The following is a 72,089-nucleotide window of genomic DNA, read 5'->3' as shown; positions in this document are numbered from 1 at the left end:
TTATAAAAAAAGGCATACCTAAAATATACATAAAATAAAACAGATAAGTTGAAGAAAAGTGGAAAAATACATAGAAAAACTATAACCAAAATAAAATTGATTAACAACTAATAGTAAATAACAAAAGCGAAACATTATTTTGGAAATATCATTATATAATGGGAAGTCGTTTGGTTCACCATTAACATTCTATATGTATATACACTAATAACATTTTAAATATTAAAGCAATAATTGAGTAAAACATGAGAATAAATAATCAGTAAGGTAAAGAAGTAACATATTTCATATACAGAAGATTAAACTCCCCAAATCAAGGCATACTCAACACAATAATTGCAATGGTGAATAACTGCAGTAGTCTTCATTATATATGAAAACTTTTGAAAATTATACTACATATTAGGTGCTAAAGCATACAAGAAATTTTAAAGAATTTTATGAAAATGCCATCATGTTAGATCTCAAGAATAAAAGAAAAATCAAAGAAAAAAATGGTTTGTGAAAGAAATTAGACGATAAAAGCAAAACCCGAAGAAATGAGAAGGAAAAAACTAGTATAAATAAAATCACAAAGTAAATAGGCCTCAGTGCATGGTGAGGTAATGAAAACAGAGGTGATTATTCTCATGTTTATAGATGTAAGTGAAACTCAGTTAAGAAAAAAGAGTCCTAATTTTTTTTTAATTTTTTAAAGATTTTTTTATTTTTTTATTTGTCAGAGAGAGAACACAAGCAGGGGGAGCAGGAGAGGGAGAAGCAGGCTCCCTGCTCAGGACACAGGACTGGATCGTAGAACCTTGGGATCATGACCCAAGCTGAAGGCAGATGCTTAACCAACTGAACCACCCAGGCATCCCTAATTTTTTATTTGTTTATATAGCACTAATCTGAACAGTTCTACAGAAAAAAAAAAAAAAAAGGAGGGCGCCTGGGTGGCTCAGTTGGTTAAGCGACTGCCTTCGGCTCAGGTCATGATCCCGGAGTCCCGGGATCAAGTCCCACATCGGGCTTCCTGCTCAGCGGGGAGTCTGCTTCTCCCTCTGACCCTCTTCCCTCTCGTGCTTTCTGTCTCTCATTCTCTCTCTCTCTCAAATAAATAAATAAAATCTTTAAAAAAAAAAAAAAAAAAAGGAGACAATAAATGGGCTGGGAAGACAGGGAAGCAAAAAATGAAAGGGATTAGAAAATTGGTGGGATGAAATAAATGAAAAAGCTGGATAAAACACTACTGAAGGTATAAGCTGAGAAAATAGCTTTGGCATGGAGAAAAGAAAAACTTTACTCTGATATACGATTTAAAGATTATTGGAGTAAAGAGACACAAAAGACAGTTTTAGTTGGAAGTAAGATAAACTGAAGAATTTATACAATATGACATCAACCTTTTGAATATAATAAAAGTGATAAGAAAAAATGCAGAATTCATCTGGAAGCTCAAGGAGCATGAAAAAGATTTGAAAAGCTTTTCTGTGGGATATAAGTAAAAGTCAATATAATATTAATTTTAAAATACTAAAGAATGAAGAGATTTGGTTAAATTGTGATAGACTTGGGAAACAGAATTTTATAATTATTTTACTGTACATGATGTCCAGCAGTCTAAGAATGAGAATTTGGATGAGCAAGGATTCTTGTGTGTTCATTAGCACACCAGTGATATTAATGGAAGGAAAGATCTTTCTAACTTTATCTTTCAGTGTGTTTAATATGCTGTGTCTGGGCATGGATCTTTTTGCATTTATGGTACTTTGAGTTTCCTGAGCTTCTTGGATATGGAGACAAATAGTTTTCAGCAAAACTAGGTATTCAGCCATTCTTTTTTCAATATTTTCCCTGCTTCTTTCTCTTTTTATTCCCTTTTAGGTACTCCTATTGTGTGTGTTTTGATGCATTTTATGGTGTCCCATCACTTTATGAGGCACTATATTCATTTTATGATGCACATTTCTCTGAATCTCAATTCATTTTTCATTTTATTTTGTGTTCACTTTGCCTATCTCTATTAATCTATTTTCAAGTCTTCTGCTAGTTAAAATGTACCATTGAGTCCTTTAGGGAATTTGTCATTTTAGTTATTGTACATTTCATCTTCCAAATTTACATTTTATTCTTTATTATAATCTCTATTACAGAATATTGTCTATTTCATGAGAATTGATATTCTCTTACATTACCTTCCTGTCTTCTTTTCCTTCCTTAAGCATGGTTTTCTTTTGTTCTTTGAACAAATTTATAATGACTAATAGGAAGTCTTTGTTAGAACCAATATCAGGCCCCTCTCACACAGGAAGTTCCTATTGCCTTCTGTTGTTCATGTGCATGGGTCAAACTTTCCTGTTTCTCTGCATGGGCATTTAATATAATAGAGTAAATCTGGATGCTAATTCCCCTGCCCCTCTCTGAACGCTTATTTTGTTGTTGTTCACTTGTCACTTGGCTATTTTAGGGAAGGTTATTCCGCTTGCAGTGTGAAGTATTTTCTGTAGTTCTACAGAGAACAATTTTGGATGTGCACAGTCCTTGGCATGACAGTGGTTTTAGCAGGTCTCTCTTTGACTATCTTTTCCCCTGATCTCTCTGTTAAACTGTCTGCCTCATTTGGTATTACACTTTCTCATTTGGTATTAGGCTTCCCTAACTCCTGCCTGATTGCTCTATTATTTGTCATGATTCCCTGGGGCATCAATTCCTTAGCAGTCTGGTCCAATTACATTTGGAGCAGGGGTAGTTTTTGAGGTCATTTCTTTGAGTTTTGTTCTAAACCCAGCAGAACTCATCTTAGTTGTCTCGATTCCCCTCTAGTAAACTGGCTGGCCAATAGTTTACCTTGTTGCTCTTAATTAAGAAGAGCAATTGTTTTCAAGAACACCCATAATTTTTAACTTCCCCCCCTCATTCTGTTTCAAATAAACTCACTGTCCTCAGGGACAATGTCAGATTTGTCTTTTCTTATGGACTGCTTCTTCTAGCAAAATCTCTGGGTCATTCCTCTATATGCTAGGTGGGTTGATACCTCTGGTATTCTGATTTCCTCTCTTAGTGAACTATGACAAGGCAATCGGGGGCCTTGTACTTTCAGCCTGTGTACCTGGGGGAGAATCTCTATCCAATGGGTAGAGCCTGGATGCAGGAAAGAAACCCAGATTCTTGGCCACACTCACCAGAAATCTAATCTCTTCTACTCAGACTTGGAGAGAATGAGAAATACTAATTTCTGCCCCTTCTAGTGAAATACAGTAACTCTTGAGTGAGAACTGATGGGAGAAGGACCCCATCTTTTTGGCCACACCTGTATGGAGTAGAGCTTCTGTATTTTGCTGAGCTGGGGGACATGAGGATGAAGGCAGCAGGTCATGGTTCAAATGCCACAGAATCTGTATATTTTCCTGAATAAATGTGTCTTTATTTGCTTTATGCCCTTAGGACAATTTCTAGGGACGTATTTAAATGGTTATTTTTAGTAGTCTTCACCAGCTCTGCTTGTTTTGCTGGGAGTACATCTGTGGAGTTTGTCAGGCTGCCACCTGGGAAACAGAACCCTGCCATTCTGTAAATAAAACTAAATAAATGTTTATTAAAATTGAAGAGATGGAAGATAACATTTTTTTAACAAAGAGGAGAATCTCCAAGTTAATATCTTAAAGCTCCAGAAGACTAAAGTAACGAATTTCAGCATTTACTGAAGTATAAATTTGTTTCCCATCTCTTTACAATAAAAATAATATAGATATATGTAGATGAATCTATAGCACTAGCTCTTTAATTCTACTGAATAAGTAAGTGTATATGACAATAACTGAAGCAGGGTTAAGAAACAGTTTCTGAACTTGATGAGTGTACTAATTTCTACCAGGACTAAAAATCCTTCTTATAAAAATATGCTTGTGTTCCAACCAAATCTTTTTGTACTAGAAAACTTTAGCAGTCTCAACAATTACATATGACACATAATTGTGTATCTTTTCCTTATTCATATTTGCCAATTTTGTATTATCAGCAATTGAACTGGGTTATTTGTCCATTGCTCCCAGTGATTAAAACCCATCTATATTATGCCTCAAAAACCCTGTTAGCTTTGAATGATGAAATACTGTTTATATTGGTAGATACATATTATACGACTGAATAGCATGAAAACTCTCAGTGGTTTTACATAGCATTTATTTAAGAAACAGCTTTTATATATGTGCATTTTTGCTCATACTCTAGAACTTACTCCAAAATAATTCCAATTATATTGAGTCTTTTATTCTTAAATCATCCCCACGATCACCTTTGTGCATCCATCTGTTGTGATATATGACTCAGTCTGTCTACTGAAATGTGAATGAGTTTATTCAGTTGGATATCAGAATGCCTGTAACAGTGTATTTACAGTTCATTTATTTCTGTGCTATCACTGTTTTGTGATTGGCAGGTCCATGGCCACATATACAGAAGTAAATCAGAATTCTACCAAGTATTTTTGCCAAAGAACATTAGAGTTAGAAAATGTTCGGTGTTTGACCTACTATTTTCTTGTAGGTTTTGGTGATATTGTCAAATTTAAATTTAAATTTATACACACACACACACACAGAGGAAGAATAATTCTATTCTTACTGGATACAAACTTTTCTTGTATAATGGAAATGAAAAAACAAAACCAAAAACAAATCAACTGCAAGCTATGACAGAACTCCAAAGCTCTCTGTAAGAAAGAGGGAAGAATTTGAATTTTTAGCCTTTAATAGAAACCACCTTAAAGTACAACACTCAATATCCAAACAAATGTATTACATTGAGAAAAGTGTTAAAGTAACTATATGTAGATTTATTACTGATATTAGCAATATTATTTTTGGTGATAGTTGGATTAGGACAATAAAAGAAACAAAGTTTAAAGTGGTAACATATATTTTCGTGTTTGTAATTGCAATTAAAATCCTGCTTAAGCTAGAAGATTTTGAACAAGTTTGATCTCACTTTCCTTAATAGCATGTGGATAATAATGCTTATCTTGACTTAGATTTCTGATAGAGGTTCATATTAAATAACACCTATAAACACATTTTCTGACCTTATAGAAATTTAGATATGTTATCATCTTCTTATTGTTACTGCAAAAGGACTTATCAGTCACACACTCTGTAATGTATTGTGTCTAGAACTACTCAGTTTCAAGTACATGCCATGTACATGGTATATATTTAGAGAATGGTAACCGTGTTCATGTCTGCCATACCTACTAAGTTTTAAAACTGGCAAGTAAACAAGCAAGTTTACTTACCCAAATTAATTGATTTATACAAAAGTATTTTGGAGTTAGAAGTGAATCTAGTAAAATCCATCCATTCATCTTACTATTAGGCCAATGTGACTAAAAGAAGTCAAGAGGATTTGATTTGTTTATGATCATAAATTGGGCATGAGAAGAACTGAGATGAGAATTAAGTTCCCCAAATTTTCCCATCAAGTTCTCTTTCATATTGCGGCACTGTAATCAAATGCATATTATTTTACAGTAAAGTTAGTTGAATTACTGGTAGCTATGTTTTCTTGCTTTATGCTTGTAAATTCTCCTTCAAGGGAATTTATGTCCTGATTATAATTCATTCTATCAGATAGAATATCTCCTTTTTAATAAAAGTAATCACTGGGGAGGGGAGTTTGGTTACTAAAATTGTTCAGGTGTTTATTACACCCCATACAGATTAATATGGCAGATATTTGAAACTGAAGAAACAGTACAACTTGAATTTAAACAGGAAGACTGCCTTCGTGTAGTCTTAGCTAGAACAGTTCTTGGATTGCTGGAAATGAAACAAAAGGCGGGCTTAAGATTTGAGATGGAACTGTCAGTACAGTACAACATGACCACGGTAATTCTGCCACAATTATTAATAAAACCCCTCCACTTTGTATTTTTCAGAGCAGAAGACAAGAACAGGATGCTGTGAGAAGGAAAGTATAAAGGATGTTACAGATTTATTTGCACTGAAGTAAAAAAAAAATCAAGTAAAATGAATGCAATGATGATGCTGGTTACTTCGCCCTTTTCATCTTAATAATCTACATAGGGACTTTGCTATAACCACCTATTGTAAAATGTTTGTTATGGGCCAGTCACAGTTTCTATGTAGTGAAGATAAAAAAAATAAATACAGTTAGGCTTTCAGGATTTATAGCCTACTGGAGATAAGAATACATACACAAATGATTAAAGCACCTAACTGGAGTTTAAATAGGTTCATAAAATTATGAGTATTGATTTCTCCTGATAAAGGTGAAAAATACTACTTCCGAAAGGATCTTTTAGTCTAAATATTGGATGTGAGTAGAAGTATTCTTTTGAGTCAGAGAAAAGGGGCATTTTTATGCAGGAATAACGGTATGTACATAAATGTAAGCAACAAATAAAGCTATTTGGCTAAGAAATAACTCAATTTAGGTTTTTTTTTTTCCTTCAGACGACAACTGCGACAAATTAAGCTAAAATTCTACTCAATTTTCTATTCCATAATGAATTTTATCAACCAAAAATATATTTCCCGGTTAAAAAAAAATAAAAATTTCTAAGATTTCTAAGGAAATGAAAAACAAATGCTTCTGTAGTGACAGATTGAATGCAGAACATGCAAAATCATCAGGTTATACATACAGCCTCATAACTAATAGCAATACATAAAAACAACGCTGATTACTTATAAAATTATTCTTCAAAGATCATATAAGGTCAATAAGCTGCAAAATGTAAGCTCATTTTGTGTAAAAAAAAATTAGGCACTTTTCTGAGTTGGTAAATGTATTTGTTCAATACTTTGTCAGAAAAAGTTATTGTGTAATTGCTTAATTTTCAATCATTTGAATTAATTGCACAGTGCTTTATCAATATTCATTTCAGTCTAGTTTATGATTAGCTATGTAGTTTGTTATTGTTAATCAGTCTAGAGATAAAAATCAAGAAATGGACATACTAAGCATTGTCTTCCTTTCATATCTCCCACCAGCAGAATAAATGTTTAGAAAGTACTACATTAATTCACTAGGAAATGTCATGTCACTGAACTGAAGACTTAATATTCAAACATTAATTATAAAATATTTAAATTGATAGAATAAAACATAAATTTCCCTAACATGTTGAATTTTATGTATGTGAATGCACTCTAATGTAAAGAACACTGTTGTTATTTGTACAAACTAGGTACAATAAAGAAGTTCCTTAAGTACTTGAGCAATGTGCACACTTACACCCATCTATTAATGTAAAATAACTTATGCATATTTTACAATGTATTTTATTCCATATATATGTCCTTGTATTTAAATATGCTCTGTGGAATTTGATTTCCTATTAATCATTATAATTTTTGGAATAATGTTAAATTTTGAAAATATACATGGAAATTTTCAGTTGTCAGATTTTGCCTTCGTCTTTAAATCTGCTGGTACTCTTATTCAAAAGCTCAAATAAATTCTATGTGTAGAGTTTGCCAGTAGTCCTAATTGTTGCAAATAAAGTAAAAATTGTCTTGAATGTATGAAGAATACTCACCACTATTGCTGCATTAAATCTATTTTAATGCTAATTTTTCTGAAGAGGAGAGGACCGCTTTTTGCTTCTCACTCCTTCCCCCAAGGAATGTTTATATTACCAGTTATTGAAGTTTCAAAATGTTTCCTGGGGCATATATTTTAGTAGGTTCAACTATAACTAAATATACCAATCTAAGGATTCCTAGGATAGAAATAAAGAGAATTACAGCCCCAAATGAAAGTACAGGTTTCTGAGATCTTAAATAGGATCTATTTTAACTGGTATTTTCACTGTTAAAGTGGGAAAAGAGGAAACAATCTAACAATATCTTTCATGAAATAATAGAAAGGGATAATTTAAAACATGAAATTTAAAAATATTCATTTTACACATAAAAACCATATGTCTGCACAATTAGTTAATGGTAAAACTAGGTAGAGATGCTACCCTTAAAAATAAAATAGCCAATTACTTCATCAGTGAAATGAGTTTATTTGGGAATAGCAGAGGGATTACACTTCAGGGCAAGCAAACTATGGCAAACCCTAGGCAATTCTAAGAACAAAGGAGAAGAACTTTATAGAGAAAAAGGAGGAAGTTGGGAAGGGCTGCTCTGAACAGCTTCTGCTGAGGGGAAAGCTAGCATTCAGCACGGTCATGGGTTCTCATGGGCAGAGCTGGGGCAGTTTCTCAGTGGCTAGGCTTTTCCTGGACAAGGAGAAAATGTTTGCTTCCCCTAGTGGGGAAATGTGACCTTCTTCCTGCCCAGGAACGTGAAGTATCAGCTGAGATGGACAATTCGTACCCCAGTTCCCTCTTCAAGCCTTCCCTCCTCTGTTCTAAGTGAGGTTTCCCTCTATTAATTTTCATGGAGACAATAGCAGAGTTTTTAATTTATATAGAGTTTTTAATTTATATACTTCAATTATAAGTTAAATAGTAATCAGATCAAAGAAAAGTAATATTAATAATACAGGCTCTAAATCATTCTGGCTTCCACGGTAAATCTTCTAAATCTAATGGGATTAGATTAAATTTTTAAACATGATTCACCACAGTAGCAAAACTCTGATAATTACATCTTTATAACCACCAGCTCTATATTCTCAGTTCTCAGTGTGTCACTAGGGTAGATATCTAATCAGCCCTGTTCCAAATCTAAATTTCAATTTTAAACACATGAACTAGAAAGAAAAAAATCGAAGACCTCAAAGAACAAGGTTTAAACAGTTGACTGTTCAGGAGAAAAATAACTGACGTGTTTTTGTTTGTTTGTTTGTTTTTGATCAAGGGAGGAAGGAAGACCCTGTGGTGAGAAAAGAGGCTGCAAATTTCTGTAGATGTAGAAATCCTGCAAAATTGATATCATTCCTTTTCAGCTTTTAAAAGTCTTTTTCAGGTAAGAAATAAATTGAGTTCAGATCATTTTTGTCAGAACACTGTTTCAAAAAATGAGTGAATGTTGCATTCTCAGCTCTGCCACTGATTCTAAAGCTTGTTATAGCAACCATGTTTGCCCAATTCTGTCATTTAAATGTTGCTGGTGGGTTGTGATAGATGGAAAAGAATTTTCAAACTGTGTTCAGTTCCCTGTTAGTTTTCCCCTCACTCAGGATAGTTTTCTATTTATCCAGATCAGCAAATCCAGTGACTTTTGTACAGATACTTATTTTATTCTCCTTCATAATTACAATTTTCCTCTATATCCTGTGCTTAGTATTGGCATCTCACAGTTTAAATAAAAGGCAATGCTAGTATCTGTAAATACAATGATAGCATGCATGCAACATTATGTAGAGTTGACTGCAGCATAAAATTATTCTTGTGTGTGCTATGAAGCACAATGTAATATATAGCTGCAGTTTAAAACTATAGTTTTTGACCTGGGTAGGCTTTCATGGGATTTCAGTACAAATTTCATCCCATAACTAAACTAGAACTTGATTGTAAAGAATCAAGAATTTATATTGAAAAAAATCATAAGAATACAACAGAAAAGAAATAGCCTTCAGTTTTGTATTTATCTGTTTTCTTATATTGACTTTGTGATATAAATTTTTACTGTGTAAAAAATGAAAATTTATCATCAATGATGTTTAATGTACTCTTTCTGATTTTACTGTATAGACAATGTCAGTCATAATCAACTATCGTACTAGCGGTCAATCTATTATAGTCTCCTTTTCAAGTCCTGACTAATTGCTTTACTGTTTACAGACAATCTGAAATAACGCAATATATGTATTTTTAATAAAATAGCATGATGTAAATCTGCACATGAAAATTATCAATATACCTATGGAGAAATAGGTTTGAGGCAGACTAACTAATGTCCAAAGAAACTGTGCAACAAGAACATTAACTTATGCTTTAATTATCCTGATAAAAATAATAAAAGCACTAATGCAGTTAAAATAATATGTTGAGGGCACCTGGGTGGCTCAGTCGTTAAGCGTCTGCCTTCGGCTCAGGTCATGATCCCAGGGCCCTGGAATCGAGTCCCGCATCGGGCTCTCTGCTCCGTGGGAAGCCTGCTTCTCCCTCTCCCACTCCTCCTGCTTGTGTTCCTGCTCTCACTATCTCTCTCTCTGTCAAATAAATAAATAAAATCTTAAAAAAAATATGTTGAATTCCTAACATACAACAAAATATTAGAATACAAGGCTTTACCATTTAAAATAGTGAAAGCTTACTTAAATAATACATAAGCAAAACACGGGGCTACTGATCTATGAAAACAAGGATTAAAAATACAAGTATCATGGAGAACAGTGCAATAATCACCACCTGGACAGAACCCGTGGCCAAATTAAGAAAAAGGAAGACCATGGGACTAAACCGGCATTGTGCATGGTATTCAGTTTTTACAGGGTTTTCTGAGGCTGACTGTTTTAGTGTTCTCTGTCTTAGTTGCTTTACTTGGGAGCAGAAATGTAAGTGTGCTGGAAAAACACCATATGTTCTAATACGGCTCCCCTCTTTTGACAATGTCATTCCCTTTTTTCCCAGTCATAGAGCTAATTTGAATTCTAGAAACAGTCACTGAAATAAAAGTGACTAAAGTAATATAATTCTTTTTACTTGAATAAAGTAAATTATATTGTTTATTCTGTTTATGATAAAGTAAACTATATAGTTTATTCACATAAACTATATGTGAAACAGCTGCTTTAGTATTTTTACTTTTATAATGTATATTAAAATAAACATGGTAATTTTGAACTAAATATATATTTAAGTCTACATAAATTTATGCATAATGACTGTCTTTTACCTGATTAGAAATATCCCTTTTCCTCTAAAGTCTCTGTGTGTGTGTGTCTGTGTGTGTGTCTGTGTGTGTCTGTCTGTGTGTGTGTGTGTGTGTCTGTGTGTGTCTGTGTGTGTCTGTGTGTGTGTCTGTGTATATACATGTATATATGTACATGCATGTGTGTATGTATATGTGTGTGTATATACATATGACTTAAGGGATTTAAGTTAGTAAGAATTATCAAAACAAAACAAAAATATAACTAGCACATTTTAAAGACTTAATTCTCATTCCTCCTTTTTAAGAAAACTTTAGAAAAGGTAGGTGCTTTCAGTGTTTTCCTTTGCTTCTGTTATGACTGTGTATTTCTAACATTTATATCTGATAATGTGCCCTCTGACACAAGTCCAAATTCTACTAATTAAGATCTAGCTTAGGTCCTGTCTTATACGGTCTACTGCTTTTTTTTTTTTTTTTTGCCCTTAATTATTTCTTTCTTCTTACTGAACTTCTCTTGGAAGTTCCTCCAAGTCTTCAAAGCTCTTGTTTACATACAGTCTTATATTACTCTTATTTCTAGTTTTTTTATCCTTCATATTTTCTTTTTATTTAAGTCTATAAATGGTGCATATTTATAATTTATAGATATGTTTATAAATATTGATGCTGCATTCTCAATTTATTTAACCAATAGAATTTTATGATAAAAGTACTTGGAAATCACTGCTATAATAGAAAGTTCATGACTTTTGGTGTAGCACAGTCTAGTTTTGGGTATTTTCAGCATTTTTAATAGCCATTTGTAAAGAATGACTGTCTCAAGACTCTTAACATGACTCACGGTCTTGAAAAGGCCATTCAAAATATTCACTTTTCCTCATGCTCCAGCAGATTTTTTTTAAGTTCTTTGAAGAGTTTACTGTTATCCAGGGAGCAAAAGAAATAGCTTTGGTTACCTTTTAAAGAGTTATCAGCTAAGATTACAGTGTTCCCGTTCATCAATTTGCTTTCCCACACTGATCTCTGACTTGAAATTTCCAGGCTGTCTTGAAGGTCAAGTAACAAAATAGCACTATTCATTATAGGGAACATCACTCCTGCCCTTTCGTTTGGAGGACCCTGCTGCTCCATAGGTATGACAGTAAAGGAGGGGCAGGAAGGCTCCATCTGCTTCTGACCTTTGTAAGCTTCATTTTAGTAGAAGCAAGGATTAATGTAGAGAAATGTCTCTTCTTTTGAAAACATCTTGTTAAAATTTCACAACTCAAAAAGGTGTCCAAATGTTCTATTTAAAGAACTTTAATTTTAAAATTTAAAAAAATGGATACATTATACATTCACTACAGGCCTGAATTGTTAGAAATTTAACAACTCTCCTCTCTCATGGAAACAATGGACTTAATATGTTCTTTTATATCCTGTTGTCAAGATAACTCAAGCATCTGCATTATGACAGGACTTCAATCAGTATGGAGTTAAGTGTGACTATCCTCCATCTCTTTTTATAGAAAGGATTAATTGTGTTTTACATCTTCTAAGTGACAATTACTCTGATGGATTCCTCTCACAATTTCTGTCCTCTACAGGCTCAGCTGTGTGACAACTGATGTTCTTTCTACAGCATCAAAATCTGACCTGTAAGAACCTGACCTGAGCTGGCACACGAACAAGAAATGAAATTTCATTTTATGTGAATCATTATATATTTTGACTATCTTTGTTTTATCACAATAGCCTACTTTACTTAATTTCTCTTATAAATCGGGTTAGCACAGTGTTTTAACCTAGGAAATAACATTACTCATTCAAATATGAAAGTTAGCTACTTATAGTGTTTATGATTTTGGAATTAAATTCTAACAGCTAAAAGCTCATATTTTATAGATCAATCTTGATAATTCCCCAATATAAAATTATACTCACAATCACTGCATTAATATGAAAGCAGAATTTGCCTGAACAATTTCTTACAATGTATATCATAAAAAGAATGGAATCCATCAGCTTAATCTTTGAGTTCGATACCTTTTTATTTACTTCAAATATTTTTCTAAAAGTTTTGCCATATTATTTTATTCTTTGATTGTGATATTTTCTCTCTTTGAGTTCAGAGATAACATTTAGTCAGATTCTTTTCCAAATAGATTTTCACCTAGTTTCTGGGTTGTTGCTACACTTCCCTCTGGTCACCATTCTTCAGTCTACTGACATCTTAGAAGTATGTAACAATATCTTGAGCATAAGTGGCTCAGCAGTTGCACTACAATCATTCTTTATATTCTTCCTAGAGGAAAACTGGATACATTCTTCAAAATTAGAAATCCTAGTCTTGTCCCTTGCTTTGCCCTAGAACCCCTTTTTCTGAAAGTCCAAGATACTGAAACTAATATCAAAACCATTCTCAAACATTATGTACTTTGAAAAATGATGTTTTCTTTTCCTCAAAGGCAACTATATATCTATCTGAAAAAAATCTGTGTTAAGAGCAGCCCTCTGGTGCTAAACTTGACTGGTTGGGGAGAACTCATTCATACCTTAATAACCCTAAAATACGGGGGAAATGCCAGGAACACGAACCTGGATTCCACCCCATGAAGAATCATCTGATTCAAAAAAGAGAAAGGAAAAGTATTCATCACAAAAATGTTGCTGTGGAACTGTTAAAGTCATCACGAAAATATCAGTTAATTATAAAACTACTGAAGTCATCATCTTGGTAACACAAAAAGCAATGGACATTTTTCCATGGGAAAGGAATGGTATAAAGAATATAAAACATGAGCTGTTAAAATTCAAAAATGAAAATTTTTAAATGTTTCCAGGAAATAAAGGCTAAAGTGGAAGCAGAACAAATGTAATACACATTGTTAAAATCACAATAGGGAAAAACAGAGAATAAGACTAAAAACTGGGCGGGCGCTTGGGTGGTTCAGTCGTTAAGCGTCTGCCTTCGGCTCAGGTCATGATCCCAGGGTCCTGGGATTGAGCCCTGCATCGGGCTCCCCTGCTTCTCCTTCCACCTCACTTGTGCTCTCTAGCTCTCTCTCTCTATCACTCCAATAAATACATAAAATCTTTAAAAAAAAAAAAGGCTAAAAAATGGGCAAAATAAAGTGAGGATAAACAAAAAATTGAACAAAATACAAAGAAAAAGAAAATAAGCAATGATTTTTTTTTAAACAAGATCCAATACACTCTACACTCTTAACTAATATCTCCTAATCGGTCCTATCAAAATAATGGGAAAAATTTAAAAAAAATATTTAGTGATTCAATTAAGAGAAAAACCTTTCAGATATAAAAGAACACTTCTATCTACTTCTTTAAAGAGAATGCTATATTCTAGGAGAAACTGACCTAAAATTATCCACTATAAAATAAAACCTGGTAAGTTAACCAAATTTCATATATATATATATATATATATATATATGAATGAATGCTTTGGGCAGCTAGAAAAAAAATTTTGATTCATCTATCAGGTGAAAAAATAGGCTGACCTTCACCTTTCCACAGCAATACTCAATGTTATAATGATTGTGGAAAAACCACCTATACAATCTTCAAGAAAGTGTGACCTAATAAATTTATAGCTAGCCAAACTACCATTCAAACATGAATGAAACAGGGACAAGGGAGCAATATTTTTGAACTTACAAGAAACCAGAGTTCCTAGGAAGTTCATTTGAACTGTAAGTTCATTTTGAAGAAATTCTTAGAAAACATGTATAATCCACCAAGAGAAAAATGGCAAGAGAGCAGTCAAGGGGCACTGAATCTATTTAACTGCTTTAGGGAGTAAGGACTAAAAGAAAAAGAGAGTATTATAGTTACAGAACATAATGTAACTTTTGAGAACAATGATAAAATAAAAAAAAACATGTGAGATACTCTAATAAGTGTGCTGATTCCAGATTTTTAATAGCTGGAGTAGATATATATTATTTATGTACATAAATTATATTTGAAGACATAAACATAAATCACATTAATAATAAACTTTTAATTAAGCTAGAAAGCAGAAAGAGTGGAAATAAAAAATCTCACAGAAAAAGGAAAGTTTCTTTTCATCATATACCTTACTGTATCATTTAAATTTTGACCTATATATGCAAATAACACCTATTGAAAAGGAAGAAAAAAATGAATGAATGAACAAGTAATAATCAGCTAACTAAATAAAATTCCTAATTTGCTCTGGAAAATCATGTATGACAAATAAAGATCTCTACAGAGTCAAACAGGCCTCAATACCAAGTATTACAACACTTACATAATACCTACATGCTACTAGCAATCTTTAAATAAATACCAAGTTGTGATTCACAGGTTAATGGAGAGTAGATTTGAAGTTACTTTAACACTGTAAATTGAAATGTATTACTCACATAATGCATAGTCAAAAGTTATGAGGTATTGCTATAAGGATACCTGAATTTATTCACTTACTTTGATTACCCATATATTTATATTCAGATAACACTTTATTTCACTGCATGATGAAAATATTAGAATTTATTAAAATTTTAACATTTTGCTTTATTGCTCATATTCATTAAGATTTTCTTTATGAACTTTGTTTATATATATAAGAATCTGTTTAAACTAGTTATACTTTTCTCCTTCATTTACATAAATAAAATAATGCTTTCTTAAAAAACATGAAATGTTCACTCTCAATGTAAGATGTACTTGGATTTCTTTTTATATCACCAAAATGTTGCTGGTACATTGGCATGTCATATAAAGTTATGTTTTATGTGTTGGCAACATGGGAATTGTTTCGCTCAGTTCTATTTTTCTGGTAGAACCAGTAATATAAATTGGACTTCTTTTTCTGAAAATGAACTTCACACCATAAATATATCAAAATTGATCTTGAAAGAGAATAAAATAATAACAAAATAGAAAACGATTTCTCAAGCATTTATATACTTAGATATCTAAAAAAAATCTTTTTAGAGGTTTGGGTTTTTTTTTAGTTTGTTTTGGCAAGGACTTTTAAAATTATGAATGCAGTGAATTTTCAAATAAAGATATCTACTTCTTTGTTGGTAAATTTCTCATTAGAAAAAAAACTGGCAAAATGTTCTCCTCTATGAGCTTTTGTGCTGCACACCAAATTAGAAGTCATCAATATTGAAGTTGTCCTAGCAATTTAATGCACAGGAATTGAATGGCTTATAATAGCAAATTCTAGGGGTATGAAGATAAGAGGTTATATGATATTTCCAGAATCAAAGTTTTAATATGTTATAAATATTTAGTCATTACTGTCAAATTCTAATATCCCAAAAGAAAACTTACAGGGCATTATCTCTATAACATGTCATAATTATGTATCTATATAAATTGCTTTCTTCTGTTTAGTCACAACATGAAATGATGCTGTTATTTCACTGCATCATTTTTGAAGCAGCTATTATAAAATATATTTTTTTAAATATTTATTTATTTATTTTAGAGAGAGAGAAATAGAGAGCAGACACAGTAGGGGGAGGCGGAGAGAGAGAGAGAGACCCAAGCAGACTCCACACGGAGCATGGAACCTGGTGTGGGGCTTGATCTTCATGATCCTAAGATCAGAGCTGAGCCAAAACCAAGAGTCTGATGCTCAAGGGACTGTGCCACCCAGAAGCCCCAATATACACATATTTCTAAATCACATAATTTAAATAATCTTGACCTTTTAGGGCAAAATCACGAATGTAAATCCCATAAGCAAGAATTGTTACCTATTTTGTTCATTGGCTATATCCTTTAACAGTGTCCTATAATCAAATACGCAGTGATGCAATGAATGTTTGTTGAATAAACAAGAAAAATTCCTGAGCTCTTGAGGAAATGGGACTTAAAAAAGGCTAAAGCACTATTAAGCTAAATCCCAATAAAGTTTTATAGATGGAACGTTTGGTTTTCATTACCAAAGCAAATATCTATAAACACACTTACATGTAAAATAACCCTGAAAATAAGACAATTTTCTATTTCCCAAAGAAATATTTCCAAAAACAATTTTTTGGCCAATTTGACTGTATATTCAGAGATATGAATAAAACTTAGTAAACTGTCTATTTAGTAAATGCAAATTATGTTTACCTATATAATGTAAGTGACATTAATATTACAATTACCTTATGAAGTCTCTAAATCTTTTAAGTTAACCTTTAATATCATCTCATTCTTCCACAAAATACCTTTGTAAATAAATGTCTGTTATTCTAGACCATGCACTGTTCATTTCTAAATTACATAAAAGACAGCATTTTTGGAACCTATATATTTATTTCAGTTTCTTTTGTCTTTAGCTTTAAAATTCCCATTAAAAACACTGTTTTTTAGTTACTTAGGTCAGCTCCTCCCTCCCTCCCTTCAGTGAGTTTTCTTTTCAGACATGGACAGCAGTTAAAGTCATCTGGTACAGTCTACATTCCATCCAGAGATTCCCCAGACATTGTGATTAACTTTATTTTTTTTCTTTAGTTTGCATAAAGTGAGGTTTGCTCTTTGTGATATGCTGTTCTATGTGTTTTGATAAAAAATAGAATCATTTATTTACCATTCCAGTGCCATATAGAACCATTCCTTCCTTCATCCTATGTTTCCTTGTGTTTCCCTTTTATAGTCAACCACTACCCCCTGCCCCAACCCCTGAGGACCACTGATTTTCCATATAACTGTGATTCTACAATATGTATTCAGTTGAGTCTGTCTCCTTTCATTTAACAAAATGCATGTAAGTTTCATACCTATTGTTGTTCGAATCAATAGATTATTCTATTTTATTATTGAGCAACGTTCCATTGTATGGAAGTACCACAGTTTGTTTGGATATTAATCTGTAAAAGTCATCTTGATTATTTTGAATTTTTGGCAGTCATCAATAAACCTGCTAAAAGTCCACATACAAGTTGTGTGAACACTTTAAATTCACTAGCATAAACACTTAGCAGCCAAATTGTTGGTTTGTGTGTTAAGTTTACTTAATAAGAAATTGTCAAACTACCTGCCAAAGTGGCTACCATTTTCCACCAGCAATAAATGAGCAAGTCTCTTGCTCCACATCCATGTCAACATTTAGTACTGTCAGAAAATTTCAGAAAAGTTGGGAACCCATTGCCTGCAGTAGCTAATAAGACTTAGTAATACTCAAATGTACTCTTAGTGACCAACACATGACAGCTTTGAAGGGTTTACAGCCATTCAGAAGTGAAAGATTTACTCCTAGGTATACATCATCTCCTAGATAGTGCACTTAATTTCAACAAAATACTAACTTCTGTAGTATTTTTTTCTTATCTAAAACATGGAGATGGAATCTAAAACATGGAATCTATCTTATACTTCAGCTCATTTTTTTTTAGAAAATAGCAAAAGATCACTCTCATATTACTACTACAAAAACAGTAGAACAGCAGGAAACTTCAAATTCCCCAGTGCTAGACATTAAAGTTTCTTAATAGTAAATATAATCAGGGATTGTAGAAAGTATTCAGGTACCTCAATAAACTACTCAGACTTAAGTGACCAAGTGTTCTGTTAATGTTTTGAGGGATAAAAATGGTACTATTAAACATTAAAAAGAAATTATATAAGGATGCCTGGGGGGCTCAGTCAGTTAAGCGTCTGCCTTCTGCTCAGGTCATGATCCCAGGGTCTTGGGATCAAGTCCCACATCGGGATCAGCGGGGAGTCTGCTTCTCCCTCTGTGTGCTGCTCCCCTTGCTTGTGGTCTCTCTCTCTCTCTCTGACAAATGAATAAATAAAATCTTAAAAAAAAGAAATTATTCAAAGCAGAACACGGAGATATGCCTATGGCATCATTGTTTTTAAATACATAAATTTTTCTTTAGTATCACAGAGAAATAAAGAAGGACTATTTTATGTAAGGAGCAGTTTGACTTTCGGGGGAGGATCTGGATCCTTCAGCAGACATGAGAAGAATATCAGAAAAAGGGACAGGAACATTATGCAATGGTGGAGCTTAGAATGGGTAAAGAATAAAGGTAGATAGGTTGAAATTGAGAAGGACTCCAAAAATAAAAAGTTTAACATTTTTCATATCTGGCATTTATCTCCAACAAAGAATTTATTCAGGATTCAATTTTGATATCTGAGTTTCTTTCAGAAATTCCCCATACTAATCAAACACAGCAGACCATTCAATGTTTGAAATTTTGCTCTCCTTTGTTCTTAGGCATCTCTCAGATGGATAATTTTGTTCATATAAAAAGCTCTCTAGAGTGCCCAATGTAATTCTTAACTATATGAGGTAGGATCTCCTGCCATTTTGTAAGATTAAGTGCATACACAAAAACATTATAATGGAAGTACACATAAGAGAATTCTGGGAAGGAAAGAGTGTGGACTTAACCTGAGAAAAATCCATGAGAGTCTGGTAAGCATTATTTAGATATTTTGGTTATGAATTCATGCCTCTGGTCCCCAACCTGAAAGTTGTCTATCAGTGGGTAGAAAAGTATAAAGAAGTGATTTTTCTGACTAGATTAGTGTGAAACTTTAGCCCGTGTACACATAAAACTTTCACTGGTCTGTTAAAGGAGTAGTTATAGAAAAAACTTTATGGAGACAGAAATGCATAAAATGTTTCCTAATTTTTCCTTCATTAGCTAGTTTATTCTGAAGATTAAACCCACAGTACAACTGTGTCATAACTATTTGACAAACTAAAATTTCCATTCCTCCAAATTTGATGAAGAGTGGTCAATAATAAATGTCAACAATGCTACTAAAAATTACATAATTTAATCATTTAACCCATATGGCTAAAACTCAAAATATCTATCTACAGATATCTGATAGTTTTGGGGTAGTACTTCCAATTTGGAGTTGGACTGTTACAAGCATTTGCAAAATTTCTGCTCAGTAGGTAACTTTTAGGAAAGAAAAAAAAATGTAAAGAAATTCAATTATTTGAAAGTTTAACTATAGCAGCAACACATGATGAAGTCTAATATCATCCTAGTTTCTTATAATACAGATTGTTAGAGTATTCCTCAGATTGTATTTTGAACAATATTTACATTTCATAACAAAAGTAAGAAAAGCAAATCTCATAATATTCCTAGAGAAGTCTCCTGCTTCTCTTCTTCATTCTATTTTTTTAAATCTATTTTCCATTTAAAAGAATATTTTCCTATACAAATCAAAACCTCAATGAGATACCACCTCACACCAGTCAGAATGGCTAAAATTAACAAGTCAGGAAATGACAGATGTTGGCAGGGATGCAGAAAAAGGGGAACCTTCCTACACTGTTGGTGGGAATGCAAGCTGGTGCAACCACTCTGGAAAACAGTATGGAGTTTCCTCAAAAAGTTACCGTATGATCCAGCAATTGCACTACTGGGTATTTACCCCAAAGATACAAATGTAGTGATCCAAAGGGCCACATGCACCCGGATGTTTATAGCAGCAATGTCCACAATAGCCAAACTATGGAAAGAGCCAAGATGTCCATCGACAGATGAATAAAGATGTGGTGTATATATACAATGGAATATTATGCGGCCATCAAAAAAATGAAATCTTGCCATTTGCAATGATGTGGATGGAACTAGAGGGTATTATGCTAAGCAAAATAAGTCAATCAGGGATATCATATGATCTCATTGATATGAGGAATTTAAGAAACAAGACAGAGGATCATAGGGGAAGGGAGGGAAAAATGAAACAAGATGAAACCAGAGAGGAAGACATATCATAAGAGACTCTTAATCTCAGGAAACAAACTGAGGGTTGCTGGAGTGGAGGGGGTGGGAGGGATGGGGTGGCTGGGTGATAGACATTTGGGAGGGTATGTGCTATGGTGAATGCTGTGAAGTGTTAAGACTGATGAATCACAGACCTGTACCCCTGAAACAAATAATACATTATATGTTAATTTAAATTTTTTTTTAAAAAATAATATTTTCCTTTATTCTTTAAATACATTTAAAGCATAAATTTAATAGTTGGTTAAAAGCTTGTCATCTTTTATTTTACTCAACAAGTTTCCTCTATGCTGTACATTAAACTATTTCCCCCCCAGCTTCTGTACTGCAAGCAGTGTAGGGGTGGACATCCTTGAATTGCAGGAAAAAGGTTATCTATAAATTCACTACACTTTCACTATAAATCCAGATTGAAAACTTCAGTAAAAATAAGGAATTAAAATGGATAGCAGTGACTGTCTTATAATTTAAATTATAATAATTAATAACACAAGAAAACTCAGGGGTGACTGATTGGCTGATCAGTTAAGCATCTGACTCTGGATTTCAGCTCAGGTCATGACCTCAAGGTTGTGACATCAAGCCCCATATCCTGTCTCTCTCTCCCTCTGCACTGCCCCCCCTTCCTTTTCTTAAAAAGAAAAAAAAGGAACCTCGTTTCTCAAGATCTATAAATGCAATAACATTTGAAAGAGCATATAAGAGGGCACCTGGGTGGCTCAGTCATTAAGTGTCTGCCTTCGGCTCAGGTCATGATCCCAGAGTCCTGGGATCGAGTCCCGCATCGGGCTCCCTGCTCAGCGGGAAGCCTGCTTCTCCCTCTCCCACTCCCCCTGCTTGTGTTCCTGCTCTCGCTGTCTCTGTCAAATAAATAAATAAAATCTTTAAAAAAAAATAAAAGAAAGAGCATATAAGAGCAGGCATCTAGGTGGCTCAGTCAGCTGAGTGCCCTACTCTTGATTTTGGCTGAGGTCACGATCTCAAGGTTGTGAGATCGAGCCCCATGTCTGGCTCTGCACTGGGGTATGGAGGCTGCTTAAGATTCTCTCTCTCCCTTTCCCCTCCATGCCTCTAAAAAAAAAAAAAAAAAAAAAAAGCATAAGAGGAACGTTGCATCATTCAGTAAATATTTATTTCCTTTCACTATATCAGGTTCTATTTTTTTTAAGATGTTGGCTAACTGAATATAATAAAAAAATTTTATTTATTTATTTGATAGAGAGAGACAGAGAGCACAAGCAGGGGGAGCGGCAGGCAAGGGGGAGGGAGAAGCAGTCTCCGTCCTGAGCAGGGAGCCCGATGCAGGGTTCGATCTTAGGACCCTGGGATCATGACCTGAGCCAAAGGCAGACGTTTCACCAACTGAACCACCCAGGTACCCCTCAGGTACTATTTTTATGCATGCATTATATAAAGGTAAATTAAAAAATTGTACTCTGAGTGATGTACGTATATCCTATCTTGCATTATTTTGAAAAAGAAAAAAAGTTATTTTTAAAATTCACATAACACTAATCAATTACAACTCTTCAGGAAAATATCTGGAAATACTTTTCATAGAGAGGTGTATAGTAATCTCAAATGATTCTCATAACACCCACAAAATTGATAAAATGGTTAAAAAATGGCTCAAATTTTCTAAAGAATATTTTGTAATGGCAAACTCAGACACTTAGTAAGTTTTATAACCTTCCTAGGATTGACTGAAAAAAACAATATATCACTTTTGTTAAGAAAGATAGGATTACTTAGAAAGTGATGATAGTAATTACACACACATATCTGAAGAAATGGATCAAGTAATACACTCTTCCCACAACTTTCTATTTTTTCTTATATTTAAGACCTCTTTTTATAGGAAATTATTCTCATTCAGTAAATCTGTAAGTTATTTCACTAAAATATGGTTGGTTATACCAGAAAATAATTTTATAGTTATATACAGAACATGTTCTTATTTTTGAGTCTTACTCATAGATTTTGAAAGCTCAGTTCACCGAAATATATCATTTTCTAATATTAATAAAGACATTATAGGATTAAAACATCCTTTACTTAGCCACTTGTACTGAAGTTTTTTAAAAAATATTCTGTGTATGCTCACAGGACACAGGCACATATGGTCCATCACATACATGGATAACTAAATCAATCAAAAAGTCTCCTAGCTACAAAATAACAATCACACCACAGAAATACAATCATAAGAGAATATTATGAAAAACTATATGCCAACAAATTGGACACCTAGAAGAAATGGATAAATTTCTAGAAACATAAACTACTAAAACTGAAACAGGAAGAAAGAGAAAACTTGAATAAACCAATAACCAGAAAAGAAATTGAGTCATTAATCAAAAACCTCATGAAAACAAAAGTCCAAGACAATATAGCTTCACAGGCGAATTCCACCAAACATTTAAAGGAGAATTAATACGTAGTCTTCTTAAACTATTCCAAAAAATAGAAAAGGAAGGACAACTTCCAAATTCATTCTATGAGGCCAGCATTACCCTGATATCAAAACCAAATAAAGACATCACTAAAAAAGAAAATGTCAGACCAATATCCCTGGTGACCCTGATGCAAAATTCTCAACAAAATACTAACAAATGGAATTCAAAAATACATTAAAAAAATCGTTCACCACAATCAAGTGGGATTTATTCCTGGGTTGCAAAACGGTTCAATATTCACAAACCAATCAATGTGATACATCACATCAATAAGAGAAAGAATAAGAACCATATGGTTATTTCTACAGACACAGAAAAAAAAAGCATTTGACAAAGTACAACATCCATTCATGATAAAAACCCTCAACAAAGTAGGTTTAGAGGGAACATAACTCAACATGATAAAGGTTATATATGAAAAATCCACAGCTAACATCATCCAGAGAGCTTTTCCCCTCGGGTCAGGAACAAGACAAGGGTGTTCACTCTCACCACCTGTATTCAACATAGTGCTGGAAGTCCTAGCCACAGTAATCAGACAACAAAAAGAAATAAAAGGAATTGAAATCAGTAAGGAAGAAGTAAAACTTTCACTGTTTGCAGATGACATGATACTATACATAGAAAACCTGACAGACTCCACCAAAAACTGCTAGAAATGATAAATTCAGCAAAGTTGCAGGATACAAAATCGATGTGCAGAAATCCGTTGCATTTCTACACACCAATAATGAAGCAGCAGAAAGAGAAATTAAGAAAATAATCCCATTTACAATTGCACCAAAAATAATAAACATTTGCATGAATGAGCACCAAACTAAGAATGAATTTGTGAAGAAGATGAGCCCTCCATCCAGCCTAGCAATTTTATGGATGGGTATTAAGGACGGCACTTGTGATAAGCACTGGGTGTATATAAGTGATGAATCACTAAAGTCTACACCTGAAATGATTATTACACTTTATGTTAACTAACTGAAATTTAAATAAAAACTTGAAACCACAAAAAAAAACCCACAATGAGATATCTCCTCACACCCGTTATAACAGCTAAAATCAAAAGCACCAAAAAAAATAAAAGTCTTAGTGAGAGATGTGGAGAAAAAGGAACCGTCATGCACTGTTGGTAGGAATGCAAACTGGTGCAGCCACTGTGGAAAACACTATGAGGTTTCCTCAAAAAACTAAAAATAGAACTACCATATGATCCAGTAATTCCACTACTGGGTATTTATGGAAAGAATACAAAAATACTAATTTGAAAAGATACATGCACCCCCATGTTTACTGCAGCATTATTCACAATACCCAAATTATGGAAGCATAAAGAGTATCATGCTAAGTGAAATTAGTCAGAGAAAGACAAATAACATATGATTTCACTCACATGTGGAATTTAAGAAACAATAAACAAACAAAGGTAAAAAAAAAATGAGAGAGAGGGACAAATCAAGAAACAGACTCTTAATTATTGAGAACAAACTTATGATCACCAGAGAGGTAGGGGAGGGATGTGGTTAAATAGATGATGGGGATTAAGGAGTGCAATTATCCCAAAGAGCATATAAAATTATTCGGAAATATTCAGATTAATTGAAAAAAATAACCTTGTGTTTTTATGGGTATATCTTTTCCATTTTTATATTATTCCTAAATATTTTACATTCTTATGAAAATTAAGGATCGTTTTCTAATTCATGAATTTTATTAACTTCTTTTATATAAAATTGATGGTGTATCAGTCAGCATCTCAGAAAGCATGAACAGACAGAATATAGTACAAATTGGTAATCTGCTATTTAAGAACGAAAAAGTCCAAGTGGGAATACTGAGGGTTCATGTGGTAATTGCGGGAAACTGCTATCACACCTAGCACTGGAGAACAAAGAGAACAGTTTGAAATTATTAAAACTGTACAATTTGAAGGAGCACCCTACTGAGCTGAGTCAGACTACTGAGGAGGGGAAGGTGTGGTTGGCACAGGTATCCCTGAGGGGTGTGACGGGGCTGATTTGTGTAGAAAGCTGACTGGCATCAGCTGTGCTGGTGACACTGAAGGAGCAGTAAGCAAAGGGAAAGGAGTGTGTCTCTTCCTTCTCCAGCAATCCACTGTCCCTTTAGAGCCCTCAACCGGCAAAACTGCAACAAGAAGCCAGCATCATATTAAGAAAAATATCAGAGGACAGGTCTGAAGCTGAGAGACAGCAGTTAATAAGCAGTAGAAATGGAAAACAACTACTAATTTCTAACATTTATCAGATTTCAGGAGTTCATAACAGAATATAAAGTAAGTTGGACAATGAAAAATTAGATCATTAGTATTGTAGGTTGGGTTCCCTGAAAAGTTGTATCAGGGACGGCCTTTAGAGTACAAAATGTTAAGGACCACACTTCAAATCAAGACTTGTTCAAGGAAGGAAAAGAAAATAGGAGAGAGTAGAGAGAAACTGAGCTGAGATACACCCTTAGCCAACTCCACAGTGAGCCTTGGAACTAGCACTATCCTTCAGTTGTCCCATGTCGGGTCATGATGGACACATCTTTAAACTCTCTTACCAGTCAGTCATTAGATGTGGTCTATCTTCAGAAAGGATGTTACTTTATGCAATCTCTGCCACTGAGACAATCCCTAAGAAGGCTGAGGATTTCTGGCTGCCTGCCTACACTGCCCCAACAATTGAGGCAACAGTCTATCACTGGAGGATGTAAGAGACACACTTCATGTCCAAGAAGTCAGAATTAACTATTGAAGTTATTTTTAATTACTCCACCTATGCAAGAAATACAAGGATTTGGATATGGCTAAATAGTGACTACATATAAAATGGTGGCAACACCAGAATCTGGGAAGGATGAAGAGAAACCAAATCACTCATGCATTGCTTGTAGGAATGTAAAATGCTGCAGCCACAAAGGAAAAGTTTGGTATTTCCTTATAAAGCTTAATATACAATTACTGTATTATCCAGCAAATACACTTGGGCATTTATCTCAGAGAAATAAAAACTTCTGTTCAAATTAAAACCTGTACAAGAACCTGTAGCAACTTTATTTGTAAAAGCCAAAACCTAAAATCATGCCAGATGTACACATCTTAACAGGTGGACGGTTAAACAAGCTGGTACATGTAAACCATGTAATACTTGTCAGCAATAAAAAAAGAATGAACTATTATTATACATACCCACATAGATTAATCTCCAGAGACTTACGCTGAGCAAAAAAGAAGAAGAAGAAGAAGAAGAAGAAGAAGAAGAAGAAGAAGAAGAAGAAGAAGAAGAAGTAGCCAACTCTAAAAGTTTACATATCATATGATTCCACTTATGCAGCATTTTTGAAATGAAAACATTTTGGAAATGGAATATAGCTGAGTGTTTGCTAGTGGTTAGGGACCAAGGACAGGGAGGTGTCAGAGGGGTAGATATGGTTATAAAAGGGTAACACAGAGATCATTGTGGTCTTGGGTCTGTTCAGTACCTTGACAGACACAAGCTACGTAAACCTACACAGGTGATAAAATTGTGCAGAACTTATTACACACACATACATAAGTGAATACAAGTAAATCTGGAGAATTTTGAATATGACTGGTGGATTACATCAATTCCAATATTCTGGTTGAGATATTATAAGTTTACACAATGTTATCATTGGGGGGACAAAATGTACGAGGAATCTCTCTGCATTATTTTTTACTACTGTGTGTGAATTTATAATTATCTCAATAATAATTTCAATTTAAAAAATCTAACAGAATGATATAGATAATAATGCTTATATTTAGACATGAGAAAAACCACTGTGAGATAGAGTAATCAGAGAAGGAGTAAAGAAGACATTAAGTTTAGGCATTAGGCCATTTATTTGATAGGTAGAAGCAAGAATGCAGAATACATATTTGACCACTACCTCTGGTATACACCATGGTAAAAGTAGATTTTTCTCCCCTACTTCTTGGATGAGACCATAAACTCTTTTGGCAGTCTGATTCTTTTTTGGCCTTATTCACCTTCTTACTCCTAGAATTTAGCCCTTTTACTTGCATACAGTTCCTGATAAAGAAGTGTCTGCTGATCAAATGTGTGATTTAATCAATAAGTTAACTGATAGAGGAAAATATACAAATTGTCATAAAAGAGGGAAAATGGTGGAGTATCTTTGGCAGTTAGGAAAGTTAATAGGACTAGAATGAATGTAAACAAGTTTGACTGCAGATTAGTGGAAATGCTAAAAATTAGCTTGAATTAAATTTTTGATTGATGAAGGAGGGGTTTCCATTGGAGATTTTAGAAAAAGGGATATTATACATCTCTCTATATATATGCACAGAAAGAAAAAACTCAGCATGCTTAGATTTGCTTTCCCTAGGTTTCTGATCTAAATTTATACTTTGCCATCTATACCGTCGTCTAGGACTCTGGAGGCATTTTTCAATCCTCCTTCTCTCTTACCAAATATATCAGATTGGTCTACAATCTCTTCTGATATCACTTTCAAATTGTTTCTTTATCTCCATCCCTACTGTCACTATTCTAATTCTGTTCACATTATCTCTCACCTAAACTAGAGCAATTGTCTCCAGACTGCTATGTCTGTTGGTAATCTCCTCAGTTTCAAGTCCATCTGTTGTACAGCCAAAAGAATTAGTTTTCTAAAACACAGATCTGACCAAGTTATACTACTCTTCAGAGAGTTTCAATACCATTTCCTCTCTTGAATATGTGTCAGGCATTTTATGGAAGGAAGTATTCATTTTTGGTTTAAGTTGGTCTCTATCACTCTAGTATTAATGCTATTCAGTATCTTAACTGTGTGTTAAAAACTGTCATTTCTTTAGCATGCCCTGCCATCTTCAAAAATACATGCTTTGGTTTTCTGGTTATATTAGCGCAGAGTGTTATTTCATATGTCATTGTATTCTTCAGAACTGATCTCAAAATAAGCTTTAATTACTCTCCTTTTAAAATTCATTCTTTCTAAAACCCTTTGTTTATATATTCTTTCCATATAGCACAAATACAGTTTAAGTCTTTTGGTTTTCTGATTATATTAGTGCGGAGTGTTATTTCATATGTCATTGTATTCTTCAGAACTGATCTCAAAATAAGCTTTAATTACTCTCCCTTTTAAAATTCATTCTTTCTAAACCCTTTGTTTATATATTCTTCCTATATAGCACAAATACAGCAAGTCTTCTCTTTTTCTTCAAGTTTTTATTTAAATTCCAGTTAGTTAACATACAGTGTAACATTAGTCAGGTGTAGAATTTAGTGATTCATCACTTGCACACAACACCCAGTGCTCATCACAAGTGCCCTCCTTCAGTTTAACTCTTAATAAATGCTATATTTGATATCTGTAAAACCTTGAGAGCAAAGACAATGTCTTACTTATTTAGCATTTGAAGAAAGTCTAATATTCACTGAATAGAATTCATTCATTTTTTTCAATAATTTATGAAGCACCTACAATTCTTAATCACGTGCCCATATACTACAGATATTAGAGAGTGGACAATCAGTAAAAGATAAAAAGTCCCTTCCTTCATCTAGTATTCATTCTAGTGGGAGAGACAAACAATAATGAATGAACATGTAGTAATAGGTCAGACACTGAAAAGGGCTATAAAGGAATAAATAGAGAATATTACATTGAATTCACGAATGATATCAAGAGTTAAAACATTCTTCTACAAAAGTCAAGTTGACATGTTCATATTTCTGAGACCGTGTTCTAAATGTGTTCCTAGTATTGGGAGTGATAGAACAATCACAAATCCTGTGACTGTTGGGGATTTTTAAAGAGATATTTCAAAGGGATACAAGAAATCAGCAATCTTACCGATAAAATGGGAAAATGAAGCAGACCACCAGATCCCCATAATGTTCTTTGTCTATTTATGGCAATGCCTTTTGCACTTAGAATACAATAAGAAAATCATGATCAAGTTATCTTCAGAATTTTTACCTCATATTGCTATAATTACACAGATTAAAAGGGTTTTGACAAGAGAGTAGAAGGACTGCAATTCAGGGGCTATGGGAAGAAGGTTTTCAAGGTATCAAAAGTTAAGAAAAGAAATACACTTGGTTACGTAAAACTCTCTATCAGAGTAAGACAGCAGAATTAGAGGTTCCTAACCTTCCCTCCTCCCAGACACACCTAATATACAGCTATGCATGCATCATTTCCCTCTGGTGAAAACTCAGAAAGTAGTTGAGTGACTCTTACACATCAGGAGAATGAGAAAATACTCACATCAAAACAGGTAGGAAAGGCAAAACACACTTCACCAAAAACCCCACCCCTGGCATAGCACTTTAGAATCAGAAGGGAATCCCCAACTCCTAGTTTCTTCCTGAGGAGTGAAGAGTTTGGACTGCATATCTAGTGTTCCAACTTTTTTTTTTTTTTTTTTTTAAGTAGGCTCCACCGGCCTGGGCTGAACGCACAACCCTGAGATGAAGACTAACTGAGCCATCCAGGTGCCCCTAGTGTCCCAACTTTTACAGCTGCCACTTAAGGGCTTGGTCACAAATCACCTAGTTTGTAGAGCCAACAAGGCCTGGCATTTGTGAGTCCCTCAGGGTCAAACTAAATAAAGATGAGATTTTTAAATGTGCACGTGAAAACTTTCTGTGGCTATTTCTCTGTGCCGAGCCCAGAGGGAGCAGGCAAAAACACAAAGTACACAGTTTCTCCCTAGAAGGGGTCTGACTGCATGTTTTCCCAGCTGATGCCCAAGGTTGGGCTTTTCATCAGCCTGCTTCTGGGAGCTAGTCAGGATCCTCCTGGGGGCCTGAAAGAACTGGTGGGCACTTCCCCTGCCTTCTCCTCCCGACTTACTCCAAAAATAAAATCAAATCTGCTTCTCCCTGGAAGGAGCTTCTCCACAAATCTAGTGCCCCAAATTTTAAGATGCTCACCTGAGGGCCTTGCTCCCAAATCACCAAGGTATGAGAGCTGATGGGGATTAGTGTTCGTGAGTCCCTGAGGACCACATGAAACAAAGAAGTTTTAACAAATTTAAAAAGATTGAAACCTTAAGCATCTCTTCCAATCACAATGGTATGAAACTAATGGAAAGAAAACTGAAAAATTCACAAATATGTGGAGATTTAACAATACACTCTTGAATACATGGTGGGTTGAAGAAGAAATCAAAGTGAAATCAAAAATATAATGAGAAAAAAATTGAAACACATCATATCAATACCTATGGGATCCAGTCAAAGCAGTTCTAACAGTGTAGTTTATAGCAATAAACATTATATTAAGAAAAAAAAGGAGATCTCAAGTAAACAACCTAACTTTATACCTCAAGGAACTAGAAAAAGAAGAAGCCCAGAGTTAGTAGAAAGAAGGAAATAACAAACAGCAGAGCAGAAATAAATGAACTGAGACTAGAAAGACAATAGAAAAGTCAAAGAAACTAAGAGCTGCTTTTTTTAAAAAAGATAAATGAAACGGACACTTTTATCTGGACTAAGAAAAAAGAGAAGAATCAAAACCATCAGAAAGAGATGTTACAACTGATATCACAGAAATATGAAACTATAACACAAAAGAAGCATTTGACAAAATTCAACATCTTTTCATGGTAAGAACTCTCAATAAAGTGGGTATAGAATCGTCTTGACAGTTTTTCTGGCCTCTGTAACAATCACATACGTAGAATGGTCTTGACCAGGAATGACTGAGCTTGTTCCACAAGTTTCTCATACTTCAGAAAGCTTGTGTGAGCTTATCCTCATGATGGAAGCAGAATTCTAGGAGAGATAGCAGAATTTGCAAGTCCTCTAAGGCACATTATTATCTATGATATTTTATTGACCAAAGCAAAACCAAAAAGCCACTCAACTTCAGAGGGGAACACAGAGTCTCCCTCTCTTGTGGGAGAAGATGCAAACTCATTTTTCAAAAATATGAGTATAGGAAGGATACAAAGAACTGGGGTGATTTTTCCCATCAGTTCACCACAAAATGTTGGAAAATAGTCCAAACTACCAAATATCTGGCTATCACTTCAGAATCAAAATGTAAAATAATTTGGAAATATGTTTTTTTTTCCTTTGTTGAGAAAAAACTAAGATAACTTTTTACTATTTAAAAAAGTCACACTTAATTTAGTGGTCCCATATGGAATGAAGATTATACCTCTCTAATTAAATTTCATACCTATTAGCATATTAATACAGACACCAATAATACATGTGTCTATGAATAAAAATGTATCCCATATAGATTTCTTCTCCCTAAAGTGTGAAACTTAAAACAATTAGATGATATTTAAAATGGAATTTCAAGGTGCAGCAGAAAGGGTTCATGAATCCCAATTCAATATTCTACCATTTTGGTTCCCATAACATCAGTGCATGATGATGCTATTTACCAAAATTTGTAAAATATAATGGCTGTGATTAGCTATGTAAATATATAAGTCTTGAGGACAATTTGCAAACATTTTTGGTGTATGAAGCAAATCTATTTTTCATTTGCATTTTTACAATGACTATTTGGAAATAATTTTTTAATTTTGTCTGTCTGTTTTAAAAGAATCAAATTTAGGTTTGTATTTCATTAACCACACTGAAGTAATTTACTTCCTTAAATATATTGCGGGTTAAGAAGACCAGTGATTTACTTATCATTATCAGTTATCTCAACAGTCTCTGAAATGCATCTAAGAGCATGTGTTAAGAGTATTAAAATAAGCCATGGTACTGGGGCACCTAGGTGGCTCAGTCGTTAAGCGTCTGCCTTCGGCTCAGGTCATGATCCCAAGGTCCTGGGATCGAGCCCCACATTGGGCTTCCTGCTCGGCGGGAAGCCTGCTTCTCCCTCTCCCACTCCCCCTGCTTGTGTTCCCTCTCTCACTGTGTCTCTCTCTGTCAAATAAATAAATAAAATCTTTTAAAAAATAAAAATAAAAAATAAAATAAAATAAAATAAAATAAAATAAGCCATGGTACTGCTGTTCCATAGGAAGCAATTTTAAGTGGTTAACACTAATTTTATAGAAAGATTCAGTATAAGGGGTGCTTGCGTGGCTCAGTCAGTTAAGCGTCTGCTTTAGGCTTAAGTCATGATCTCAGGGTCCTGGGATCAAGCCCCACATCAGGCTTCCTGCTCAATGGGGAGTCTGCCTGTCCCTCTGCCCCTTCCCCTGCTTGTGCTCTCCCTCAAATAAATAAATAAAATATTTTAAAATAATTAAAATTAAAAAATTCAAAGATTCAGTATGAAGAACAATTTACCAAAACCAGTCTAACTAAGATACATCAGACTTCTAACCATTTCTGTTATTAAATTCATTTGGGATGGAATTTCTTTCATTTTGAAATGTTACAATGTTACAACTTTTAAAACTAGAGTTAAAATGAATTTACTTGAATAATATAATAATAATTTTGTATTTTTAAGCAACCTAATGAAAGATTTTCATCTTTAACATAAAGAAAACTTTCACTATGACCTGAAAGCGTCTTTGTAATATAGTGTTATTAAAGAGGTCTAAAGTAATTAGGTTCTTATTTGGAGATGGTTTGGGGAACAGACTGGAAGCACCAATAAGAGGCAAAACTTCAAATAATTAAATCTGTGACCCATTAAAAGGGAGTAAGAATAGGAAGGAATTAAAGATGACTGATAATTCTGGTTATGGGTAAGAGAAATAGGGAATTATTGATGGATACCTGACTGGAAGGCTAGAAGACCAGAATATCCATTATGAATCATGAAATATCTTTCCTCTTATGCTTATTTCTCTACTACTAATGAAAATACGCCACTCTTCTGTGATTCAAGTTTGTTAAACTATCTTAGCCTTTTCTTGTTAATCCTCAAATGTGGAATCGTTACCTGAATGACAATGAATGAAACCATTTTCTTAAAGATGTTTGTGCAAAAGTTATGCAAACTGAAAACAGAGAGCATATTTTTGAAAATCAGGCCATATATTTATTCAAATTAAATTATATATATGTTCAATTTACTTTTATTTATTGTTTAGTCTATTCATTGAATTCTAAATATTCTGTAAACTCAACAAAACTAGTATGTTCAACACACAAAAATTTTACTTTAGCCTAAAACATGGTGTTAAATAACAAACCTTATGTAGTGTTCTTCACATTTAATAATAGCTCATATAATATACATAATATATAGCATTAAATATAAATGATGTCCTAGCTACATATGAATTTTTCTTGTTACAATATTATTAGTGGGATGGGGAAGACTATCATAGTTTATGCTAAGTCAAGTTCAATGCTTTTAAGTACTAAATAGAACTAGAAATTCTCATTACTATACTTCGATTATATTATGAATTAAAGTTACCATAGTATTCTCTGGTAACAAAGAGAAAAGAGAGAGAAAATTCCATGAGCCTGTAAGAATCTTCATCCAGGGATAGTGAAAGTTTGTTTCTACTAAATAAAATGAAACAAGAGGAGACAAAAACAAAATTTCTTAAGATGCTCAGTGTCTTGATTTAAACTGTAATTATTAATGCTGGCATAACATCAAACAATTTGTGACCAGGAAAAATTTTGGAGCTTCTGTATTCCAACATCCTCAATGCTACTACTGGAAACCCTAAGTAACACAGAAGCAAAATGACTTATCCAAAATCACACATCAGGATTTCATTTAGAGCCAACAATAGAACCAGAGTCATCTGATTACAGAAATCCTCTTTTGGAAGTCTTAGATTTTTACATCATTTCTCAGCCTCTACATTTTTTTTAACTATTGGAAACTTAACAAATAAAGTCATAATATTTATTTTGTGGGCAACTGTAAGGAGAGACAACGTGGAATTGTGTTTGGCAAAATAAATAAGTATTCAGGGGCACCTGGGTGGCTCAGTTGTTTGGGCGACTGCCTTCGGCTCAGGTCATGATCCTGGAGTCCCGGGATCGAGTCCCACATCAGGCTCCCTGCTCGGCGGGGAGTCTGCTTCTCCCTCTGATCCTCTTCCCTCTCGTGCTCTCTCTCATTCTCTCTCTCTCAAATAAATAAATAAATAATCTTTAAAAAATAAATAAATAAATAAATAAAATAAATAAGTATTCAGCACTCAGTAAATACTTGTCTTCTCTTAACCACTATGAAGATAATAACAACTCATGAAAAGCCTAAAGTTTGAGAGGAAGGCTAATTTGAAATCCCCAAATTCAAGTTTGAGCCCCACAATAACTAGAAGCTTACTATGTCATCAGCTGATCAAGCAGAGTGAACCTGAAATATTGGTCAAGATGTGATTTAGTTAAAATAAATGGACATGGGAGTTGCATGAGAAAGCATTAATGATACCCTATGTATATTTAACATTATCTTGAGTCTACTTTTCAGCCAATCAAAGACATCCTCCTGAATCACAGCTATTATGTTAGGACTGAATAACTGAAGGAATGTAGCACAAAAGTGGTCTGATCTTGAGTTGGGTTCGACAGCCCTTCATTCCCAACCCATCATCCACACAACCTCTATTGCAAGTGTTCCTGTTTGTCAATATTCCTCTTAAAATGAGAATCTAGGTAATAATTTGTTTAGAGGTAGTCTAAAAATGTCTCAATAGCTATATTATATGACAATTTAGGGGCTATGTATGTACAAACATGAAAAAAATAGCATGTTTTTTTCTATTAGACTTATAAACTTATTCAGGACACTAGAATTTACAATCTTCAAAATAAGTGCAAATATTTACCTAATTCTTTTTTTACTTAAGCTATTTGTATAGAATGAAAACATGCTGAAATAAACTAGAACGCAAAGATTATTAAAGGCTTTGGCTATGTTTCAAATTAATGTAAATAGTAATAACACTTTTCATTATGAACAACATGAATTATACTGAGTTAAATATTTTACAAAAAAAAAGATTTTCACTTTCTAAGGTTTTGTAGTTACTGCTAAGTGTACATCTAGAAACCCATTACTTTGGCATTTAACCTCCTGTGCCAAATTCAAATGTTAGGTTATTCTAGATTCATCTGGAAATATGTATTCTAAAGGTTTTATAAGATTTAAAGATTCTTTTAACAGCAGGATACAACAAAAAGGCCCTCAGACAGATGAAAAGCAGAACTCTGTTACTTGTAGCTTTAAGTAAGAGAAGGTTATCAAGTAGGGCTACACGGAGGTTGCATCATAGAATAAGATAACAGCAAGCTGGAGTTGTAGAGGGCAATGTATGTATGGCAAGTGTAAATGGGCTAGCTAAAGTTTCACAGGCTCCCTGTGGTTTGGCTAATTTTAGTGAGTTCCCACTCTCCAGGACATAGGTTTTGAGTACCGGGCCTCGGCCAATTAGGGCAGGTGACAGTGGTCCTGGAGTCTAAAAGTTGATAAGGGAAGCAGTTGGGGTATGGACTTAATCAGGCACTCGAGAAGGAGAACTGAAACTCTAGCCAGAGTCTCAAAACTGGGTCAAGACAATACTTACAAACAACAACAAAAACAAATATCATATATCAAATTATTATCCAAATAAAATGATAGAGAACAGTCACTAATTTTGAATACTGGGAATAAACTACATAAATTAAATGAAAAGTGTTGAAAATGATTTAACAGACTGTAAGATAAAACCTAAAAAATGAACAAAATGCATGTTTTGATCTGAATAGAGATTACAAAAAATACAGATCCCCTCTCTAAGCAAAAGAAATATAATCATGTAGCTACCCCAAAAAGTTATTCATGACAAATAACAAGAATCCATAATTTTCTCAAATTACATCCTTCTCACTTTATAAAACACTGTGAAGCTAAAATATACTTTAATCTGACTTAAATAGGGGTGCTTGGGTGGCTCAGTCAGTTAAGCCTCTGCCTTTGGCTCCAGTCATGATCTCAGGGTTCTGGGATCGAGCCCCACATCGGGCTCCCAGCAGGGAGCCTACTTCACCTGCTCTCTCTGCCCCTCCCCCCACTCTCTCTCTCAAATAAATAAAATCTTAAAAAAATAATCTGACTTAAATATACCATGCATGTCCAAAGCTAAAAAACTAACTGCTAACTGCTAGTTCTATTTATTTTAGATCAAGTTGACTGATGTATATTTTACAACAATTAAAATGCATCCATTTTAAATGTACATTTCAACAAGTCTGACAAATTCAAACACCTGTGTAACCACCACCACATTAAAATACAGAACATTCCATCACCTCCAAAAGTTCCTTTAGTGCCATCACAATCAAACTCTTCACACCTCCAGTCCCAGGTAGCCAATCACATGTGTGGTGTTTTTTGTTTTTAGGGTTTTTTTTTTTGTTTTGTTTTGGGGTTTTTTTCACTATGGATGTCTTATCTTTCCTAGAATTTCTTATAAATGAAATAATTTTACATATACTCTTTTGTGTCTGGATGCTTGCACTCAGCATGTTTTGACATACATCCATGTTATTACATAAAAAAGTAAACTGTTTTTATTACTAAGTATATTCTATTAAATGGGTATACCTCAAATGGTTTGTCCATTTACCTGTTGATGGATACTTAAGTTGTTACCAGCTTTTGGCTATTATGAATAAATCCACTACAAACTTTTGTGTGCAAGTCTTTGCATAAAGGTAAGTTTTTGTTTCTCTTTTGTAAATACCCAGTAATGAGGTTGTTTGCTCATGTAGTAAGAGAATGTTTTAATTTTATAAGAAAATGACAAACTGTTTTCCAAAATGCCTTTAATATTGTGCATTCCTACCATCAATATATAGGAGCTCCAGTTGTTGCTTGTTCCTCATCATTGCTCCAAATAGTGTTTTGTTTTGTTTTGTTTTGCTTTTGTTTTATAATTTTATCCCAGTAAATGTGTAGAGGTATCTAATAATGAATTTCACTTGTATTTCCCTCATGACTTATGGCTTTGAGCATCTTATGATGTGCTTAATGATCATTTATATTTCTTCTTTTGTATTTATTTCTGTTCAAGTATGTGCCCATTTTCTATTGGGTTGTCCCATTTTTTTTCTGTTAAGTGTAAGAGTTCTCCATATATTCTGAATAAGTATTATTTTTATTTTTTTAAAGATTTCATTTATGTGTGAGAGAGAGAGAGTGTGTGCACAAGCAGGGGGAGCTGCAGGCAGAAGGAAAAGCAGGCTCCCCGCTGAGCAAGGAGCCCGATGTGGGACTCGATCCCAGGATCTTGGGATCCTGACCTGAGCCGAAAGAAGGCAGTCGCTTAAGCGACTGAGTCACCCAGGCATCCCTCAATAAACATTTTTAGTAGTATGTTTTGCAAATATTTTCTCTCATTCTGTGACTGCCTTTGAATTTTCTTAACAATGTCGAAAAGCAGACTTCTAATCTGTCAACTTTCTTTTCCTTTTATAGTCTGAGTTTTTATATCCTAAGAAATCTTTGCTACTTTTCTGAGGTGAAAGATTTTCCTAGATTTTTTTCCAGAAATGCAATAGATTTACTTTTATATTCAAATCCATGATCTATTTAAATTACCTGCCTATGTTTAAACACGCTAAAATAAACTGCTAAATGTATAAAGGAATTATAAAATGGTACAGAACTTGACAAATTTTGAAAGGTGAAACTAAGTCCAAATTTCACAATATGGGACTCTTGGGATTAATATACAAAAAAATCTTAATAACGTTCAAATCTTTACCAAGATAACCCATTCATGTAAGAAAAATGTTATTGAATAGAGTTTGCATTATTATTTGTAGTTCAATAAATAAATAATTTAAAAAAATGGTATGTTGGAGAAATAAATATGGTATCTAGAGAATAAATTCTATGGGGAAATAGAAAAAAAAAAGAGGAGGAATTTAAAGTCCAGGTCAATCAGATGTCTACCATTATTTATATTTACAATTTATTTTATGTGTAAATAGAAGCCAAAAAATACAGATAGATTCAAATTTTCAGATGTTACAAATTAATTTCAGCTGATATTTACTTTTTTTAAAAGATTTTATTTATTTGACAAAGAGAGACAGCAGGAGAGGGAACACAAGCATGGGGAGTGGGAGAAGGAGAAGCAGGCTTCCCACAGAGCAGGGAGCCCAATGTGGGGCTCGATCCAAGGACCCTGGGATCATGACCTGAGCCGAAGGCAGACGCTTAACGACCGAGCCACCCAGGCGCCCCTGATATTTACTTTCTAATAATGATTTAAGATAATCAAAACATTCTCACTTTGCTTACACTTCTCCTACCTAGATATTATAACTATGTAAAAGAGATAGTATGAAACTGAAAGTTTTGAACAAATAAAAAAATTAGGAGGCTTAATAACTTAATAACACATTTGTGAAATATATATGACATTCCTTAAATGTATCAAGCATTATTCCAGAGACAAGGCAAAAAGTGTTAAAAAAAACCCACAAATTCCATTCATCATGGAACTTATATTCTAGATAATTCAGTGGCTCAAAATCTGTTCTTCAAATATGTCACAATTGATAAGACTTTTTAAAATAATTACTTAGCTTCATAAATATCTCATTGAAATACACGCCACTTTTCAATACAGAATATTTCAAAGCATTAATGCTAAAAATTGATAGCAATATTCTTAAAATTATTAATTATAAGTTAAAAAACTGTAATCCATTCTTCGGTGCCTAAAACAATTTAATTACAAAGTGAAAGTGCCGATATAAATTAAATTTTTTGATACATGAAAAGTAAGTAGCACTAATATAATGAAAAATTAAGATACATTTTATATTTTAACAGTACTGTCAATTCTGTTAAAAATGACAACCATCTTCTTGTAAATATAACATGTACGAACAAGGTAAGATATTTCAAGATTTCTTAAACTTTCAGTGTGTTAAATTATTAATAAACATTATATATAAGAGAGAGAGAGAGATGATCGGTAAATAACAGATGGATCTGTATTTCTCTCCCAGATTTTTCTATATATATTTCTGATTTTTTTTGTTTTTATAACAATTTTATTAACCAAAAAAATCTAAATATTTCACTTCAAAATGTAATCCACATCAGAATGATGAATGAGATATATACATTTCTATTTCTTTTTTAAAGTTGACATATAATTGACATATAACTTTGTGTAAGTTTAAGGTGTATGATGTATTGATTTGACGCATTTACATATTGCAATATGATTGCCATCATAGTGTTAGCTAACACCTTCAACGTGTCACATAATTATCATTTCCTTTTTGTGGTGAGAACATTTAAGATCTAGTCTCTTAGCAACTTTCAAGTATGCAATACAGTATTGCTAACTATAACATCAATGCTATGCATTACGCCTCCAGAACTTACTCATCTTCTAACCGCAAGTTCACACCTTTTAACCAGCATCTCTCAAATTGCCTCCCAGCCCAGCCTCTGGTAACTACCACTCTATTTGCTGTTTCTACGAGTATTCATCTGTTGGCGAACACTTAGGTTGTTTCTATACAGTGGCTATTGTGAATAATGCTGCAACAAACATGGGAGTACAGATATCACTTTGATATCCTGTTTCATTTTCTTTGGGTATATAGCCAGAGGTAGGACTGCTGGATCATGTGGTAATTCTATTTTTTTAATTTTTGAGGAACCTTGATACTGTTTCCATAGTGGCTGAACCAATATACATTCTAATATGAGCAATGAAAGTTTCTAAACATATTTTGTTAATTGACATTACTTTCAATGTAAAAAAAATGCAAATGCAAATAAAAACATACACAGGAATTCAAATTTTATAATGGAAGATAAAATAGAAAATATGGAAGAGTTAATTTATTTGATAAAATATTAAGAGAAAAAGAAAACATATATTAGGAATAAGAAAAGAAAATCTCTCTAATATAGTCTTTTGGTTTGTTATTTACATAATTTTTATGAAATTAAATAATATACTTATATTTTCATTTAGGTCCACCAATAATCTTCTATATTACTTTAGGGCCCACTTGGTAAAATGAGATCATTAGCATCTCTACTTTTTCATAAAATCTTTCCATCTTCCAACTTTTAGCAACTAATACTTTTATATAACAGAGATTTAGACTTTGATTAATTTTGCATTGCTTCCACAAATGAGTGTCTATTTTATGCTCTCTATTGTGCAAAGTATATAAAATGGAGAATGACAAAATTTTACAAATATGAACCTTTAATGGGAGTGTCAAAGAATCAAATCCTTTCATATCGTTTCAACAGAATCTATTTGCATATTTCCCTATGTTTTCTGTGGTTTTGATACAGTTCTGATTGATGGATAGTTTAAAATCAAAATTATAGTTTAGTCCAGGGTTGAAATACCATTTTACATGATGAAATGTCTGCTTGAATTTTATACCCATTATCAGTACTGGAACTTAAGGCTTTCAAAATCAATACTCTTCTTTCAAGATAAAGTTTGTTAGTATTAGAGATCTTCTCCATTCATACATCACATTTTTAATAATAATAATTACGACTATGAATATTTTGAAAGTTAAAAAAAAAAGGAAATCTAGCACCAACCTTTTCTGCATTTCTAGCAACATGGTCTTATTAAATGGGAGAAAGTGATGTTATATAGGTATTAAAAATGTCAGTTCATGAATAAATTCATTTGTTCATGAATAAAAAGAGGTGGGAGAGGGACACAAGATCACAGTGGTCTAAAATTCAAAACACCTGCTAGGGTCATGCCAAGTACTTTTTCTAAATAAGTTCAACATCAGGAGAACTACAGAAGACTGGTTCTCCCAAAAAGTTGCTGCTGAGGCAGATAGTCATAATGAGCACAGAAATCTTCAGGGATATTAAGGGAAATTACTTATCCAGTTGATCAAATGCACCAACATAAATGAAAGTAGTTTAAAACTGAAAGGTAATTCCACATAAAACCAAAGTAAAATTTTATCCAGAAAGATTTTCTTGTCTTTAAATATATAAAATAACTGAGGCAAAACAACATTTCTAAAGCTTTAAACATAATTTTACAAACAGAAAAATGACAGATGAATCCAGAATTTCGAAAGGTTACAATGGAATCTTTCCAGCATCTATAGAAAATCATAGCCAAAAAAAAAAGTGAAATAAAAAGAGAGACTACATCCTCGGTATCCATGAAAAGAGAAAATTATGGAAAATGAAATAGTTTCCTATGGGGACTGCGAATGCACAATTTTGAATCCATGCTGTTTCCTAGATATTAAAACTAAATATAGTACATCTGCTCTACTGCATCAGAGATAATAAATCACAGTGTGAAGTTTCATGATTATTATGTGTATTCAGCTGTTTTTTCTGGATATTGCTATTCCTTTGCTTTTTTCATTATCTGAGAGCAGGAAAGGCTGCTTTTAAGGAACTGGTTAAAAAAAAAAAAAGTAAAGTAATGCAGGTGACACAATAATGAAATGTGCAGCAAAGTAAAAATCTCATATTGGAAAGTGGGCTGCTTTTCAGACCCAGGACTGATTATGTTGTTGGATGACTAAATACTCCAGGGTAGTTCACTCCAGCGGCTGAGGTGCAGTCCAAATTGCTCATGCACCAGTTCAGCCATATGATATCATTTCTGCTTGATTTAAGAGAAACTACTAACCCAAACCCTTATTCTGAGTTAAAGTAATACAGACACAGCAGACAGAAGAGGGAAGCAAGGTATTACAGGTATACACATTTAAGGAAAAATGAATAGCAAAGAATTACTTGGTATTACAAAAATATGTTACTGTACTGTGCCATGAAACCATCAACTACCCCAAACAGCATTACGAAAACATTTAAAACTAAATGTTTGTTTCCTTTATGACTTATAAAAAGTAAAATAAGAGAATTTCCTTTATGCCAACTTAACAAGGGGAGATTTAAAAAATAGTCCAAGTACTTAATCATAGTATCACCAATAATTTTTAAGGAAAATGAATGCTTCAGAGACAACTGAGTAATGGAAACATGATACTAATTAACTTTCAAATTACATACAGTAAGCCTAGTTTTCTTACTCCAACACACATATCCAAACCAGGAATTTTAGATTTCTGTGATCATGGACAGAAACTTATTATTAATGTGTTTTTCCTTTCCTCAGTCTCTTCCATGAAATAGAATTCAAGGATCATGCTGCGACTATGCAATACTGTTCCCTGCAAGAAACGATTTTGCTCTGCCTCAGAGGCAATATGTTTTTATGCTTAATTTTGCCCTGGGTAACCACAATGCTTGTTTATGTCCTTAAAATGCCTTTTAAAGAAATTGATTTCCACGAATCATCAATAAATCCTCCTTTTACAATCTAATTCTCTCAGTTACGAGTGGAGGAAAAAATTTACATTTTCTTGCTCCATCATGTTTATTAATCATGATTAAGCAGTAGCATTTAATCACGTGCACAGATATGCAAATATATCTTTCTCCATATTTCAGCATAACTTTAATTATATGCTTTTATTTAAAGTTTTGTCACTAGCTTCAAACCAGTTTAGCTCTAAGTATAAAGAAATTACATTAAGAGCCTAAGAAAGTTATGCAACTGAATTTTTTCTTTTGAACAAACACAGAATAAAACAAAACTATGTTCAAAAGAGTGGGAGAAGGGGTCAGCTCCAGTGGCTGTGGGGAGAAAGAAAAATAAAATCAGCTGTCCATCATTAATGGTTGACAACACTTATATTAATTTTTGTAGTGCACAAAATAGTGGGGCAACAGAAAATCTATATCTCAGAGTAAATGATATAATAAAATCATCAAAATTTGCTTTTGAAGATCAATTAGAGAGGTTCCTTGAAGTTATGTTGCCCATGTCCAAGTTGAAACATAGGTATTTAGAAATATTAGGAAAGGTTGAATGATGAGGAGGTTCTACATAAAAAATTTCCTTCTACTTAAAGGAAAGAAGAGAATCTGAATTAATTTAAAAAATAGCTATTTTTTATTTTTAAAAGTGTTCAGTATTCATCTGAATATTAAATGTTTGCAAAGAGTTTTACTGTTTTGTCAAAAATATATACGCTCATAAAAATTAAAGATATAATCACTGATGACTCACTTTTGAACATCCTACCAAGCATTATTATTCTTTATATTTTCACAAAGATCAATAAACATATGCACATTGATGTAATTAATCTTCCAAAAAACGATAATACATGCTGTTTTGTAAACTATCTTTACTATTTATCAAATTTGGCACGGTCATTTTCTAACAGATATTTTCCTACATCATTATTTATATTGTTTCAGTAATATTCAAAATAAAACGTTTGTTTTTTTCTGAGCAATGATGAGCAATTAATTTTCCCAGTTTTGTTATTAAAAATAGCATAATAAAATAAATCCTATATGATTAAAAATTTTTAATAAATTAATTAATAAAAATACCTTAAAACAAAACAAGTATTTAATATTTACTGAAGACCTAACTCTGCCCTATCTTAATGACTGACTTCTACGGGCATACATTTAGCATTGTCATAACAAATAACAACTAGCTCTCCAAAATTTCTATTTCAAACATCACACTCACTGACCACTATATTGCATGTTTCTAGCAAATGTTCTCCAGTATTTTGGCTGCAATAATATTTTAACCCCACCAAGATTTAAAACCCATTGATCTCCTAACTTTTCATGGGATTCCACCCAGGTATTCCCTCCTTCCTGTGTCTTTTAAAGAAAAAAGTTTAAGTGAAATTTTGGTATATTTCTGTTTTCTACTGAATAGAGAATAATACCTAGAGTTGATGGCTTTCTTTCATGTAAAAGATGCCCTTTTCTCAACAGTAAACTTCCTTCTCAATTAGTGTTCATTAAACAATATCTTAGGGAGCAGCCATCATTGTCTGTACAAATCTATTACCATATAGCTTTCTATCCTTTTGTAGACATTTGTTTTCTAATAAGTACATTACAGACTGATAAATTAAAGATGTCACTCATTTTTTTTCAGTCCATATGTGTTTTATTTGGAATATAAAATCAGCCAACACAAACAATTCCCAGTCAGTACCAAAAATGATCAGAATGGATTTCCTATAAATATTAATGGCATTATAAACATCCTGACAGTCTGACAGTTTTTGAGAACATATCTTCAGTAAAATTCTGAGTGTCACTTTTGAGATAAAGATGTTTAGATAATGTGCAAATATGTAAAATGTGTTTTCTCCCTAGTGTTCACTAAGTTATTATTTAATTTCCCTTCCACCAAGGCACAGATTAAGTTTCCTCTTGTAGAAGAACTTTAGTGCTTCCTGGTGCCTCAAACCTAAAACTGTCTTCTCTAGGAACTCTGAATGACCAGTTTCTTTCAGTGTTTTAGGTTTCAGATTAAATGTCACATCCTTAGAGAGGTCACAATCATTCACACTATTTAAACTCCCTAAAGTCACATGTGTTATCAAATGGCACATTCAATTATTTTATAAAATGAATTACAATGCATATTTATATGTTTGTATTTCCACTTTTATTGTTTCTCTTCATCGTAAGACACTTGTCCCCTTGAAGGCACACACACACAAATGCTCAACCCATTAACCCATTATTTGAGGCTCTACCTCCAAGAATTATTTTAATATTGTTAGTGAAAGACAGAAATGTGCGTAATACTGAAATTCACAGCAATTTATTATTTCTACTTTGATCATATTTAAATGAAATATCTCTTTCATTTATTATAAAACAACTTATATGTTCTATTTTAATGTAAAATTTCTAATGTATTGATTTGTTTCCCCTCTTTGGAACCATGAGCTTCATCTTAATTTTTCTGCTCCTAGAGCATAGATTACAAACTAAATATTACCAACTACTCCATAAAGATTTCATTTCAAAGTGTGCCCTGGCTTAACTTGGTACCTGGATTAGAATGATTTATAACTCAATGGAAATTTAGTTCTACTCTCAGAAAAGTCACCAAAAGAAATTCCCTATTCCCCCTCCCTTCAGCCCCTGGTAACCACTATTCCACTCTCTGCTTCTATGAGTTTGACTACTTTAGATTCTTCACATAAGCGAACTCATGCAGTATTTGTGCTTCTATAACTGGCTTATTTCCCATAGCATAATTTCCTCTGGGTTCATCCATTTTGTCACAAATAGAAGGACACTTTTCTCTTTTAAGGCTGACTACTGCTCTTTATATCACATTTTTTTATCCATTTATCCATCAATGGACACTTAGTTTGTTTCCATATGTTGGGTATTATGAATAATTCTGTAATAAACATGGGAGTATAGATATCTCTTCAAGATCTTGATTTCAACTCTTTTGAATATATATCCAGAAGTGGGATTGCTAGATCATATGGTAGTTGTACCTTTAATTTTTTGAGGAACTTCCAAATGGGTTTCCACAGAAGCTGAACCATTTTAGATTCCCACCAACAGTGTGCAGGGTTTCCAATTTTTCCACATCCTTACCAACACTTGTTACATGTGTTGTTGCTTGATGATTGCCATTCAAACAAGTGTAAAATAATATCTCATTGTGCTTTTGATTTGAATTTCCCTGATGATTAATGATGTTGGACATCTTTTCATATACCTGTTGGGTATTTTCCTGTCTTCTCTGGAGGAATGTTTATTAAAGTGCTTTGTACATTTCAAAGCAATCTTGAGAAAGAAAAAAGCTGGAAGTATCACATTCCTGATTTCAAAATTCAAAATATATTGCAATGCTGCAATAACTAAAACAGCAAGATTCTAGCATAAAATCAGATATACAGACCAATGGAAAAGAACAGAAAGCTCAGAAATATACCCACTCATACACAGTCAACTGATAGTTAACAAGGATTTGAAGAATACACAAAGGCCAAAGAACGGTCTCTTCAACAAATGATTTTAGGAAAGCTAGATTATCTACATGTAAAAGAATTAAAGTGGACCCTTATCTTACACCATGCACAAAAATAATCCACAAATGATTTAAAAATTTAAACATAAGACCTGACGGGCACTTGGGTGGCCCAGTCCATTAAGTGGCCGACTCTTGGTTTAGGCTCATGATCTCAGCGTCATGAGATGGAGCCCGGCCTTGACTCTGCACTCAGGGTGGAGTCTGTTTAAGTTTCTCTCTCTCTCTCTCAACCCTCCCCGCCCCATGCTCTCTCTCTCTCAAATAAATAATCGTTAAAGAAATATACAAATAAAAATGAAAAAAGAAAAATAAACGTTAAGACCTGAAACTGTAAAACTCCTGGAAGAAAACACAGGAAAAACCTCCATGACCATTGTCCTGATAATGGTATCTTGGATACAACACCAAAAGTACAAGCAACAAGAGCAAAAGTAAACAAGTAGAGCTAGACCAAACTAAAAGCTTCTGCACAGCCAAGGAAATGATCAATTGAGTGAAAAAGCAACTTATGAAATCAGAGATATATTTGTAAAACATATATCTGATAAAAAGTTAATATTCAAAATATATAAGGAACTCTTACAACTTAACAGCAAAAACATACAAACAAATAACTCCACCTCTTGATGATAGGAATTTCAAAATATCTCTGGCTATTTCAAAACCATCATACATATAGTTTCATATATATTCAGATACATATCATATGCTGTGCAATTTGGACTAGATTTTCTTAGATTATATTATTTCTTCTGATGGTTTCTGGCAATAGTATTATTTATCTCTGAATTCTCTGACTTAAGACAAGAAAAAGATGGTATGATGCAGGCTGTCCATTTTATGAGTATATTACATAAATATTCATTCTAACATACAACTTAATCTTGAAGTATGTATGGATAAGAAAGTAATAAATGAAAAAGTTTCTATCAAAATGATATAAGAATATGTTTGGTGACACAGAATGCAATCTCTGAAAAAGTTACTTAACATTTTATGATATTCTCAGTCATATTATAGGCTTATTTTTTATGTGGAGAATAAACTTACATATGTCTTTTATGGACTGCTCAGGATTTTATTGGAACTACAAATTCTGTCACTTTTTTTTTAAGATTTTATTTATTTATTTGAGAGAGAAAGAGAATGAGAGAGAGAACATGAGGGGGGGAGGGTCAGAGGGAGAAGCAGACTCCCTGCTGAGCAAGGAGCCCAATGTGGGGTTCGATTCCTGAGCCGAAGACTGTCGCTTAACCAACTGAGCCACCCAGGTGCCCCAAATCTGTCACCTTTTTAAAAGTAACCTTAAACAGCAGAAAAATAACAGACTTTAGCATTTTTTTAATTTTTATTTTTAAATAGAAAACAAGTAATCACAAAACAGACCTAACAAAACTTCACAGAAACTTCATATACATTTGATATTTTTGCCTCAAAATTGAGACAACACTATGTCTAAGAAACATATTTCTAGATATGACAAAGGCTTTGACTCTCCAAGTTGACTACAATAAAGGGATTAAGGTCTGAATCATTCTAGTGTCAGCTTTGCTGGAATTAGCTCTGCTGACATTAAATGAATTTGCACTACCAGAGCCTGAGCAGGGAAATCTGCCCTGTTTGGTTTATAGCAAGTTTTTCATGTCCTTTGTCACATTAAGTTGTTCTTCAGTTTTTAAGCCTAACCGTTCGCATTTACCTTGGAAATGGGATTATTTACTAAAAGCGAGGAAATAATTATATACATTTGGTTCTTTCATATTTTTTTCTTTCTTCCAGAAAGGTTCCATATATGAGGAAACACTCTAAAGATATTGTTCATAAAATCTATTGTTAGATAAAATCTAACTACTGGAAAGTGATGTTTTTGATAAAGGGTATAGCTGAATGTTTTTCTTCATTTATTCGTATCTCTAGCTTTTCTATATTTAAGTAGCTTCAATATTTTGTAGCATTAGTTTGTCTCAGGAACTAGCATTTTTAACTGAATTTCATTGTCTTTATTTCCTTCTTGAACCTAATTTTAAAATACTATAATACTATACTATAAATACTATGCGGTTAAAATAATGTCACCAAAAGATGCCTGATTTTATAACTGAAAATTACATCTATTTATTTTTAAATAGCATACTAAATTTTAATTTCCAATGATTTTTTAGTGCTACTAAGTCAACATTGAGTCTTCCTTCTAATTTCACCCTCCATGTAAGAAAATATTACTTAATTTAATAGTAAATCCAACTTGAGTATTTCAGTTGACCAGAACTTTTTCAATTTGTTCTTTCCAGAGTCCATTGCTTCCTCTTTGCTAAGAATCACTCACGAAAGAGGAAAGAAAGAAAGAAAGAAAGAAAGAAAGAAAGAAAGAAAGAAAGAAAGAAAAGAGAGAGAGAGAAAGAAAGAAAGAAAGAAGAAAGAAAGAAAAGAAAGAAAAAGAAAGAAAGAAAGAAAGAAAGAGAAAGAAAGAAAGAAAGAAAGAAAGAAAGAAAGAAAGAAAGAAAGAAAGAAAGAAAGAAAGGAAGGAAGGAAGGAAGGAAGGAAGGAAGGAAGGAAGGAAGGAAGGAAGGAAGGAAGGAAGAATTGATTTGCAACACTGAAGTGGATTTTGAAAAATACTTAGCAGTCTTGGTGCCTGGTGCCCCCAACACTGAATCAAGTGTAACTTCTCTGTCCTGGCTTCTAAATTAAATAATAAATTTTAAAATTTTTTTTCAAGTTTTTTTTAACATATCTCCCCTCCCCCCCTAAAATTAACAATGACTGACCTGGAAGTTAGCAATATCATTACCACATCCTATAAGCTATATCACTTACAGGGTTTGGGGTTTGTTGTTGTTGTTGCTGTTGTTGTTGTTTTTCTATTTAGAAACTTGAAATATGAGTTGCACACTGATAGCCAAATAAAATAATTAATTGAACTCTTCAACTCAGGGTGATATTCAAGTAAGTCTCAGCATCTTGAACTATAATGGTAGGTAGGTGACATGATGGAATATTTTAAGTGATAACAGAAAGTTGTTTCTAACTTATTTGAATACATAAATTGCTTTGAGTGGTGAGCAGTAAAGAAATTGCAGTTTGTCATGTTACTTTCCCAACATTTTAAATATTAACTGGTCTCATAAACTTTGTGTAAGGAATAATATATATTCCTTCTCTAATAAAACAAATTTGCAAGTCAATATAATCCCTACATTTTCAGAAGTTGAAGATTTATGTTAGTAGAGAATCAATTTTAGAAAAAATTACAAGATTTTTTTTCTCATTAAGAGCATGACTCATTAATAAAGCCACATGAATTTAGGAATATTTCTTTCAGTAGAAATAATATGTACCACTTATTTTGGGGATGCTGCGCATACTTGCAGAAATTTTACTATGCATAATTACACTGGGCATGCATGTGAGTTTTATAAATTTAATTTTAATTATCCTGTCAGCACTGTAAATTAATCATCGTTACCTCAATTTTTTTAAATGGTGAAATTCACCTCCAGAGTGAAAACATAACACCATCCTCTGAACCACCTTTAAGCTGAGGGCAAGTCTCTAGAGAAGGGCAAAGTTGTAAACCATTAGCTCACAAGCAATTGTAACTGGCGGACAGGAACAATGGCAGACTGCTAATGTCATTATTCGGGAGGGAAACCAAAAGGCTTTACTACCAGAGGAAAGAAAACACACATTCAGTCTGTCATCCCTTCTGTCATCAGGCAATATATCCACTCAACCTAGATTTATTGAGAATCAACTATGGGTCAGCTACTATACTAAAATCCGTGGATATACAGACTAAGAAATATGGTTTCTGCCCTGGAGGATTCTTCAGTACAGTTGAGAAGACTGAAGTACACAGATAATTACAACAATGAACTGAAATACTGAAGTAGAGGAATCTACAGATTTCTCTGGGAGCACATAGAATGTAGAAAATTTCATCTTCCAATAGGTACATTTTCTCAGACCCTAATCCTTTAGTTTTTCCTCCATTAACCTTTAACTTGTTTCTTTATATATTTTAGCTGTCTAAATAAAGGGCCATCTCCTCTTTGCACATTGAATTAACAACTCTTTTAAGTACAGTAGAGGAGGGAACCACAAAGCTCATCTCTTAAACACAAAGCATGCATAGCTTAAAAAGATATGAGAGACTATGGACTCTGAGAAACAAACTGAGAGTTCTAGAGGGGAGGGAGTGGGGGGATGGTTTAGCCCGGTGATGGGTATTAAGGAGGGCGCGTTCTGCGTGGAGCACTGGGTGTTATACGCAAACAATGAATCATGGAACACTGCATCAAAAACTAATGATGTAATATATGGTGATTAACATAACAATAAAAATTAAAAAAAAACTAATGATGTAATATATGGTGATTAACATAACATAATAAAATAAAATTTAAAAAAAAACTGTGAGAAATACATTTCTTTTTTTTTTTTTAAAGATTTTTATTTATTTATTGAGAGAGAGAGAGCAAATGGTAGAGAGAGAGCATGAGAGGGAAGAAGGTCAGAGGGAGAAGCAGACTCCCCGCTGAGCAGGGAGCCCGATGCGGGACTTGATCCTGGGACTCCAGGATCGTGACCCGAGCCGAAGGCAGTCGCTTAACCAACTGAGCCACCCAGGCGCCCGAGAAATACATTTCTGTGAAGCAAAAAAAAAGTTCATTTTTCCCTTAACTACTAGAAATTTTAATGTCTTTTCTAAAATATATTCCAATATTCTCCTTCTGAACACTTTTCACAATATTTTTAAAGTAGCCATCTATGTTGTAATGAACCATTAAGAATTTATACATTTTATTTTCCAATAAAAAGATGGCATAATAGTGTACTATCCAAAGTCAAATGCCAGTTAAAATATCTTCACTGTTGACATAAGAAGTGATATAATGGGTATTTTGTTTCTTGATTAAATCATTTGGTGTGTGTGCATATAATTTTAGAAATAACCATGTTTTTGTAGTCAACTGACTGTGCTTCTTTTCCTTATTTCAAGTGATTATTTATGATTGTACATAAATGAATCAATGAACTCTGTAAACAAAGTGACATAATGCAGCCCCAAACTATTCATACATATCATATCATCCCTGCTGTTTTTTCTGTATAGAAAATTTTGGAAATAAGACGTTAGTAGTAAAATAAACCTGAGGAATCATTTAAAGTAGTCCAGTCTTCTCTTAGATGTCACAGTACACAATCTCTTCGATATCACAGTGCATATTTTGACAAAAGCTCTAACCTTTAACCTTAACCTTTGTTTAGGAGACATTCGTTAAATTGAATTTAACATGGAACACTTTTTGACAAAATGTCTAATTAAACATTCTGCAGAATCAGTGATCATAGGACACTTTTTGGGATAAGCTATTCTAAAAGAATTTTACTATGTTTACTGTTTTTTATCTCCCTACTAATTTCTATTTAAAAAACATAATTAATACCAGAAAATACAACCAGAAGGCAAATCCAATGATTTGTAGTGTCTGTGTTCTTTAAGAAAAGACAGTTTTTCATTTTAGTTTTTCACATTAGTTGAGATACTACACAATGCAATTACAGTGCAGAGGTGGAATAACTAATCAGTGGACCAAATCTGGCTTGCCACTGGGCCAAATCCAGTCACAGTTGTCTATGGTTGCTTTTGTTCAATGGTAGGAGTGAGTAGTTGCAATAGACACTAAATGGCCCACAAAGTCAAAAATATTTACTACCAAGCCCTTTAGGAAAAAGTTTATTGATACTGATAGAGAATATTTAGGTATGGCTTCTACCTTCAGGATGGTTAACACTTAGGAGTTTCCTCTGATAAACCCTAACCAAGAGGTAGCTTTCTTTTCATAATTTTGAGATTTGGGGGAAAAGAAAAGATTTTTAGTTAGAAATTGCATCATAGATAGTTGAATATAGTATTTTTCATTCATGATTCACGTTGCTGTTCACTCAAGCTGATGTACACCTGGAGTTGTACATTCTTTATAACTATGTATTAACATATATTTCTAAACTCTTTTAACAGCTCCAAATCAAAATACTTAATGCCATCTCTGTATCTCTCAACCATTATCAGATTACAAACTATACAACACTGATGATTTTAAATGAATAAATGAACTTAGGAAACCATACTTATTTTGGGCCAACATCACCCAACCCTACTGCTACAGTTATCATATTTTATTATTTTTTTCTTTAAAAGAATATTCCCCAGACTAAACTGTGAAAATTTTTATAGCAAGGATTGTGTTTTACTGTATTTTTGAATTTTTGTTATCTAGTGTAATCATAAAGACTCCATGAATACTTTTAGATAAATTAGTGGATATGTGATAGGTTCACTGCCTATGGATAAGTAACTAAAACTACTAACTTGGTTGGTATAAATTTAAATAATCTAGATGTGAAAGATTTGGTATTATAATACCAATGTCCTCAGCCATTCATTTACTTTTTAGTCAAATGAATGGCAATCACTTTTGCATTATGTACCTAAAAACTGTATGTGATTGCTAAGATTTGAAAAGAGGACAGAATTTTGCTGAAATGTAAACATTCATTGTGTTAAAATGAATTAGTGGAATCAGAAAAATTTACTGGCATCATTCTATACTATGGAAATAGCCAATCATCTGAAATAGAAAACTTCGAGATGAAAACTGAATTTTTCTTTCAAACATCTAAATACTTTCAAATGACCAAAGGGGAAAAGGAATCTTGTAAGACAATGGTAATTTAAGGAATGTGTAATTAAAATTAATATGGTAGTGCATACTTTATGTTATTTCTATATTATGTTACAAAATAAAATAGAATATAAATAAAAAGTTAGGCTTTTAGAGTTTAGATATCAAAAACTAAAATAATCAGGTGCCTAGTTCTCATTTTTGAAAAAATTAAATATTTCTCACTGTTACTTAATAATTAAAATTGAGCTAAATAAATTAAAATTGAGCTAAATACTGGGTTCCCAAATCAAAAAAATATTCACAAAGGAAACATCAGCAATTTTCCTGAATGCCAGGAGAACAAATTTCTCCTAATACTTAAAGTTATTAACATAAAAGGACACTTAAGAAAAGAACAATAGAAAGTATGCTGTTTCTATATTTTACCTCAAAATTGAGTATTTTGAAAATACACCTGGACATTATTCTCCATCCAGAAAATGTTAACTTAGCTATCATTTTTTTTAAGACATGACATAAGGCAACAATCTGTCTAGGAATTATTGTATTATGGAATTTACTTCTCTTGTTGGAAACGACATGATCTTTGAAGGTGTATTTTGGGCTGTGTCAGATACAGGGCTAGGTAAAGCCAACAGATCCAAAGGTGAACAAGATTGTTCTTGCCTTAAAGAAGCGCCCCATAAATTGGGGATAAAACAAAATATAAACACCACTATGGAAATATTTGCCAAATTTTATATAACATCCTCTTGCTTTATATCACTATCAAAATAACTCTCCACATAATCTCTATCAAATTCTACACTGTAATATTCCTTATTACTTATTTCAACTCTAATTAAATAAACATCAGTATAATTGTCTTCCTTACAAGACTCTTCACTGTGGCCTTCTGCTTTTTTCCCTACTCAAAACAGGGACAAGGCCTATCTCGTTCATTGATGCCGTCTGTACTCAACGTACAATGCCGAGCATAATACCAAGAACTCTGTCCAAGAATTAAATCTCTGAGACACTTAATCATCTTCACACAAATAATTTATAACCCCTTTCTCGCTTCAGAGCCTCATGTCCAAATTCCCACTTTCATCTTTGTAAATATAATTAAACAGTACAACTCCTATTTAATATCTCACCTCCTTTTATAATTGTTGTCTTATCTTTTACCTCTACATGTTACAAATTCATCAGTATGTTAAGCATATCATTGGTTATTTCTGACTTACTGTTATTGATAAAAAGTCAGCAATAATTCTCATCATTGTTCACCTGTACAAAACTTTTTTTGTTTTGTTTTGTTTTCCTTCTGGTCGCTTTCAAGATTTTAATTGATTTTCCACAGTTTGACTAACTGCCCTCAATGTACCTGGTGATTATATTTATCTCATTTGTGGTTTGCTCAGCTACTATAACCTAAATGTAATTTTCAGAGAATTTTAAAGGTTTTAGCTGTTTATTTTCCAAAATGTTTTCTCTGTCCCAGTGTGTTATTTGTTATTATCCCACTCAGGTCCCTGACACTGTTCATTTTTCTTCAATCATTATCCTTATGTTTTTCAAATTGATAATTTCTACAGATTTGTCCTCAATCTACTGGCTCATTTTTTGTCATCTATAATTTTAATTAATTCTAGAATTTATTTTCTATTGATTATTATTGTCTCTAGTTATCTGATAAGATCAGCATTTGTAATTAATTCACATATTCTTCCTTTAATTAAGTTATTTATAATGGATGCCTTAAATGTGTATTTGCTTAGTCTAACCCCTGTACCATTTCAGGTTTGATTTTTATGGACTATTTATCCATGTCTATGGATTACATATATACATTTGTTTCTTTGTATGATCATTGATGGGGGTAAAAGTTTTATTGAGTTAAATTTAACATACCATATAATTAAACCATTTATTTAAAATGAACAAGACAGTTGTTTTTAGTATATTCACAGTTATGCCATCACCATAATCAATTTAAGAATATTTTCATCACCTCTAAAAGAAACTATGCATCCTTTAACAGCCATTCTGTTTTCCTCCACTAATCTACTTTTATTCTCTGTAGATTTTCCTATACTACACGTTTAATAAAAATGAAACCATACAATACATGCCTTTTATGATTGGCTTTTTTTCCATTCGTGTTGTAGTATATAACAATACTTCAATTTGGGGGGGTGCTTAAAAAAGGAGATATTATTTATTTTGAAGTTATTAAAATTACCCCCAACCCCTATTATATATACATCTTAATTTTATAAAGACATTTTAACACACACACAAAGTTAGAATATAATCCATAATAAAGGGTTCCTAAATTTTTCTTAAATTTAGCTCCATGAAAAGCAGTATTTCTTACTGTGGGCCATTAAAAAGTTCTCACGACACTGGGAAAACTCGTGGCCATTCAAAACCTGTAGGGTTTCCCTTTCTTCATCTGTAAAAGACAAGTTGAACTAGATGATTCATCCCTTTTTCCATTAAACTATATGTATATTTTATATACACCCATTATGTGCCTGGCACTACGCCCAGCATTATGGCTCTTAAGAAATCTATAATTTTATAGTCCTTTATCAGGAATTCATATTTAGCAGTTGTGTTAAATTCCAGACAGTGGACTATGCTGAGATTGCAAAAGAACGTTCAAGAGGAAATGCTGTGGAGAGGCGGATGGGTATGTGGGTGCGAGAGGACTAAGTCTTAGTGTTTTAGGGTCGGGCTTCACAAAAGAGGTGGCATTTGAAGGGTTTGCCAGCTAGGGTAAGTGGTGGGCAAGGCTAAATTGGAAACCAGGAACCTTCATGGTGGACACGCGCTAAGATAGGGGATTTTACCTTTGAGATGCGTTTGCTGTCTGGACTTTTCTGCAGACAACCAAGGTGAGCCCCATCTGGTCGCACGGAGGACAAGCGAGACTAGCCAAAAGAAAAGATTTCAGCAAAAGTCTAAGACGAAAGGTGCCCCACTGTACACCGGGGAGAGGAGCCGTATTGCAGGCAGTTTTGCGGCTGAAATATTTGTAAAAGGCACCCTCAACGCCTCCACGAACTCCATGAAAGATCTGAGGTCTTTTCCTTGGGAATTCTGATCCCTCTCTTCCCACCATCCTGGCCATCACACCGCCCTTGTCTCACCCTCTCAGGGCACCATGTGCCAGGGAAGCTCAAACACCAGCTCTGCTCGGTGGGACCTTTCCCGCCGCCGCCCGCGTAACTGCGCAGGGAAATCAAGCTATGCCTCAGATCCGGCGAGATGTCTCGCCTGTTCCAGAGGCTTTGTGAGCGCAAAGCCTGGCCATCATTGCTTTTTTGTGAACTGGAATGCCTTTCGCAGGTACTCAGTATTTTCTTTATCCATCGGTTTGTGGACGTTTGGGTTGTTTATACGTTCTGAAGGTTATTTGCGATTATTATATTTATGATCCTTCGTGGGTAAGTTTCTGTGAACTTACGTTTTATTTCTCCTAGACAGATTCCTAGGAGTGGTATTGCTAGGTTACGGTAACTACATGTTTAATTTTTGAGAAACTGCCAAACTCTTTGCCAAAGGGACTGCATTATTGTATGAGGGTTTCAGTTTCTCCCTATCTTCACTTGTTATCTGTCCTTGTTATATAATAGCCATTCTAGTGGGTGTGAAGTTGTGTCTCATTGTGATTTGGGTTTTCATTTGCTGGCTAATGATGTTGAGCATCTTTTTTATTATTATTATTCTTATTGGCCTTTTGTATATCTCTTTTTGAGAAATAACTCTTTAGAGCCTTTGTTCATTTCTTAAAGGAGTATTTTGTCTTTTTATTAAGTTGTAGAAGTTCTTTATATAATCTGGATACGAGTTTCTTATCAGAAATATGTTTTATAGAGGAACCTGGGTGGCTCAGTAGGTTAAACGTCTGCCTTCCGCTCGGGTCATGATCCCAGGGTCCTGGGATAGAGCCCTGCCTCCGGCTCCCTGCTCAGCGGGAAGTTGGCTTCTCCCTCTTCTTCACCTTCTGCCCCTAATCAATCTTAAAAAAAAAAAGAAAGAAAGAAAGAAAGAAAGAAGATTTATAAACATGTATTCCCATTCAGTGGATCATCTTTTCACTTTCTTGAAGGGGTTTTTTGAAAGCACAGAAGTGTTTAATTTTGATGAAGTCCAGCAGATTTTTTTTTTTTAATACTTGTGCTTTGGTGTCATACCTAAGAAACCATTGCCTACTCCGAGGTCATGAATATGTACACTTAATGTTTTCTCTTAAGTGTTATGTGACTTTAGGTAATATTTAGGTCTTTAATCCATTCTTAGCTAATTTTTGTATTTGATGTGAGGTAGGAGTCCAACTTCAGTGTTTTCCACATAGCTATCTATCCAGTTGTCCCAGCACTATTGAAAAGACTATTCTTTCCCCACTGAATCAATCATCTTGGCTCCTTTGTTGATGATAGTTGTTTTTGGTTTTGCTCTTGTGATTTTTTAATTAAATACTGGACATTGTGGATACTATCTTGTAGAAATGCAGAATTCTGTTACTTAATTTTTTTTTAAGCTGGCAGTTTAGTTATTGATGTATTCTTTGAATTTATTTAGACTTGTTTTCATACTTCATTGATGTAGACCCAAGGGAAGCCCAAGGTGTTTCCTGGTCCCATTCAGTTAGCAATACTCAAATTTTATAACCTTTTCTAGGGATTTTCTTCAGGACTTGGGTTTCGGCTTTGTTAGGATGTGATTCTTATCCTGAGGCCTCTCTGGCATCTTAGCTATATGTTAAGAAGATCTCTCTAATGGTGGGGCTGGATGTCCCTGGATGCTGCTTTTTTGCAGCTTCCCCATGACCAGCACTGCTCCATTGCTACTCAAGCCTGCAGAAGTTGATTATCTGTTAAGATTCGAGGGTCTCATTTTGCATATGTATTTTCCCAGCCCTTGTACAGGGACAGGAGTCTTACCCAGACCTATAGAGCTCCCATTCTGCAAAGTGCTGCTCTGTCTCATGCTTCGCCCCACAGATACCAACCTCTTCACCTGCATCAAACTCTAATTACTCTTTCCTCAGTTTTGTGGGATTTCATTCTCTGTTAGAGTCCCAGCTCTGAGCTATGGTTGAGTGGAAAATTATCCATAGATGAGTAGCTGGGAATTTATGTGAAACTCAGACTGTTGAGTTTCCCTTTAAAGAGGTTTCAGAGCCTTGTGCTGCCTGCTCCCATTGCCTGAAAAGAGTTCTCTCCTCTAAATCTTTATGGTGGGAGAACTAGTCTGGACACCAGTTACTCCAGTATGGCTATTTGATGCACACTTTTTAAAAAACTTCTTTACAATGGGAATATATTTGTTTCATTTCCCTAGTTACTCAGAATCACAAAATGATTATTACTTATCCAGAATATTCATTTCATGAGTCATTTTGATAAATGTTGAAATCCTCTACCATATGTTTAGTATCCTGGAATTTTTTATAATTCTACATTGAAAAGAGACGTTAGTACATTTTGTAAAATTCTAAGAGAGACTGGTAGTTCTGAAATGGACTTAAAAATTAGAGCATACCTATTTTAATAACAAAAAAGCTAAGAAAACTGAAAGATGCCTGCTGTAAATTAGCTGAATTATTTGAATGCAATTCAAATTACTAGAAATCACTTAGTAAAGAGTACAAATAATACTATTACAAGAATGATAACAAGGGGGAAATTATTCTAAGGAAGTGGAATTCTCAGCTGGAGGAGATAATTAGGTAATGAATGGTTAATTGGTAGGGTAGCAAGTTGGTGTGTAGGTATATTAAAGTAGATTAAGAAGTCTCAAGAGAGACAAAGCAAGGGAGAAAGCAATTTAGCATATTAACCAGAATCCTTCCTCCACAATTCTTAGCCTAAGATATAAGGGAGAAAACTGGTATCTCTCATTTATTCACTGAATGGTGAAAATATGGCATTGAGAAATTAATTAAATAGCTATTCAACTTGACCCTCACCTCATTAATGCATAACACTACAACTTTTAAGGTAAACGACTAGCACTCGAAGTAAAAAACAACTTAGCACTAAACAGACTAGAGTTACTCAAGACAGGCAACCAGAAGATTCCCAAGACTAAACACATACAATCCCCTAAACACTATCAGGCCACTACTATTTTCACCATGCATTGTACTACGGCACATTGTCTAGAAGAATACAAAACATTCCCCCTTCCAATAACTCTTCTGTGTAGTATTTTCTTACTTGTGAGACACAATAAATGGCCAAGTCATTTGAAACCCTGCTTGCTGAGAAATGATCTGTGATCTCCCACAGACTTTAGTTTCTCTGAACTCTCAGGTGCAAGTATTCATGGTCAGATCTCTACACCTTGTCTAAAAATGACAGCCTATTTGTAGGGTTATCAGAAAAAATACAAAATTCCAGCTGAATTGTATTTTAGCTAAACAACTTTTGGGGGAAGGCTATTAAGTGTGTCCTACGTATTAACATGGGAGGTACTTACACTATAAATTATTCACCCTTCACTGTTTATCTGAAGTTCAAATTTCACTGGATGTTCTGTATTTTTATTTGCTAAATCTAGTAAACCTACCTATTAAATAAATGCTTGCTGGTTTGGAAGGTGGCAACCTGGCAGCTAAGACTGTAGACTTAGAGAGTCTGTGACACTTAGATTCTTGTACCAGAATTGCCCCCAAACAAATTGTAAGTTTAACCTTTGTTGACTATGATTAATTTCTTCAAATTTAGAAGGGGATATTTATAGTACCTGTTAAATTTCTTATTGAAAGGATTAAAAAAATTAAAGTGACTCGATAGCGATGCCAAGGCCTTATAAATAGTAAGCCCTCAAAAAAATGTAAGTTATTCTTCATTCAAAGACACTTATTAAATATAGATAAATAGATATAGATACTTAGATACATATCTTTCCAATAGCCAAAGATTATTTTCTTATACTACTTCTCTATTAAGATATTGAAGCTTCCCTTTTCCATCATAACATTCCATTCAAAACTTTATAATACTCTTAATACTTATAAAAAATTTTAGCTATTTGGATCACATAACCTTTTCAAAACTATGAAGGTCAATGAACTAGATCAGTATTTTATTTTATTCCATGTAAGTTCATTGACCCATTAGTATATACATCACTGTGTAACTCAAAAATTTAAAACAATTATTATTCAATATAGATCACAGATCTATTAAAACACTGGTTTTGTCTTATTATGTTGCCCTCAAGTCTGACATATACATAAAGTAGAGAACTAAATATAGTGAATCATGGACTGTAAAAATGAGCATTTGACTTTTCAGAATCTACAATCAGAAAACGAAAAAGAATAGTTAGAAATAGTTTGCAGCACTCAAAGTCATCTGCCATAACCCCCTATTCTGGAACCGGCCCCCCACATGCCGGCCCTATAATCTTGTCCTCATTTGTGACTCCTCCTGCTTCCTCATCCTTTACTCTTATGATTCTTTTAATTGGCTTTACCAAATATACAAATCTGAAATTTATCAATGTTTCTCTAACCTCCACTGCAATGTTCATTCAGACTTTCTTATTTTCTACCTGGCTTTTATTCATACTTCCAGACTTATATTTTCCCAACCTTTTCTACATGGAAGCCATAATGAGTTTTTGAAATAAAATCTGGTCATGTAACTGCCCTGCCTACCACTCTTTAGTGTAGTGTTTCTTCAATATTCTCAAGATAAATTCCACATTCTAGATCCTGCCTTCTAAAGCTTTCATAATTTTTCTTTGTTTTCTAATGCAGACTTATTACTTAATTATTTTACCACATACTCTTTCCTCCAACTACTCTTGCTTTTTTTCCCATTTTGTCCAATATACCATATCTTTGATTTATAAAAATTAAGTAAAATAGAAACAAGTTATATTTTGTGAATAATTGAAACCAGTTTCAGGTCAGTAATGAACAAACATTTGGATTAACGTATATGTATACTACTTCTCTCAATTTTAAAAAAAAAAATTAATCATTTTACAATTAGAATTAATTTTACTCAATAGGAAGTCTGGCCTTTGCTCTTGGTTCATGGAAAATGACATTTAAGCCCTTGAAATGTCATAATAAGGGACGCCTGGGTGGCTCAGTTGGTTAAGCGGCTGCCTTGGGCTCAGACCATGATCCCAGGGTCCTGGGATCGAGCTCCACATCAGGCTCCTTGCTCAGCGGGGAGCCTGCTTCTTCCTCTCCCTCTGCCTGCCGCTCTGCCTATCTGTGCTCTCTCTCTATATCTCTGTCAAATAAATAAAGTCTTAAAAAAAAAAGACAAGACATTTAAATAAAAAAAGAAATGTCATAATAAGAATGTCTAATAAGAATGTCTGTGTTTACCTTGGGATCTTGGGCTATACCAGATAGTCTAACGTTGTGATTTATTGGGGGCTTTAGGTCACACAGTATTAGTCCAGTCTCTGGAGGCCTGGAGGCTGAGGTCTGTAACATGAGGGACCAACTCCTATGCTGGTTACATGATGAAGCCCTAATAAAAATTCTGAATACCAAAGCTCAGGTAAGCTTCCCTGGTTGGCAATATTCTGCGTATTATCACCCATTGTTGCCAAGAAATTTAGTACTATCACTCTACTGGGAGAGAACAACTGGGAGCTCTGTGTATGGAACTTTCTTGAACTCCGCCCTGTGTGATTTTAATCTGTATCCTTTCACTGTTCTAAGCCATAACTGTGGGTATGACAGCTTTCAGTGAGTCTGAGTCCTTCAAGTAAATTATCAAAACTGAAGGTGGTCTTGAAGTTTCTCAGACATGCAATTAGTGTGAGAAGTGAGGGTGTTCTTAAAGGACTATTCCCAAACTTTACAATAATATATTAAGTTCACTTTTCTTCTACAGAATATGTATGCATATATGTTTCTGTATGTATATGTATTAATTTATATATTTTTCCAATATCCAAAGAGTTTTTCGTCAAGATACTATTTCTGTATTAAGTGTGGAAGTCTTAATTTTCCATCCCATCCCTTTATACCAGCCTTCAATAACCCACTAGTGCTAACTCCACCTGAATATGATTGTGTGTTTATATAGTATATATGTACTAGCTTGTGAATTCCTTAGGGGCTCGGGCTTTAGTCTTCTTATCCTAGAATATTCACTTTTAAGAATCTGACACATATAGAGGCATACTTCAGATAGTTAATAACTGCTGAATAAGCAAATGATTCTATAAATAATACCTGTTAGAAAATGCAAAAACATATAAGTTAAGTTTTGCTTATGTGACAAATAGGACTTTAAAATCATAATATTCAAACAATGCAATTTAAAAACTGAAAATCATAATATAGTTTGAGTTTAGTGATACTTATAGCATCCATTTTTCTTCGTAATCCTCATTGTACAATAACCATTATTGAAATTATAAATCATTCAGGATAAAATTTATCATAAAACTCATGGTTTAAACATGTTTATTTCAGTTCTCTGATTAGAACAGAACTAAATTTCACATTCCTATTGCTACAGTCCTATTGCTGTAATGGTTAGGAGAATTCTAAAATGAATCAATTTTCTGCTCTCAGTTATCCACATCTTTGTGTGATCCCTTCCCCTTGAGTGTGAACAGAAGATGTGATTTGCTTCTAACTGATAGGACAGGGCAAAAGTCAAAGAATTTTGCAGATGTAGCTTAGTCCCGCCTTATCTGCAGGGAATATGTTCCAAGATTCCCAGTGGATACCTAAGACTGCAGGTAGTACCCAACGCTGTATATACTATGTTTTCCCCTGTACATACATGCCTGTGATGAAGTTTAATTTATTAATTGACACAGTAAGAGATAATAACAACTAATAAAATGGAAAAATTATAACAATGAGTGTTATAAAAGTTATGTGAATGTGGTCTCTCTCTCTCAAAATATCTTATTGTAGCGTACTCACCCTTCTTCTCATGATGATGTGAGATGATAAAATGCTTACGTGATGAGATGAAGCAAGATGAATGATGCAGGCATTGTGATGTTGCATTAGGCTACAATGACCTCATGATTGATCAGAAGAGGCTCATCTGCTTTCAGACACCTTTGACTATGGGTAACTGAAACTATGGAAATGGAGATCACAGATGAGGGGAAACTACTGTAAATAAAGTCCTTACTCAGTTGATTTTCAGGTATTCAAAAGGGATATTTTGGGGGGGTGGGGTCTAGGCATTATCTGAAAGAATAGTCAAAACTGGGTAGATGCTCTCCTGCTGGCCTGAAGAAGCAAATATCACTGTGGTGAACTACCTTGGGAGGGGGAACTCTGGGAGCTGAAGATCTCAGTCTTATCACCAAAAATAACTGATTTCTGCAAACAACATGAGGTAAGTAAAGGACCCCAAACTCTAGATGAAAGTCCAGTCCAACCAATATCTTGATTTCAGTCTTGTGAAACTGAGCAGAAGAACCAATTAAGCTGTATCTGGATTTGTGACCCAAGGAAAATGAGATAATAAACGTGTATTGTGTCAAGCCACTAAATTTGTGGTTCTTTGTTATGTAGCTTAGAAAACTAATACAACGGGAGTACGTGGGTATCTCAGCCCATTAAGGGTCTGCCTTTGGTCATGGTCCCGGGGTCCTGGGATCGAGCCCTGCATCCATCTCCCTGCTCAGTGGAGAACCTGCTTCTCCCTCTCCCTCTGCTGCCACTCCCCCTGCTTGTGCTCACTCTCTCTTTCTCTCTCTCTCTAATAAATGAATAAAATCTTAAAAAAAAAAAAGAACGAAAACTACTACAACCTTTTAGTGCAGAGCAGGAATAGTTATACTTTCACTTTTGCACATAAGTCTTTTACTCTAGTCTAAACCTTGTTTGTTTTCCCTCTTTCCTAAAAGATATTTAGGTACAATATAGATGAACAGAAAAGTATATTTAATTCTCAATTTTCTCTTACATCTATAATTTTTCTACAGACTAAATTATAAACATCCAGAGTGTTTGCCATTATTTGTATCCAAGATCACCTATCATTTGACTAAGCTCATGGTATTCAAAGAACATTTGTTGATTATTGAAACAAAAAAGAGAAAGCTCAATTGATTTTATACTTCATAATTATGTAAATATAACAGTGATAAATAAAATAAGATAAAGTAGTTAGTTGGCAATTTTGTAATGCTAATCAATTTAAATAAAGTAAAATAATATCTTTTTCTGAAATGTCTCACAACCTCTTCACTTAGATATTTGTACAAATCCTTTTCTCAGAAAATTGATTTAATTTAAATATATTCCATATATTTTTATATTAAGTTCATTTTGTCCTATCTTAGTTTCTACTTTATTAATTAGAATTCTGTCCTGTTTTTTTAAAATTTTGATCAGAAAATTTTGAAATATAACATTAAGTAAATCAGATATTTTGTAGGTAGCCATATTTTTATTGATATTGCTGTGATATACTTTTTGCTAATATAATCTAAATGTTATAAAAATGGGATCAGTATGAGCTTTTGGAAATCTTTAAAGTCTACTGCAATTGCGATATGAGTGGAATATTTTGAAATTTAATTAGCGTACTTGTTTTTAGTCAAATTGATATTTCTCTTTGTGGCTGAATATAAAGTTCATATGTAAAAATTTGGGGCGCCTCTGTGGCACAGTTGGTTAAGTGTCCAACTCTTGGTTTCGGCTCAGGTCCTGATCTCAGGGTCTTGAGATCAAGCCCTGCATCAGGCTCTGAGCTCAGCAAGGTGCCTGCTTGAGGTCTTCCTCTCCCTCCCCCCCTCCCACTTATGTGCCCTCTCACTCTCTCTCTAAAATAATAAGTAAATTAAAAAAATAAAGTTCATATGTAAAATTTTAAGATCTTAATACTTAAGAATTTAGTAATTTAAAATTCATGCTTAAGAAAAGTAATATGTCACTGTAATCATTATTTTGGTTAGGATGCTAACATGAAGTATCTATTTTGTATATGAAAACAATACTAATAACTCATATGGAAATGAGATTTGAACTCTAAATATATTATTAGAGCCTGTAGAAAGATAATTATGTAGGGGCGCCTGAGTGGCTCAGTCGTTAAGTGTCTGCCTTCGGCTCAGGTCATGATCCCAGGATCCTGGGATCGAGCCCCGCATCGGGCTCCCTGTTCAGCGGGATGCCTGCCTCTCCCTCTCCCAATCCCCCTGCTTGTGTTCCCTCTCTCGCTGTCTCTCTCTGTCAAATAAATAAAATCCTTAAAAAAAAAAAAGATAATTGTGTGAACCAGTAAGAAGTCTAGGAGAGTAAAAATAAACAGAAAAAAACTATAAAAATAAACACTTCATTTTATACACATATTTATGTAAAATTGGCCTTAGGTGTAAATATAGGATATAGAAAATTGAATGTAACATTAAGCTAGTTTAGAAAGAATTAAATCATCTGCCTAGTCCTGACATCCTATAGCTAATTTAAACTAAACACATTTATACACTTGACTTCAGCCTCCAAAGTTCAAAAGTATAAGCTGTATTTGCATTCTGGCAATTATTTGCTAGGAGTTTAAGCAAGAAAGCTTTGAATTCTTGCTAGAATACTGTTTATATATTAACCAGCTCAACATGTAATGTGATTAAACCAGTGAGTCTACAAATCAGTCTCAGGGGAAGAACATACTTTGAATATCTGTGAAATTATTTTTCAATCATTTTAAATTTTATTTAAAATTAAATAGGGTGTCTTGAGAGTCCCCATTATTCTCATTACTTATTCCTATTGCTATCTCAGTCTTCATGTGAAGGCCACAATTCTCTTTTGGTTATTAATTTCATTTTGAGATGTCAGGATCAGACAAAATTCAGTGCATCTAAAACCAGTTCACTCTCCCTGTGAAATGGGACACCTCTCCTGAATGCCCAATTTATGTGCTTTGCCATTACCCAATATCAAATATAATTTTTGTTGTACTCTTCTCCACTGCAACTTACAATCAGCTGGTAATGTCTTGTCAATTCTTCCTTCACACTGTCTGTTGTACCTGTTAGCTTTATTTGCTCACAATACACAGAGACACACACACACTATTCCCATTCTTCTGCTCTGAGTAACCATTAAGTTTAAATGACTTAGAAGCTTTCTCCCTGCCTCTAGCTCTCCCCTATAATTTATCCTGCATGTAACTATCAAATTAATCTGATAAAGTAAGATTTTCTTCATGTTATTTTCTGACTCAAACCAAAGCAATGGTATTTGTTTAACTTACCATTGGCCATTTTACAGTATGATCCCAGCTCCCTTCCTATCTATATTTTTCTACTTAATATACCTATTTGTTAATCATCCCATTTGGTCTCTTTTATTGCAAATTTTGAGCTTTAGTTGGCTTTTTACCCTGAGTGGTCATGAATGGAATTTCATCATTTGGTTTTGGAAACTGAGCCCTACTAATCACTACTAAAAGAAAGCTTAACAAGATACAGGTAAGGAAACACCTCCTTTCCCATACAACTCAGGAAAGCAATTACTATCCTCTTATCATAAAAGTGTCTCCCCCAAATGGGAAAAAGACAGTCACTTCAACAAATGGTATTGGAAAAACTAGAGAGCTACATGCAAAAGAATAAAACTGGACCATTTTCTTACACTATACACAAAAATAAACTCAAAATGGATTAAAGACCTAAATGTGAGACCCAAAGCCATAAAAATCCTAGAGGAGAACACAGGCAGTAACCTCTTTGACATCAGCCACGGCAACTTCCTTCTGGATATGTCTCCTGAGGCAAGGGAAACAAAAGCTAAATTAAATTACTAGGACTACATCAAAATACAAAGCTTCTGCACAGTGAAGGAAACAATCATCAAAACTAAAAGACAACTTACTGAATGGGAGAAGATGTTTGCAAATGACATACCTGATAAAGGGTTAGTATCCAAATATATAAAGAACTTATACAACTCAACACCCAAAAACCAAACAATCCAATTAAAAAATGGGCAGACACATGAACAGACAATTCCCCAAAGAAGACACACAGATGGCCAACAGACACATGAAAAGATACTCAACATCAGGGAAATGCAAACAAAACCACAATGAGATATCGCCTCACACCTGTCAGAATGGCTAAAATAATAAATCCAAGAAGTAAGTGTTAGTGCGGATCTGGAGAAAAATAACGGTCATACACTGTTGGTGGGAATGTGAACTGTTGCAGCCACTGTGAAAAACAGCATTGAGGTTCCTCAAAAAGTTAAAAACAGAACTACCATGTGATCCAGCAATTCCACCACTGGGTATTTACCCAAAGAATATGAAAACACTAATTCAAAAAGATATATGCATCCATGTGTTTATTGTAGCATTATTTGCAATGCCCAAATTATGGAAGCAGCCCAATTGTCCATGGATAGATGAGAAGATAAAGAAGAGGTGATATATATATATATAAAATACATGTACAATATAAATACGTGTGTATATATGTATATGTATATTTGTATGTGTGTATGTACACACACACAATAGAATATTATTCAGCTATAAAAAAGAATGAAATCTTGCCATTTGCAACAATATGGATGGATCTAGAGAGTATAATGCTAAATGAAATAAGTCAGTCAGAGAAAGACAAATGCCATATGATTTCACTCATATGTGGAATTTAAGAAAGAAAACGTGAACAAAGAAAAAGACAAAGCAAAAAACAGAGTCTTAACTCTAGAGACCAAAGTGAAGGTTACCAGAGGGATGCTGAGAGGAGGATGGGTGAAATAGGTGAAGGGGATTAAGATCATTTCTTTTAGACAGTGAACAAAATTAACTCTGTATGATTCCATTTATGTAAAATTCAAAAAGAGGCAAAATTACCGTATAGCTTTAGAAACAAGGATAAGGGTCACCCTTGGCAGATTGATAGTAGTTACTAGATGTGGCTTGAAGGGTGTTATTGGCCCCAATTTTGAAAAGCTCATGTTCTTATTGTTTCCTCTGAGCTCCTCTACCCTTGCATCAATTAGTGACCCTTCACACTCTTTGGGTTTGATGTGCTCAGATCCGGTGTTAGAACAGGACACTTCAGAAGAGGAATATTCCCAGTTATTCAGAATCAAAAAAAAAAAAAAAAAGCATAGGCACACACAATTCTTCTCTGCTTTGTCCTGTCCTTTCATATGGTCATCAGACATGCATAGATTAATTCCATTAATGTGTATGATTGTACACCTACAATTTAAAAAGCACTGAACACAGTACCTGGAAGACAAAAAAATAAACTCTCTGCATTCCCAATCTTGTTTTATATGTGATCCTAATGAAGTACAAACTCAGATAAACTAACAGGAATTTAATATATTAAATACTATAGTAGAGGTATGCATAAAGTTATATAAGAACAAGAGAACTCTGCTGAAAAGTCCTCATATTGAGATAATATTTGAAATGGTGATTGACTTCATCAGGAAGACAAGAGAGGTTAAAGACACAACCACTTGTTAAAACCATGGAATGTTCTCAGAGCATTGAACTGCATTGAATGATGGCATACAGGTTGAAGTAGGAGGCAGGAGCACAACTGAATTTGGAAAGGTGGGAGAGTATGAATTTTGTGAGTCTTAGGGCTAGCAAGGACTAGAGGTAAGGTACTCATTTATTTTCTTATTTTTTTATTATGTTATGTTAATCACCATACATTACATCGTTAATTTTTGATGTAGTGTTCCATGATTCATTGTTTGCATATAACACCCAGTGCTCCATTCAGTACGTGCCCTCTTTAATACCCATCACCAGGCTAACCCATCTCCCCATCCCCTTCCCCTCTAGAACCCTCAGTTTGTTTCTCAGAGTCCATAGTCTCTCATGGTTCGTCTCCCACTCATTTATTTTCATTGTAAACTGAAAATTGTGTCATCCCAATTTAATGTGACTTGCCACAGGATACACAGATATAAAATTAGCTTCTAAAATAAAAGATGATCTCTGGATGTCTTGTTCAAATTTAATTCAAAACTTGGTGTATTCTAGTGTTGTAATAGAAGCTAAGAATATAAATTAATAAATCATAACCCCTCACGGTTTAGTAAGGGTGATAAAGAAAAAATAACTAATCCTAGTACAACATATCATTTGTATCACCACAAATTATTGTGAAGTTAGAATAAGAAGATGGAAAAAAACTTAGAAAAAATACATATGGATAAGTATAAAAATAAGACAAGTTAATGTATTAAATAACGGGAGAAGAGAAAATTAAGAAAGTATGCTTATGCATAAAAAATTACCACAGTTTAAAAAAGATACAAAGTTTGAGATGTTGGAAATTAAGGGGTATTTCTTAGTTACAAAAGTGTATGGCAATGATGTTATGATTTTTGGAATTTGATTTCCTGGTTATTTCTAGCCTCAAATGAACCAAGTGGCAAGTTGTTTAAACTAGGTTGGGTATAGGGACTCCTGGGTGGCTTAGTTGGTTAAGCGTCCGACTCTTGATTTTGGCTCAGGTCATGATCTCAGGGTTGTGGGATTGAGCCCCATGTCAGGGTCTGCACTCAGCGTGGAGTCTGCTTGGTTCTCTCACTCTGCTCTTCCCTTTGTTCGTTCTCTCTCTCTCTCTCAAATAAATAAATAAAATCTTTAAAAAAAAATGCTTTAAACTAGTTTGGGTATAGAAAACTCATGTCTCAAATGTAATCCAAGGAAATGATGATGAAATTCATTGAGACTGCCTTTGAGGTATACCAAGTTATTTCCAGTACTAATGGAAGATCATTGTAGGACAAAGAAATGGGTAGAGGGACAAAGATGGTGAGTTTCAACATGAAGAAATAACTTCCATAGTGGAGTCCTCAACCTGCTTCCTATCCAGAGTTTGGGGTCAGCATTCTCTTTTGATATTCTCATTCTTTCTCTGCCACACTGACAAGCAGTATTTTATATAGGGGCAGCCCTCTAGTCTGAGTCACCTAGTGAGAACATTACATATCACAGTCTTAGCCCACTGAACACAGACATGTATAATCAGCAAAACTACAATTTTCTTGTTTTAAATTCCTGGTAATTTGGTATTTCTTTTGCTATTATATTATACTAGAGTCCATTCAAAACTGGTTCATCCATTAAACATGATAAACACAGTGCCTAAGGCCCATTGTAGTTTGGGGACCCAGAAAAAATGTTTTAACTTCTTTAAAATCATAAGAAAATTGGGTGCCTGGGTGGCTCAGTCGATTAAGCCTCTGCCTTCAGCTCAGGTCATGATCTTGGAGTCTTGGGATCGAGCCCCACATCAGGCTCCCTGCTCAGTGGGGAGTCTGCTTCTCCCTCTCCCTCTGCTGCCCCCCTGCTTCTGCTCTCTCACTGTCTCTCAAATAAATAAAATCTCTTAAAAAAATAAAATCGGAAGAAAATTAATATAATCAAGTCTGAACTGTACTCATCTTTATCTCTCTCACTCTTTCTCTCTCTTTTTCTTATGAAGGAAGGGACCATGGAAGTCCTAGGACCCATGCAAATCATAATATGGCCCTGAGCCTTCTCTGAGTAACACATAAATTGATACGAAGAAGTTAGGTGTGGGTTATAATACAAATATAAAATAAGCAGAGAACTGGTTTAGGTGTGAAGTCTTGAGGTGGCAAGGAAACTACAGAAATAAAGAAAGCTTATTTATATTACATAGTTATAAAAAACTTTTAGTAAAAACTGACCCTTGGGATAGTATGGAAGGCAGTTTGTGAACTTAATAAATCATAGTGTTATTTTTAGTGGCTATATTTGGCAAATTATTAGGGGAAAATGAACTTAGAAAATACTAGTTCTGTTTTTAGCAAAACATAAAGAAAATAGGGGTGGAATGAGGCGATAGAAAATAACACCTAACACAAAACAGTAAATCAAAGAACTATGTATAGTGAAGAATGCTCGTCAGTAGGTATGGCTATTGGCACGTACATCTGAGTCTTAGTATTGGATATTTGCAAATGCCTTTAGATATTCTAACACATAAAAACAATTTGGCAAATTCTAAGATTATGTTTATTTTCTTATAAAGTTTTGTAGCTGTTCCCTGCTGTCTTATGGTAATAGGATTTTAGAATGGAAATTTGATGGTAGGCCCAGGTTTGGTTTGGTTTTGCTTTGTATTGTTTAATGTGTGTTTGTATTGTTTTATTTGATGCCTTGGTTCACTGTCCAGGATACTCTAGGATTCTTTCTTTAATCATACAGTCTAATAAGCTCACCACAACATTTTAATTTTGTAGTTAACTTCTTCCCTTCATTCCTTTACAACAAAATCTAGAATTAGACAGTCTTTTGTTTTGTAAATTTTGGCTTCCTTAATTTCAGCATTTTTTTCTGTTTATTTTTTGAATGCAGTGTTAATAAGACCTCTTTCTAATTATGGCTAATTTTTTGTGTCATCATTTTGTTATATTTTTAATAGGCCTTCTAGTTCCTTTTTCATGTCCCATTGTTCCATTTCTTATTTCACAAATTTCACATTGTTTTTAGTCATTGAAATTAAGAACAATTGTGGAGATGCTTGCAGGCTATTTTTATGGATATCTGTGTGTGTGTTTAAGTCTTTTTGCTCATCTCTTATTCTCAACACCAAAATAACTTTCCCCCACAATTTACTTTGCAAGTTAGAATTCTTTCACATAAAGAATATACTTGCTTGAGTGACTGATTTCCGTATTCTGCTCTCTCTGCCAAAAGTGCAAGAGAAGTGCCTCTAAGTAGGAGTTTCTTCTCTTCCTTGGAGCACATTCACTCCCAGCCCTCACCCACACCACTAGGTTGAGAACTCTACTTGGACCTGTTATTATTCCCATTTTATGGATGAGATAATTGACCCTCAAGGAATTAAAATAATTTACATAAAATTACAGAAAAAAACTATAAAAATTATCAAGAACTAAAACTGAGTCAATGACCCATTTTTGCTATGTTGGTGATATTTCTGTCCACTCCAAACATGTATATCAATTTGTTCCTTCACTCAAATATTTTCCACTGATTCTAAAGAATGTATTGCTATGACATAGTTATTACTAGAAAGTCCAGAACTTGTGATGTTTAATTTAAAATATCCAGATTTTCCCAGAGCGAATATCTAAAGAGCTTTGCCATTGATAGGTTCTGACTCAAGCCAGGTCTTCTCATCCTGAGGTTGGGAAAAAAAAAAAAAAAGGTTTTTTTTATGTCTAAGACAAAACCTTAAAAGCAGAGATTTAATCTGAGCAAAGCAATTCGAAAGCAAAGTAAAAAAAAAACAAAAAAATTTAGTCAAATAGGAATACCAGGCTGCCTAGAGCAAGCCAGGCTGTGGCTTACCTTCATTTGTGCATGTCAGCCAACTCTGAAGAATCAACACCGGCATGCTGAATAACTCAGCCATTATTCCAGATATGCAAGATTTATTTTTGTAATTGTGTTACACATCAGCATGTTTACCAAATGGCAAAATGCTTAGCAGATAGGCAGCCTCCTTTACATCTGTAAGAGCTACTTCTTATGCACCAGTGCAAATGGAAAGCGGTGGACCAGGACCCATTGGGATTGATGTGACATAAGAATCGTCTCTAATGAAAGAAAGGTGCCTTAGAAATACAAATTGGGACTAGAACTAAGTTTTTCTATTATTTCTGAATTTTCACCGTACTGTTATTT

Source organism: Eumetopias jubatus, unplaced genomic scaffold (genome assembly GCF_037043125.1).
Source record: "Eumetopias jubatus isolate StellerSeaLion01/CBP00866 unplaced genomic scaffold, mEumJub1_p1.0 scaffold_12, whole genome shotgun sequence".
Classification (NCBI taxonomy): domain Eukaryota; kingdom Metazoa; phylum Chordata; class Mammalia; order Carnivora; family Otariidae; genus Eumetopias; species Eumetopias jubatus.
The sequence above is the reverse complement of the archived record's forward strand: the minus strand, read 5'-3'. Positions refer to the sequence as shown.